Below are 72089 nucleotides of genomic sequence, written 5' to 3'. Positions count from 1 at the left end.
TATATTTACCTCATTTTAGGAAGGCTGAACGTTTTCAGCCTCTGCTCCTACCATAGGTTAGTTCGAACACCCCAGTCGCCTGTAACTTAACTTCACGGCAATCCTTCGAAAAACACGTTGAAGATTTAAAAAAAAAGAGTAAGGGTCTCTTGCGAAAGGTGCTTATAGTCTGGTGACTAGAGACATAATTTCTCACGACGTTTCGTAAACATACCAGAGAATTAAGTTTTATTCTTGAAAGTTGAGTAACTGGTCTCATGAAACCTATTACCTTCCACCATAGCTCTAAAAGTAGCTACTAACCAATGGTAGGAGCATAGGCTCATTCTGCCTTCCATATGTTTATCTGACTAACGCAAGCTCTCGGTCTAGAAGTAAATATAATTTATTCGTGCGCAAATATCCTAACAGAAGTAATGGACATTTAGCTTACCCTCTGAGAGCGTATCGAGTCGAGGCAGATTTAGTAGATTTAACTTTATGTGAAGCCGTACCGACGGGAAACTAACAGGCTCTGCTTATCAGGACTGATCGCTCGTATTGCAAATATACGACGTTCCAAAGGGATATGAAATCGAAGGGGAAAATTCTCTATCTTTTTTTCCTTACAAGCGGGGACGCGATGAAGACAAAGAAGCTCGCAGTATCAAGTTAGGTAGCCATTATACGAGAACAATGGCACTTAATGTCATCCAGTAAGAGCGTCCTTTTAAATAGACAACAAGTAAACATGTTGCAAAGAATGTTTGTTTTCTTCTACTTGTTCATTGTTTTACTTTGTTTGCAGATGGCAATATTATTTACAGATGTAACACAGTGTTTTTGCATATAGGTGTGAGACGGTGTGTTAATGATATTCTGTAATACTGCTGTGTGTAGGTGTCCGTCAAAATTTCTGTTTTTCTTGGTGCAATTTTCGCAACATTGTACGAAAATTCATCAAACTTTGTTTAGCAGTTTAGTCTGCAAAAGCTAACAGACTGACAGACACACAGACTTCCTTTCAAAGTCAAAATTCATTTATTTCCATTAGGCTTAGTTTGCAAGCACTTTTGAAACGTCAAGTTCACGTTATTTCATAGTTTAAAAGTAATAATTAAAGTCAAATACAAAATCGAATAATTAGTCGATTAAATTAATGTCTGCATTTAAAGACGAATTAATGAAATTAAAATAGAATTATATTGATTCACCATGCAGGTCCATCGTGATACAGAGAGAAAAAGAAGAAGAAGAAGCCAGAAGAAGAGCCCAGATCTTGTTTATTATTTATCATTTACTGGCGTACGCCCGCGACTTAGTTCGCTCTAGACCTCCTTAACCTGACCCTCTCGCAAAATTCATTTTTCACGGACGTCTATTAACTATAAACTACCTCCCTGTCAAATTTTAACTCTGTAAGTCAAGCGGTTTTCGAGATATCGTGATGAGTCAGCTTTCAAATATACTCGTAGATGTATATCTAGTTATCTATACTAATATTATAAAGCTGAAAATTTTGTATGTTAGTTTGATTGAACGCGCTAATCTCAGGAACTACTGGTCCGATTTGAAAAATTATTTTAGTGTTAGATAGCCCATTTATCGAGGAAGGTTATAGGTTATATTTTATCCCCGTATTCTTACGGGAATGGATATCACGCGGATAAAACCGCGCGGTGTCAGCTAGTTTAATAGTAATGGTACCAGTAATACTAAACAAATAAAGCATTAAACACCCTATAAACTTTAATGTATGCAATCAGCTGAAAGTTCTCACAACAAACAGTGGAAAAGTTTATCGATAGATTTCAAAAGTTAGAATTATACCACACAGCCTGGGGCGGTAGCATATTTTACGAGTTGTTATAACAATAAACCGAAGTTATGTGGCCGTAGTTCGTATTTTGATACCGTTTTGATAGTTGAAGTAGATTTACGGGATCTAAATTTACGAGAGTCCGAGATGGTGGACTAACAAGCTCTTATCAACATCGTTATTATGTTATTATACAGAATACACAAGCTTCTCTATAATATAATAATGCCTTGTTGGTCTAATGGTTAGTTTATTTGGCTTAAGACTATCAGGACCCGAGGTAGGACTCCTGGGTCATGCTATATAGTCTTCCAGGAAAATCTTGGCTGGTGGGAGGCTTCGGCCGTGGCTAGTTACCACCCGTCCGACAAAGACGTACCGCCAAGCAATTTAGCGTTCCGGTACGAAGTCGTGTAGAAACCGAAAAAGAGTGTGGATTTTCATCCTCCTCCTAACAAGTTAGCCCGCTTCCATCTTAGACTGCATCATCACTTACCATCAGGTGAGACTGTAGTCAAGGGCTAACTTGTAAAGATTAAAAAAAAAATCTGAGTAGCAATCCTTGTACTATTATGTATAAGGGTTAGGTGGAATATTTATTTTGGGTTATCTTTAACTCTACGGTTCGTCTAAGTATATTAACAGTACTGAATTTTATTACTGATTTGGAACATGATAGTGTAATATCCGTATTAGAATTATTCACCCATCTGTTTAATAGATGAAAATTGTTTTATTTCAAATTTAGAACGTTAAAAAATAAATGGCTAGTAAGTTGCCTCAAAAATCCTTGAACAAACTATCATTAATGATAGTCAATAATAGTTGTTTTTAAATACTAAATATGATCTAAAACACTTTTCATCCATTGATGGGTGAAAGTCGTCTCTAATACGGATCTTCTACTATGATTTATGATATTATATACAGTCCAAGCATTAAGCATATGTTTATTAATATTTTCCTCTGCTTAATATGAGAAATCATGACCTTGACGCCAGTCATATTGTATCTATGCGGTGACCCTTCGAAAAATAACTTTAGGGCTCCCAAATAAAGGGTTGCCATAAAGCTAGGGATGTAGCGACTGGAGACTTAATTTTTATATTATGCCGTAGAAAACATCAAAAAATTACGTATATAAATTTCGACAATTATGGGACTTGAGATCCTTGAAACATCTTACCTTCACAAGTAACCACGGTCCTCACTCTACAATAGGGTAGTTGACTCATTTTTTTACCTAAACAGTATTCATTTCGTGTAGTACATGGAATGAGGGTCCCAAATATACCTATAGCAATTAATAAATGTAAAGGATTTCATGGAAAACTTAATTTAAAAATTATGTATTTATAAAATTTTTCCAAACGTCAAAAACGCTGTCGTCCGTTTTGTGACGTCACGATGTTACTTGATTTCACTACAAGGAACAAATGTCAATCCAATTATTAACTAAAAATTTTGTCAAACACTCCGTTTGGTTAAGGCTTAGTGTTAACGTGACGTCATGAAATAGTTACAATAGCGATTTTTAAAAATACTTATTTAAAAAATTAACTTTGTATTCATGTCTTAAAAATATATAAAATTTTTTTTAATCTAGTAGAAAGCTAATAAAAAGTGTCCTTTGATCTTTTAAGAGGTGCTAACTAGCGTACTGTAGGTACTTTTCTATGGTAGGAGCTGACAAGCCTTTAAATAATGTCGTATGTCTGGCTATCACAGGCTCTTATTCTATTGTGAGTTAATCGTTACTGAACACACATTTTGATAGCCCAGTGGATATGACCTCTGCCTCCGATTCCGGAGGGCGTAGGTTCAAATCCGGTCCGGAGCACCTATAACTTTTCAGTTGTGTGCATTAATTATCACATGTCTCAAACGGTGAAGGAAAAACATCGTGAGGAAATCTTAATTATCTACGTATGTGGGCCAGCGTGGTGGACTATTGGCCTAAACCCTCTCATTCTGAGAGGAGACTCGAGCTCAACAGTAAGCCGAATATGTGTTGATAATGATGAACACACATTAACTATTGGTACCCTCGTAATTTTATTTTAATTTTTAGACTTTAATTATCACCATTAGTTAAATGAGAATCATGACATAACGTTTCGAAAATGCTTAAGTTTTCGACTAATTTTTATCACCATTTATAATATCAATAAATGACGTTTCGAAAGTGCTTGTAAACTAAGACTAACTGAAATAAATGACTACTGACTTTATTAAAATGACACGAAAAAGACGCCGAAAACAAAGATCGGCTGAGGCCATTACATGTCCAACATATCCATTACATGAAAACAATGGTATTTTATGATACTTGATATAATATTCTCTCGGATATAGAAAAGGAAACATGACGATAAAAGTTTTCGCTAGTAACAAGGATCCTTATATTATGCTTCAGCGGATACGATTAGGTACTTACTTGGAATTACACTTAAGCGCTTTATTCACGATCAATGTTTTTGTCACTCATTATATATAAGTCATCAGATTATAGAGCCGTGATAGCCCAGTGGATATAACCTCTGCCTCCGATTTTGGAGAGCGTAGGTTCGAATCCGGTCCGGGGCATGCACCTCCAACTTTTCAGTTGTGTGCATTTTAAGAAATTAAATATCACGTGTCTCACGGTGAAGGAAAACATCGTGAGGAAACCTGCACACCAGAGAATTTTCTTAATTTTCTGCGTGTGTGAAGTCTGCCAATCCGCATTGGGCCAGCGTGGTGGACTATTGGCCGAATATGGGTTGATAATGATGAATCGTACATGGACTAAAATTAAAATATAGTTTTTTTTGTTATGTAGGACATCGTTGAATAGGTATTTTTAAATCAATATCAGGTTTCTTTTTCTTTTTGTTAATTTGAAATGACCTTTAGGATTTAAGATAGAGATTCAAAATAAAACGATTCATATTTTCTGTATGTTTTTTTTTTTTATTCTTTACAAATTAGCCCTTGATTACAATCTCACCTGATGGTAAGTGATGATGCAATCTAAGATGGAAGCGGGCTAATTTGTTAGGAGGAGGATGAAAATCCACACCCTTTTCGGTTTCTACACGACATCGTACCGGAACGCTAAATCGCTTGGCGGCACGTCTTTGTCGGTAGGGTGGTAACTAGCCACGGCCAAAGCCTCCCACCAGCTAGACCTGGACCAATTAAGAAAACCTCAATCGGCCCAGCTAGGAATCGAACCCAGGACCTCCGTCTTGTAAATCTACCGCGCTTACCACTGCGCCACGGAGGTCGTCAATGTACTTGGTACCTACCTATACCTAAATAGAGCTCTTATCTTTTGATACAGTACTTTTAATAACAATTACTAAAACTTTGAAATTGCTTAAAATTATTCACGCCGTCGAGTTTTTTTGTTTTATTTTTTGTTTCATGATATGAAACGTGTATAAGTCTTGTTTACAATAGTTTTATACTAATATGACTAATCGTATACTTAATATTACAATACTGAGGTAAATGACCTAAAAACACAATCGTTTGCGACAATAAAGACAAAACTATTAACCAAATATTTATTAATTTACATTCTGCTGGAAATTTAATCTATTGTAACTAATTAGGGTTCTTTACCTCATTTTTTTTGATACTGATGCTTATAACAAATTAATTCATTTCGTAATATAGAAATAACTGAGCTACAGTTTTGTATTACACATAATTATAATTCGCCTAGAAGCGTTCATTGACAAAATTGCCCTTCGAGATACAACAAAACAATGCATGATTAGATATCTATTCTAGAGATCTACAAAATTAAAAACACAAACATTATAATTCGATGGAGTTGGCTGCACATTCGAAAAAAGATGACGTCATGCGTCGTTCCCTCGCTCTAGGGTTGCCAATTTTTTTTTTATTTTCGTCTGTCATTCATCCAGTTTTTCCGGGCTAGTCTCTGAAATGGTAGAACCGATTTTAACGAGATTTTCCCTATAGGTAGAGGAGATTAATGAGCAACATAATATAGGCTACTCTTAATCCCAGAAGAATGCACGGTTACCGCGAGATTAAAAAAAGCTGAATATCACGCGAACGAAGTTGCGGGTTTCCGCTAGTCTAAACTAATATTATAAAGTCTATACTAATATTAGAAGAAGTTTGTTTGTTCGTTTGTTAGTTCGGTTTGTTTGATTAAACGCGCTAATCTCAGGAACTACTGATCTGATTTGTAAAATTCTTTCAGTATTAGACAGCCCATTTACCGAGGAAGGCTATAAGCTTAATATATATTATCCCCATATTCCTACAGGAACGGAAACCACGCGGGTGAAACCGCGCGGCGTCCGCCAGTAATAAATATAAGCGTGACGTACGAATTCCCTATGGTAATAAATAAATCATCAAAAGGACAATTTTATTGCGCCGCTGACTTTGTCTCTTTCATACAAAGAATGTATTGAAAGGCAATAAATGCCATTATTTTCCCGTAACGGCCTATAAATTTGATATCGTGGAGACTTCTTTTCTGTATTATTTTACGCATACAGCTTTCCCCAATTATGTTAGCAGTTTTGTTTTGCTACGCATAAAATTTAATATTTAAAATATGATTTAAAATACAAGATTATATTTAAACACTGTAATGGGGATTATGACTAGGTTTGAATAGATTGATTTATGATACATTGGGGTAAATAAGGTCAACGTTAGCTAATTTATACATAAAAGCAAAGATTGTCTGGTTATTTGCAAAATAAATAAGATAATAAAATTTCAAAATCTGTTAAAAATCTTTTATCATAATCAGATGAAAATTCATACTGTTTTAGCTTCCTTTCATGAAATGTGACATTTTTTAATATGTGAACTAAAAACATAAACACACAAATAACAAACGTATTAGTAATTTTGTTTGAACGTCCATATAAATCTAACGATCATTGTGTACCTACGACGTCATTAGTTCGTACCATTTTGTATGGGACGTTTATCAGGGATCCGTGGCAGCGCCGCAAATCTGACCCTTTAAATCCCTGTAGCTCCGAAAGTAATGATCGCAGATACCCTGTTACTTTTACAAAATTGCTTTACTCTTAATTTACATACAATTTAGAAAACTGTCATCAATCAAGTGGTATAGAGCACCAGAATGTTAGCCAATAGACCTAGTAGGTATTGCTTGGGAGTATAAAGATAAGGACATTCTTAATCTTTCATCAGAATACTGATGAAATCAGAAAGTAGAGGCTAACTCCATGTTAAGGTTCAGGTTGATTAGATATGTCCAGTGTTCTAATACGTCAAGTGTAATAACGGAATGATATTTTATTCTAGAGATGGGGCACTCGCGCATCAAAATTGAGGCGGACAAATGTGGAAAATTTTATGAAAAAACTAATTTTATTTAAACGAATAATACCTAAATATCAGGTATTATTTCTTTGGTCTACAATCAGGTCTACAATGTCGAGTTGTGTGTTCAGGAAGTATAAAAACTATATAGGTATACTTACATAAACGTTTTTGATGTTATCAACCCATATTCGGCTCACTGCTGAGCTCGAGTCTCCTCTCAGAATGAGAGGGGTTAGGCCAATAGTCCACCACGCGGGCCCAATGCGGATTGGGAGACTTCACACGCAGTAAATTAAGAAAACTCTCTGGTATGAAGGTTTCCTCACGATGTTTTCCTTCACCGTTTGAGACACGTGATATTTAATTTCTTAAAATGCACATAACTGAAAAGTTGGAGGTGCATGCCCCGGAACGGATTCGAACCCACACCCTCCTGAATCGGAGGCAGAGGTCATATCCACTGGGCTATCACGGCTATACATAAATATCTAATGGAATTAAATACAAAATTGTGCATGTGTGCCCTCAGTGGTGTAGCTAAATTCGGTTCACTTTTTGCGGTGATTTTGTAGGCACGTAAGTTATCTATAAATATCAGTAAATCTATTTATATAAAAGAAAGTCGTGTGCGAAACGTGAACCGATTTAGCTGAAAATTGGCAAGGAGGTAGTTTAGAGCCAGGAGAAGGACATAGGATACTTTTTACTTTTTTTTTAAATATTTTTTTACGGGTAGGGTAGAGGTTGTTGAAAGTTTACATCGAGTTTCATGCGGACGAAGTCGCGGGCGTCCGCTAGTGTAGTATAAAATGATCATTGTTGATAACTATATTACGTTTAATTACATTTGTACGAGTGATGCGATAAGCGAGTTAAAATTAGAGTAGTAAATTGTTTGCTCATTTGCATAGAGCGTGTGCGGAACTGGGAAGATATATGAGACTGTTTCTTAACTAGGTTGCTGAGTGTAATGGCGAAACTGTTTAAATGTCTTATTGCATATTCTTATTCAACTGTAGAACAGCATTCGTCCACAGACTCGGGAGAAACGATTAAAACTTTCTCTTGGTGCATAAAATCAAATGTTCAACGTTCATATTATATACTAGCTGACCCAGAAAACGTTGTTTTGCCTTATAAAATACAGCGGACGTCCGTTACTTCGTCTGCTCGACGCCCGTGACTTCGTCTGCTCCTAGACCTCCTTAATCCGGCCCTATCGCAAAATCCGTTCCTAGCGGACGTCTTCTATCTATAAACTACATCCCTTCCAAATTTCATCTTTGTACGTCAAGTGGTTTTCGAGATTTCGTGATGAATGACCTTTCGCATTTATTCAGTATTAAAATTCACTAGGGGCATGAAAAATAAATGTTGGTAATATTATCCCCGTATTCCTACGGAAACGGGAACCATGCGAGTGAAACCGCGCGGCGTCAGCTAGTAAAAATATAATTTAGGTCATCATAAAACGATCTTAAAAAAAAAAGTAAAAGATTCTGATAGAGATTTCAGAGCACAGCTTTCACTAGCCCGTTTAAATAGATGATTTATCTATAAACGACGTGAACGTATAACTTCACTTTCTAGGTACGAGTATTTGTTTATAATTTTATTGATCCTTCGACAATTCGACGTGTATACTATACTAGTAGATGCCGCGCGGTTTCACCCGCGTGGTTCCTGTTCCCGTAGGAATACAGGGATAAAATATTGCATATAGCCTTCCTCGATATCTAACACTGAAAGAATTTTTCAAATCGGAGCAGAAGTTCTTGAGATTAGCACGTTCAATCAAACAAACAAACTCTTCAGCTTTATAATATTAGTATAGATTATAATTTATACAATACTATAAAATACGAAGTTTAAAACGTTTTGAATAAAAAAACAATAAAATATACTTTACGTGTGCACTTATTTTTATAACAACCAAAACTCTACCAAAACCAAGAGACTTGAAAGAAATTACAAAAGCACAAAGAAAACAATTTTCAAAAGTACAAAGAGACAAATCATGAAAAAATATTGGAGTAGGCGTACAGCATCTGCGCTCCTATGCCGTCCCAGAAAGTTTTAATCATAACTCTTGGAGGCATCGCGAGCAAGCCAGGCGAAATTATATGAAAATACCTTATCTAATAACTAGAATTCGCACGCGGATCCGTCTTCTAAACTAAATAATCCTATTAATATTATAAACGCGAAAGTTTGTATGGATGTTTGCTTAGATGTTTACTAGTTACTCTTTAACGCCGCTACTACTGAAGCGATTTGGCTGAAATTTGGAATGGAAATAGATTTTACTCTGCATTAACACGTAGGCTACTTTCATTCCGAAAAAATCCTTGGTGCCCGCGGGATTCTAGTACTAACTAAATAATCCTAATCTATAGTTCTATACTAATATTATAAAGCTGAAGAGTTTGTTTGCTTGTTTGTTTGATTGAACAATCTCAGGAACTACTGCTCCGATTCGAAAAATTCTTTCGGTGTTAAATAGTCCATTTATCGAGGAAGGCCTATATTATTCCCGTATTTCAATCAATGTTACCCGCGGGATTCGTGAAAAACTAAATTCCACGCGGACGCCCGCTAATAATTATTATTAATAAATTCTTGCATGCCATCTGTCTGTCTGTTTGGATAAACTCAAAAATAGATATTCATGCGGGTTTCACCAATGTATAGAGTTATTCATGGAGAAAGTTTTCGCATAATTTGATTGAAATATATAGTGAAAATTGTAAGAAGAGTTGCAGAAAGTTATACCACTGCCACACAGCTGAAAGCTTTCATAGAAAACGCTGTCTAGTCTAATACCTTAGAGATATAACAAAAACATAAAGTATTTCTGGAATATTCCTCTCTTTTATTGATCTACTAGCGGACGACTGCGACTAAGTCTGCGTGGAATTCAGTTTTTCACAAATCCCGCGGGAACTATAGATTCCAGGATGAAAAGTAGCGCATGTGGTAATCCAGAGTAAAATCTATTTCCATTCCAAATTTCAGCCAAATCGTTTTAGTAGCCGCAGCGCAAAAGAGGAATAAACATACTCACACACACACACACACTTACAATCTTCCGCATTTATAATATTAGTGTGATAAAAAACGTCCGCTACGTTATATACTCACTACACCCACTTGTACACGAGGCGTCCACGTAGTAAATAAATATTGATGAAATAATAATTAACGAATACAATTTTATGAGCAATATTATTTTCTATTGAAATATTCCCATGCGTAACAAAAATAACACGCGCTAAAAGGTTTTCCGCCTTCAGGCCGGAAATTTATACAAACATTCCAATATTCGAGCAACGGTCGCGCTTTATTGGCGAATTTTATCCTGATGTACATTTTAGCTCCACTACATTCGTATGTACAACCGAATGTGTGCAAATCCAATTCCGGGACAATATCGTGCATATATTTTACGAACTTTCGCCTTTCAATCTTCGTCTCATTTGAGGTTTGCATAATCTTAGAGATATGTCGATATACGAGTACATTTATTTGTTTATTTCATACTAGCGAACCCGGTCAAGTTTCGCTTTGACTTATTTATTAATTTATTTGCACTTCTTCCCTACCCCTACCCTACACTACCCTACTCCTACCCCTACCCTACCCCTACTCTACCCCTTCTCTACCCCTACCCTACCGCTACTCCCCTACCCCTATACTATACTCCTACCCTATCCCTACCCTACCACTACCCTACTTCTGAATTCATTCGTTACAAATAAAGTGATAAATGACAACCGATTTTCTGCAAACTTCACAAATAGAAGAAATTGTTTTTGGATATAGATACTTTAATTTACACAAAATTATTTATGACCGCACGCAAAAATGTTAATTATTATTTGTCAGTATTTCTGAACGCACGTTTAAATGTCAATCATTACAGTATTTGACAGGATGGACAACAAATGTTTGACAGGCAATATACAAAGTAACATTGATGGAAAATTATTCATCGTTCATAATTATTTATTCTTCGAGTTGTTTTTAAGATGTATTCTGCTATTCTTGACGGAGACAAATCCAACGAATCAAAAACCATGAAAATCGGTCCAGCAGGTCTCGAGTTATAAGTGTTGTAACAAACACGACTTTCTTTTATATATATAGATTACACGCTTTAGCTTATTTTATATTATTAGCTTCACTTGTAACTATGTACTAAGGCCGCCTTTGCATGCTAAGTTTAATTTATGTTTTCTAATGTTTCAATTTATAATTGTATTTTTGTGTGCAATAAAGTATTTCTTCTTCTTCTTCTTCTTCTATGTATGTAAGAAAATCTTGGAATCTTAATTTGCCCACTTCCCGGTTTTTGGATAAAATTTTGCACACGCTCTGAGTTCTGATGACAATGCATGACTAGCTAAGAAACGTCATAACAAATTCAATATGGCGGCCTCCCAAAAATGGAGGACTGACTGATTGAAATCCACCCCCATTATATGGATACCAAATGAAAGAGTTTGCTGTCAGGAATACGAAAAAATAGTCACGTGACTTAAATCCAACATGGCGGATATGCTATGTAAATGCACCCCCACAATATTGAGTATCAAATGAAAAGATTTGCTGCCAGAAATATGAATAGTCACGTGACTTACATCCAACATGGCGGGCATCCAAGATGGCGGATTGACTATTTGAAATGCACCCTCTCGCTCGCACTCTGCTCGAGATCCTCTACCACAAAATAATAATACAATCTCTGCTACCCGTCGCGTTTTAGTAGTCTATGTCCGTTTTCTAAGTTTACATCCTTAGGGATATTATCATACTATAATGGTAAATAAAAACACAGTAACAGTTATTAATATCTTCAATATTACTATTACATCGGAAGTTTGTAAAGTATTTTTCCTAAATCATTAATTACAGAATTAAAAGAAGTATCTACGTAATTTATTCGAGCATCATAACACTTTCCGAAGCAAGACAATTTAATTTAAATTTCTAGTATATTACGATCATAATATTATTCAATTCTGTAGTAACTAGGTACTTGCTCAAGGAAACTTTTAAAGTTATGATTAAAACTTTTGGTGAGTACGAACCATGAAAATATTTTAAACTTTTAAGTCGAACAAATATTTTCTTGTAGTTCTAGTTATTAGTTTCAGTTATACAGTTTCTTCTTTTCCAAATATTTACAAACTTCATTAATTAAAACGAAATTTATTACCTTAAAACGGAACCTTAGATCACACGGTCGTCTGTCTGTCTATATGTCTGGAATCATATATTATTATATACCTACTCAGGTGTACACTGTACAATCCCTTGAAGCTGTAAAAATTAGCACTTTGAACCTTAACATTTCACTCAACTCAAGCATCATAAATATTAACCCATATTCGACTCACTTCTCTGGTCGAGTCTCCTCTTAGGATGAGAGGGGTTAGGCCAAATAGTCCACCACGCCGGCCCAATGCGGATTGGCAGACTTCACACACGCAGAGAATTAAGAAAATTCTCTGGTATGCAGGTTTCCTCATGATGTTTTTCCTTCACCGTTTGAGACACGTGATTTTTAATTGAGCCACCTGCATCCAGCGAATCCCTGCGACTCGCTTGATGTCATCAGTCCACCAATGAACACTTCTTAACATCAAGCAATAAATTAGCGTTAGGAGACGTGCTGTGCACTGTCGGATTACATTTTCTTTGTAAATATTTTTTGCTTGAATATGAATACCTACATAATCTATGATATTTTTCTCCCAATAAATTCGTCCTGTTTGACAAAATAAATCAAATATTGTAATAACATCTAGCACTAATATATTGTTTATAAATGGCCCGAATCTCTAACAAAAGAATTCCATTAAGATATCGGTCTGGATTCCTTTTCTATATCCCACAAAATGTATCAGGTATCGTAAAGTACCATTGTTTGGCTGTAATGGATATTTTATGCAACGTCGCAGCACCTTTTTGTCCCCGAAGTCTATTTCAAGACATATTAACAGTTATGTGCCCCCAATAACTTTGTGTTTGGTCACGTATTTTATTCTATTTTATTTGGCAGCCGTTTTTCGACCCCAAAGTAAAGTAGTGTTGGGGTAAGAGGAATTGTTTCTTTTTTATTACTCACTAGCGGAAATTGACCATTTTGCTTAGGAAAACGATACTTTTTAATGTTTTAGTTGTCGTTCATCAATTTCTACTACAATAAAATTCATTATCATTCCGTGGTAACACGTCATACACGTCCTTGTTCCACTTAAGAGGACGTAATATGTCAATCTCTTCTATTCGCATCTATCATTCCTTTACTTTTTATTACCTACTCCTTGCACAATTACAAATCATCTTTCACACCACACCATCTCTTCTTTGATGAAATTAGCTCAGATAGACAGACAGGCTGACACAAATTAAAAAAAAATGCCTTGCTTGTCATGTTTATGATTAACTAGCGGACCCGGTCAAGCTTCGCTTTGACTTTTGTGCACTTCTTCCATACCCTTACCTACCGTACTCCAACCCTATACTTACCCTAGGTCTACCCTACGTCTATCCTACCCCTACACTACCCCTACTCTACCGCTACCCTATCCCAACCCTACCCTTACCCTACTCCTACTTTACTCCTTAATTACAAACTATTACGACTACTACAAATTATTACGAATCGTTTGTATGAGAGTATAAATTTTTATTTTAGTCTTTAAATTTTTCTCGTCGTTAAAACCATCCTAGAACTTCAACGAACATTTTAAAAAAAGAATTGGGCAAATTGGTCCAGGCGTTGTTGAGTTATGCGCTTACCAACGCATTTTGCGATTCATTTTTATATTATAGAAGATTACACTGAAAAACATTATCGCACAAAATCACTAACACGACAAAAAACATGACGGCAAGAACGTTGCTCAACAAAAAACTGAACACAATCTATCACCTTCATATTCCTAGTATCACTGTCTTAACACATTTATACAAATACTTCCTTTTCAACCCCCGATGCAAAAAGAGAGGTGTTAGCATAGCTGCTGCCTGCAGCTCCCGTTTTAAAGTTGTGGGGGGTGAAAATGGGGAAGAATAACCGAATGTCTACAGATATACCCGAGTGGGGTCTCAAATTTGATCGATAGTGTAGTTAATAATTTAAAAACATTCGGCGGTTTTTCAAAATTTTCAATTTTATATAGATAATCAGTGTACCAGAGACTAACAACTGAAGCAAAATATTGGCGCCGAGTGGCAGTATATAGCCAGCTATAGGAAATTAATGGCGGTCATCGGTCTTCATAATATCGACACTATGCCACAGATTACTCATTAGTATACAGATGGAACGTACGGAACACGACGGTGTCGTAGCCGCTCCAAATACAAAATTCAAAAAGTAATACATTTTCGAGTCAGAATGACACGAACCGTCGCACCAGTAATTTTCATCATTACCTACTTATTCAAGAAAAATTACGTCTAGGAATAAGATGGAGTATTTTTTATTGGTAATTATTAATTATTATATTACTTTACGTAATTGTTGTTAGCGTTAAATTTTGAAATACAAATTATGAAAAAATTTTGTATAAGCGGGTCTCAAGGAGACGTGTGACGTTTGTTTTTTTAATGGGTTTCGCCGGCTTCAGTACGTTGCTTGGAAAAACTCACTCTGGTTACTCCGTGTACTATACATATAATATGCTCATATTATAGGCGAACTGGCATCATTGGGATGCGTCAGTTTGTAGTTTCAGGTGATGGTATCTGGACTTTACAATAAGTAGGTACTACATCTATGCACAGCAGTCTACTAATTATTCTAGAAATAATATGAAGAATTTTAGACTTGTGAATTTTCTTAAAAAAATTGTAGACGTGTGTATATAATCAAATTATCAAGCATGCTAATTATGTTTATTAGCAAAATTCCTTCATCATTATTAATTTTTGTTACAGTTTAAGCCATCGTAAAGTGCATTCGGTGACAAGTAATTTATGAGTTTTGATCAAAATATACGAGTTTAGTATTTAATTTAGTATAATTATAAGCTGATACAAAACCGGTTACACCATCATACGGTATTGCTATAAAATGTGTGCACTTTTGATAACGTAGCAATTGTGGTGACTGTTACTCCAAAATGTTGAGCCAAATTTTTGTGATAAATATTTTACTTCTTGTGTCAGGTAAATTTTTAATTAAATGGTTTTTTTTTGCAATAAACTTAATGAGTTCACTTGAAAATCCTTTTTCCTAGGAGTATGTTTAAATCAACGGTTCTTTAATACTTATTTATATATTATTAATAATACTTTTTTTTAATAGATACTTAACTATTTATTAAAAACTTTAATAAATAGTTTTTTATTTGTACTTTAATAAAGAGTTTCGGTTAAGTAATAAGTAAAGCAAAGCCTTTGTAATGGCAAACACCTTACAACGTTCAAATGCTATCAATTTAGCTCTTATTAGATCAATCATCATCATTATCGTCATCGATATCTATCAGCCGATAGACGTCCACTACTGGACATGGCCTCTTGCATGGACTTCCAAGAACAACGGTCTCGGGTCGCTGCAACCCACTTGATGTCCTCGGTCCAACTAGTGGGGAGTTGACCAATACTGCGCTTAACGGTTAACGGTGCGGGGTTGCCATTCGAGCACCTTGGGACCGTCCATCGCCTCTTAGAATCATGTGGCCTACTAATTGCCACTTCAGTTTCGTGACTCGCTGAGCTATATCAGTAACTTTGGTTCATCTGCGGATCTCCTCATTTCTGATTCGATCACGCAGAGAAACTCCAAGCATAACTCGCTCCATCGCCCGCTGAGTCACTTTGAGCCTTATTTTAAGTTACATCAATAAGTTGACATAATTAACTGTATCAGGATTAAAAAATAATTAATTGTTAAAGTTAGGAATGTAATTTTCAATTTAAAAAATATTTCTTCTTTTGCAGTGCTGGCGGGCTATGAAGATTACGCTAAACGTATGAAGGAACGAAGTAAATAATTATTATATTTCTTATTATTCAGTTCACTAAAACACAAAGATACATATTTCAAAACCAATAAATTACATTTTTCTTCGTCCGCATAGAAAACCTGAACTACGATATTTTTTATTGAATATCCTCGTAAACCTACGTATACCTGTACCTATGCTTAGAATCATCTAGGTATCTATTATTAAAAATCTCATTAAAGTCCGATGTGGATGCGAATATACAGGGGTATCCCATAATTAATGGATAAAACGCAAGTAGTAGATATTCAAATTTTTTTATATCGAATCAGTTTTTTTTATTTAAATTACCAATGTACTATAATATAATACTATATTATAATTGTAAATAATGTTATATTTGTTTTGTACAAGAAGCTTTGAATGCAATAAATATTTTTCTTTCATTAAGATGACCCAATTAAAAAAATACCCAATTATAAAGTGAACATGATTTTTTCACGTCTTTCCCATAGTATAGGGTATTGCTATCAGTATTTTTGTGCATTATAAGGGTTTGACATACTAATTTAATCTACGGAACCCTAACACTGGGCGTGGTGCGACACGCACTTGGCCGGTTTTTTATATTACATTGACATTTAAACAACAGAAGCGCAATGTGGCCCAAACGAGGTATACGACAGCTGTCCTCCGCTATATCCGCCTCTGAGATGCAATGTGAAGGAAGTGCTAACAGTCTGTGGAGTGAACCCTGGGCCGGGGAACCCTGCTTGCGAACCTGGATGCCGCTGTGCTGACAACTACTATTTAAATGGCTCTGGTGATTGTATTACAAAAGAAGAATGCTGTAAGTGTTCTGTATCAATCATCATCATCATCATCATCATCATTATTATCATAAACCCATATTCAGCTCACGGTTGATCACTAGACGAGCACGAGGGGTTAGGCCTTAGTCAACCACGCTGGCCCAATTGGCAGACTTCACACACGTAGACAATTAAGAAAATCCTCAGGTATGGAGGTTTGCTAATGTTTGTTTTAAATTTAAATAATTTTAAATTGATGTTTTTCCTTCACCGTTTGAGACACGTGATATTTAATTTCTGGTTGGAAGTTGGAGGTGCATGCCCCAGACCGGATTGGAATATATATTTGTATCAATATCAACCAAAATTTATTGCACACTGTACTTTAAGGATTTTCGACAACCTCTCTGGTGCAGTATGTAATGGTATTGCTATGGTTTTCAGCAGAGAGGTCTTGGGTTCGATTCCCAGCACGAGTTAGTTTAAGATTTTATAACTTCTAAATTGACTCAGGTCTGGTCTGGTGGTAGGCTGCGATCATGGCTAGTTACCACCCTACCGGCAAAGACGTATTGGCTTCAGTATCGATTGTATAACGCCCTGCAACAAAAATGTTCAAAATATTTTCAAAATGTACAAAATGTACAGAATTCGAGTTTTAAGTGTAGATTCTAAATGGCGCTGGCGTCCGTTAAGCCACGGTAACGTTTGGCGTTACACGTGGTATAAGTAAAATCTCAAATTGCGAATAAAAGTATAGAATTCGACCAGTTTTATATTTAAAAATATTTAATACTCGTACTTTATTTCTAGATTCAGGAGCACTGCCCAGTTATTCAGGAGCACTGCCAAGTTATTGTAATTCTAAAACAAAAGGTTACTCAGAATGTATAAACGGCGGTTGCTCCAAATGGAGATGCACTGACATGGGATACGTTTGTATGGTCAAAGCTCCGTGTGAAGTCGGCTGTACTTGTGAAGATTCATACGAACGTTCCCCTCTTGGGTTCTGTATGCCGGCCGAACCCTGTGAACGTAAGAATATATATGTATATATTTACAATACAATTACATACTGCTTATATGAACATTTTGCGGGTAAATGATCGTTAAAAACACAGTTAAAAGGAGATGGTCCAAAATTGTATGGAGCCCAGGATCAGTCATTGTACCCTAGCGGAAATAGAAGAAGATATTTTTTTAACTATGTTTGATTATACAAATCTACGAATTTACTTTAAATCTTTCGAAATAATATTCATTAACTCCCAAAAAATGCAACATTAGTATGGGTAATAATGGCGAATGGATGACGTTTTCAACGCAGTAATCGATTTGACGTTTGCTGTCAATTGTCATGTCATAGTTGCTGTATGGGCGCCATCTTGATTTAACTCAAACACTTGGGTTTATTTTATTTATTTCTTTTTATTTAGTTAGATTTATTCACTTTAATAAATTTTAATAAAATCCTTGTATTTTTTAAATTTTAATGATACGGGGTACAAAGAGTACTGAATTGGACCATCTCCTTTGTATGAGCAATAAATACTTAAAGCAATTTTCATTAAAATATTAGCGATATCTGTGAAAGATATAATCTTTAATAAAAGAATCTTCATAAAAGTCCAAGTATTGGGCCAGCCATGTCACCTTACCAAGTTATGAAAAATATCGAGCTAAGTTGATTATGCCGGCTTCCATACAATAAAGTCACGCCTTTAAATTTCAAACCCCTTTTATTAAAATACGATGTAAAAAACGTTCAAAAGACAAATAATAATTTATTTATATCTACAGCTCAAGAACCTACGCCAAAAACGAAGATTCCATCAAAGCCTTATCCAACTGCCAAACCATACCCACATTACAACAGTGGACCAGATTCAACTGAAGAGATGATGCCGCCAAAATACACGGCAGATCGCAACCCCTATCCTTCATACATGCAATCCAAAAGCGAATATGAAAATATGAAGCCAGAGCGTCCACATAAATCATACTCGGAGTCCAAAAGTGATTTAGAAAAAACTGTGTTTTGAGTTTTTTTTGTTTTGTAATTGTACCTATATATATATTTGTATATTTTTATGTAATCATGGTCAAAAAAACGCAATAAATGATATAAGCAAGGCAATAAACAAGGCAATAGTGTTCACTGTTTAATTTTCTAAGATTATATTTAGATTTAATAGTTTTTTTCATGTATATCATAGCCTCGTTCATTCAGTTGTTGTGAGAACATGAGGTTCTGGGTGTGAGTCTTTGGCCAGGCTCTAAAATATTGACTTTTTTCAAGTAATTCTCAGTGAAAATCAGTGGCGTCGCGTCCCTGAATCAAGAATAGTTAGGGGCCCCAAATATAGGATAAAAATTTCTTACAGGTAGTTTTCTTTCTTATAGGTTAATAACTGTATAAGAATTGCATAAATTTGTAAATACCTTTGTATATATGATATAATTTTATTTTTAATATTTTTTCTTCTCACGTTGTTATTTTTTAGTATGGTATTTTATTGTCTTTCCCTTTTTATTTTAGTTAATTGTAATGTACTATTTTAAGTTTAAGTTATTATTATTGTTTATTTTAGTTAATAAGGTTGTTGTGTGCTGTGTTTGTCAACGGTTCCAACTGAAAACCAGCGCTGCATGCTCTTTTTATTTAAAGAGTATGTAGCATTATGCTGAGTTGGATCCGTTTACTGGGTTGTGCCACACGTCGCAGGATATTGTTATAGAACAAATTGTGTTGTGTGGCATAATTCACTAATAAAGCTTTTTTCTTTTTTTTTTCTTTTTTACATAAAAAACACAAAATGCTTCCTTTAAATAAATATGACAGTAAGATTTAACCCAGGCCCGGGAAAAAAGAGATTTCTTTTATTGACTTTTGTCATATTTTCTGAAGTGAAGCTCTTTGGGCAGTTTTTTTCCGGGAAGCACCAGGGTCAGAGAGATTGTAGATTATAATTAAATTTTAAAACAGCTAGCTGCAGCGCTTGGTTTTCAGTGGAAGCCTTTAAAAGGGTGACACGGGCGCAAACAACAGTTATCAAATAAAATAAGTGTTGCACCGACTTTCTATGACGAACATGTCAAGCCGTTGGTTCCAGTGTTTATTATCATTAACATCTAGTAGTTAGTGTTCAGCTGATAGTAATGGTTAAAGCACCAAATATTATTAGTCTAAGCTCGAGAAGAATCGGTGATGTATCTAATCTATACTGAAAAAAAAATTTAATTCGGACCAGTGGTTTTTGAGATTAGCGCGTTCAAGCAAACAAACCAACAAACTCTTCAGCTTTATAAAGCTAATCTAATCTCAGGAACTACTGGTCTGATTTGAAAAAAATAAGTGTAGATATGGAGCTTAGTTAGCATTACTACTACTACTACGAGAAACCGATATGAAAATTCTTTACAGTGCTAAATAGACTATTTATATAGGTTATATATTATCCCCGTATTCCTACGATAATGGGAACTACGCGGGTGAAATCACGCGGCGTCAGCTTTTCTCCTATAAAGAGAGGGACTTAATGACGTTACATAATGAAAACGACTCTCATTGTTGAGTTGCTGGTAAATCTACAACAAAAACTGTAACATCCAGCGTTTAACATCCTGCTGAGTTACTATTATTTGATAACTCTATGTCTTTCGTAGTCCTATCATATTATACCTTAACAGTGCCTGCTTATTAGGTTTTACTTATTATTGAAAAGTCCTCATCATTACAAATTAATCAAGCCCAATTACAAGATAGCTTCCAGGTTACACTGTCGAGGAGTTCCATTACCTGTCCTTCGTATTCATCATCAGACCCCTAATGACAGTCACAATCTATCTAGATGACAAGTCCTCATCAATACAAATAAATCAAGCCTAATCACAAGGTAGCTGCTGTAAGCCGTTGAGGAGTTCCATTAAGTGTCATTCGTCTTCATCACCAGACCCCTAATGACAATCACAAACCATCTAGGTGGTTAATTCTCGTCGACACAAATTAATCGAGATATCCCAAACACAATGCAACTACTGCAAACCGTTGAAAAGTACCGGTCGTGTGTGTTTCGGTTCCATCATCAGATCGACTCCAGATCTTCATGAAATTGTAGTGTTTTAGAGTGCCTCATGAAGTTAGTAACATATTTTCCTCGATTTCTCCAAGATCCTACCATCAGATCCTGACATGATGACAATGGGACCACTTCAAGAATATACCCTTTCTAACTAAAGAATAATTTTCAAAATTGGTTAAAAAATTACGATGTTCTGAGGTAACAAACAACAAAAAAAAAAAACATACGCGTCGAATTGAGATCCTCCTCTTTTTTTTGTAGTCGAAATAATTTGGAGACATAGTACGTTTTAAATTGTAACTTTAACAAAGAAAATATTTCGTAGCAGATCTTATGTGAAAAGTCAACCATTAAAAGTCAAACGAGTTTAATAACATTCCTTTACTGAAAGTGAACACGTTAGCGAATACAAACACTTTTTTGATGTCGTGGCGAATATTATTAAAGGTCGTCGACTGTTTGACTGCGTTCTGTTCTGATGTTAAATCTAAGATAGTAAGTAGATAGGTTGGGCATGCGCTGCCAACCGATAGTCCGAAGAGAATTTTTTCCTCCTTTACACAAAATGAATCAAAACTGGAAACGGGCTATCAAGAATTTACTATACTTGATTTATATACTAATATTTTTACGTACAGGGAACTCTAATCGTTCACAAATTCATTCTATATTTCCTTATCTCTGGCAAATTCTACAAGGCACATGCAAATCGTCACACCATTGCCGAAAGGATGGTGTGACGATTTGCATGATCGTCACATCGTCATCCAAAATCGTTTCTTATGGATGGTAATCGGCTCAGGTCTGATCTAGTGGTAAGCTCTAGGCAGACCCGATCTGGGAAAATAAAAAAAATGTTTTTTTTTATTCCTTACGAGTAAGGGCTAACTCGTAAGGAATAAAAAAAAACATTTTTTTTATTTTTTTTTTAATTTGACCACAATTTCACCTGATGGTAAGTGATGAGTAAGATGGTAGCGGGCTAAGTTGTTGGTGTGTGTGTCAGCTCCGACGCACGAATGCAGTTTACTCTTTCGGATCGACTGCCTAAATAGGTGTATGTCGCCCCGCAGCTTAAACAATACGTCTCAATACAGACGCCTGAAAAGTGAAAGGTGCGCAGAATAGGTTGCGCACAAAAACGTAACGCTGTCATCGAATCGAATTTTACTGTCCATATTTTTTCATAGATGAAAAATCGTTTCTTATGGAGTAAACTCCAAAAACCTCTGTTTTGGCATCAGCGAAATCTTCTTCTACGAGACACAGGTGCTTATTGGGAGGCTCCGGGACCAACGCACCGAAGCCTTAACACTGTAGCTCCTTGGCCCGCCTATATGACTGCGATGTTACATTATTTATTTATATATATATATATTTTTTTTATTTATTTATTTATTTATTGATTCACTAGTATACATAAAAATAATTTACATAAGTCTGTGATCTCCACACTAGGATTCCCTGTATTGTGGTAATCACTTATATATGAGCAGACTGAAGATCCGTATTAGAAACGACCTTCATTAGAAACAGATTGTCATCTGTTTAATGAATGAGACCTCTCATTTCAAAATTAAACCATTACTAACTGAAGCAAAAGGGTCATCCAAAGTTACGGGTTTAATAAATCACACATCAACAAATTGACAGATTAAAAATTACTTTTTGCAAATATTTATTCAGTTTCAAACTGTCTTGTGTGTATATGTGTTATTCTAATCTTACAAGTTAAAAACCTTTAAACCTAAGGACAACAAACAAACAAAATATAAGGTTATACCATTCGTGATTCACCTTGTAGGTATACCTACTTATACTATCACTTGAATGTGTCTCTAGATAATGAATATAAAAGAAATGAATACCTATACAATTGTACATACGTATACAAACTCAAACTTGTATAAAAATGAGTGTAATTTTGAATAATTGAACAGACGGTTAGCATTTACGTTAAAATGTTAAAGTCTTTTCGAATCATAGCCTTATTCTGTGTAGTGAACCTTGTTTTCGTGTCAGGTAGCTAAAACATTTTATATTTATTTACGTTTTTAATTTTGATTTACCATTAAGTTTTAGAAAAAATATATCATCATCAATTGAAGATGATGATAATGATTTTTTATTGCCTTCGAACCGGATTAAATTTTCTTATATGTACCTAATCATTGCATTTGTAACTAGAACTAATACCGTCGTATTTAATTACTAAAACATATCTATACTAATATTATAAAGCTGAAGAGTTTGTTTGCTTGATTGAACGCGCTAATCTCAGGAAGTACTGGTCCGATTTGAAAAATTCTTTCAGTGTTAGATTAATCTCTCATCATCACTATCGAGGAAGGCTATAGGTTATATATTATCTCCGTATTCCTACGGGAACGGGAACCACGCACACCGCGCGGCGTCAGCTTTTTATTTTTTACAGCTCTAATGGCTAATTTATTTATCCATACTATTGCTACGAATATTAAAAATGCGAAAGTAAGTTTGCCTGTTACCTTTTCACAGCTAAACCAATTTGGATAAAATTTGTTAAAACTTGTTTTGAATACAGGGAACTCTAATCGTTCACCAAGGCGATGCAATCAAAATGAAGTTTTATCTCGCTGCTCAAACCGGGTTTCCGGATATCAGAGATGCTCTGAGCTGGGCAAACCAATAATAGACGTGCATGTCAGTCCAAATTTATGCAAACCGGGATGTATTTGTAAGGACAACTATTTGAGAGCTGACAACAATACTTGTATTCCGAAGAACCAGTGCCCACGTAAGTTATGAGATTTTATGTACATTTTTTTTTCACTTGTTCCGAAAAGTAACATTTGCGCGGCCATAGCAGGTGGTAAAAGTGATTTTTTCATTATGGCTTCGCAATTTTGCATACAGCAAGTCTGTACCCAATTAATAATTTTTATCAAATAATTTGTTCTATTAGGGCGAAAGTGGTCAAATACAGTCCATCGTTCGTCGTTTTCCGTTAGTCTGTCCATATTTATTTAATGTGTGGAAATTCTCATGGATACTTTCTCGCCACGGATAGGCCAGAAGCTTATGTCGGACTTCAACTGACTAAAACCCCACGGTGTTCCGACTTATCGCCTGATGACTAAGCTAAGGGAATGTTTCTTAAGCTATCACAACCACACAGCTGCTCTCGTGAATCGAGCTCTCCAAGAATTGTTGAAATCGCATCAGTAACACTGAAAGCTTCAAAAATTCGAGGACTTAGCTCCGTTGGGTCTCAAATTCCTCGTATCTATCACCCAGATATCCTCGTCAAGGATGCCTCCTTGATGAGGTCCTGCAGTCGAAAGCGAGCCGCTTTCATCCGGCTCTCCTACCTGTGGATAGGAAGACACTCCACGTCAACCTCTCTCAACCTTTCCGCCACCTCCTTAAGTGGAATTACAATCTAACAGAAGGAGACTACAGCTTCCAGGATTTCTCAATATCTGTCTTGGCTTTAAAGATACTTGATAGAGATGATCTTAACCGATTTCTTGAACCTAATTGGCATTTCTCTCGCTGTAGTTAAATTAAAAATTTTGTGTTGCGCAAAGACAAAGATAGGTAATAAAAAAATATAATCTCCTGAACTAAAAAGTGACGCATCCCAATTATGCCAGTTCCCATAAACGTACACGCAGACACGCACACAGAGATGCACATTGCTCATATATCAAGACACTGACACATCGATACTCGGCTCCATTATCTTCGGCTCGCCTTCAGTTGTTTGACAGCGAGATACAGTCTGCCTATTTTATAATATGCATATAACGATAAATATTCGTTATAATTTTTGGTGGAATCCAGCGCCTCTGCTAGATAAACGATTATTTATTGACTGTACTGTAAAGTGCTGTAGCCGACCAATCATAAACCACCATTCTAACAGTGGAATTCATAGACGTTGTAGGAGCACCCCAGGGGACTATTCACCCGCTGAGTGTCGAATTCTCAAACGCATAGAGGTAAAATTTGACACTCAGCGGGTGAACGATCCCCTGGGGGCGCCCCCACAACTTTTATGAATTCTACTGTAAGTCGGCATAGGTGATGCACCTATAACTGTGGAACCCTACATTGCGCATGGCCTGTCATGCACCTGGCTGATTTTTTATAATACCCATTAAGATAGAAAACATTCAACGTCTGTTATACACGAGTCATCAAAATGTATGTACCTACTGTAACATAACAAATGACTGTTTAATCAAATGTTTTGGTATTTAATATTAATTTATTCAACGCCGATGATAAATATTACAATGATTACAATGGCTGCCAACATCGAGTGACGTTAATAATTGTGCTATTGAACACAATATGAGTAAATAAAAAAAAAACGTGCACAATTAAATACTTTTATGTCTGTGTCCACTAAAAAGGAATTTAAAACAATTGAATTTTTATTTGAGTTTATATTATGTACAATACACCTCTTTGATAATTCACTATACACAGAGCGTTAACATCTGAGTCGTTGGGTCACCAATTATATTCCTATGACTATCTATCTATTGATACTCATCTTAACTTAGTTAATAACGCATTGATTAATTAACCTACCAACTACTAGGCCGTATACGTCATTAGATAGATGACAGAGAAAATTTTAATAACCCGACTACTCACTCGATAACGCACTGTAAGAGGTTCTGGTATCAATTAGCGACTTAAACAAATATTTTTTTATTTAAGTAGGTTCAGTTGGCTTATTCACAAAACTTTGCACTATTAGCCATCTAATTTATTTAACCTCAAATCAATAAAAACCGCATTAATTGATTATGAAACACGGCTAAAACTCTCGTAATATTAGGTCGGAGTATGCCACACTAGTTTCGAACCCATACGGGGCACTTAGTCATGAGCTAGTTCTTGCAACGCGGCAGTATCCAAACTTCGAAGCGGCTGCGCGACGCGCAGCTGTTCGCATCGCGCGCTCGGAGAGGGGTTAAGTGGTGGGGAGTGAAGGTTCTGTTACGCTCTCCGACGTTTAGCCGAGTTTTAGCAGTGTTTCATAATCAATTAATATTAATAACACTCACGATAGTTTAAATTCTAAAATAACCGCATTACACACAAATAATCTGTAATGAATATCACAATGTCAAACACACTGGTTAGTAATTTTGATTAGTCAGTATTAGTGATTTATATTGAATATGAAATCAAGTGACTTATGAATTACTTACACTAGCTAGTTGGTAATTATCGTCTACATCTACTACAGTTACTCAAAGTTACATCATAGGTATGCAGGTGTGGTCTGGTAGGCTAGTTTACCTTAAATGTGACCTTTTGTTAGTTAGTGAGCATTGATAAAAAATAAAAAACCGGTGTGTTGGTAATCAAAACATCCCGTCTCAAAGTTAAATCATATAAAGGGAAATTCCCTTATACAATTAGTTACGACATGCACAATCATCTTCTTTAAACTATTTAGATTTTCCTGTTTTGCTATAATATGATTTTTCGTTTACCTTTTTTTTTTAATTTTTTTTTTATTCTTTACAAGTTAGCCCTTGATTACAATCTCACCTGGTGGTAAGTGATGATGCAATCTATGATGGAAGCGGGCTAACTTGTTAGGAGGAGGATAAAAATCCAGATCCACACCCTTTCGGTTTCTCGATCGATCGGTTAGAAGGCAGTGATAAAAAAACAAATTAAACTTTGAGAGCTTAGTTGGCATAGCACCGCCTTCAAATCGATCAATAGAAAGGACATAGGTAGGTAGGTTATTTTTCGCATTATAGAGTAATGCATCTGTGAAGTCAGTTATTTTTTTTCATTAAAGTTATTTTACCTATTAGTATTTATTGTTAAACGAAATACAAAAATTTAAAATTTTCTTAATTGAAATGTAAAAATTTCAACAGTCTAATGGTTTTTGAGACAGGTACTGCTTGTTGACAGACGGACGGATAGATGTACAATGGAATCTTAGTAATGGGGTGCCGTTTGGGTACGGAACCCTAAAAATTACCGTAGAACAATCGAAATTTGACTTCTATTAAATAAAAATAAATGAATTGTTTTTTACTCTACCCTTTTCATCTTATGTCATCTTATCCAATACCTTATCTTTTTAAAATATATTTCTCTTATTGTCTCTCTTTTCTCAATCTCATATATTATAGACTGGATTGTCATTTACACTCTGGTTTTATCACAGCTAAACGCAAATTGAAATCGTGATATTGATATAAATATAAAAATGTACAATAACATTATGAACTACGAGTATTTACTTTATGGACACTGTTTGCACCAATCAGACGTTAATTCTAACTCGCGCAGAAAAATATAAATTCTATTACTTTTATAGCGACAACGATGAAAAAAATTCGTCATAAAACTGTGTTGTTTTTAATGGGGTATGTTTTTGTTAGTGATAATATCTTGGCTGCAGGTATGCATATTTTAATATTTTATTTTATCGAATAAAGTGAATAATAAATATAAAACTCAATACGATACGAAACCATACCGATGAGACGACGTTCATTCAATCTACTTCACGAAATATTTTTTTTATCCTTGATCAAATTAATAAGCAATCTCGGAATTTAGTTAAAAACCTTAAATATATAAAAAACGATAATCCAGCTTCTTAATTTTTTTGTAGTAAATTGTTTTAATTCCGACCGTGTGTAATTGTTTTAATGTGACCGATTTTTTTGGATATCGAACCGTGTAATGGTGTAAACAGGCTCACGGTGTCCCAAGGCGATTAGGTTACGATTTCGTTCAGTGTGCGTTACAGTAGTTTTAAACAAAGAAAAAGAATACTGTACGAGTCGATACGGTACCAGAGTTGATGTGTGCTTTGACCCTTAGACAGTCGGGGTTCCACCCAGTTACTTTCATTGTTGGTTAAATAGGTGGTTCACTTATAAACTTAGGTAAAGTAGTAAAATTACTTCTTAATTTTGCAGCTGCTAAGAAGCCCGTAATTTGCGGCCCCGATGAAGTGTACAATGATTGTGTAAACGGTGGCTGCGGCAGATGGAAATGTTCACAGCAGGCGGCAATTTGTATTTTACTCGTTGAAGGAGCCTGCAAAGAAGGGTGTCATTGTAAAGAAGGATATTTGCGCAGAGATGATGGGGTTTGTGTCCCAGCTGATCAGTGTCCACGTAAGTTCACTAATACCTACCTATCCTAAAATACATATACACAAAATATTCTAATAGCAATCTTCTTCCAAGTGGTATTCTAACTTGTATCGGTAATATTATAAACTCGATATAGATAATAATATGTATCGATTGTATAAGGCAGAGAAAAAATTGTGAAATTGTGGCAACATTTGGTGAATACTATTACTATTAATTTATTATAAAACACGGCTAAAACTCACGTCGTAGTATGCCCGACTAGTTTCGACCCCATACGGGGTCCTTATTCATGAGCTGGTTCTTGCAATTAATTTGAATAACTCTCATGATAGTTTAAATTCTAAAATACTACTTACTATATCGTAAAGCAAAATTATGTAACTGCAAATTAAAACGTCATCTATTTAAATAGGTAGCATAAATCTTCAGCAAATATCTGAAAATATCTATATAATAATTATGCATGTCAGATTTAAGAAGAAAGTTTTAATAGAAAATAAAGGAACTTGAACAATCTCCTGTATGTATCAGTATGTAACAACTTCACAAAAAGAATATTTTAAAAATCACGTCTTTGAAATAACTTTTTTATGTTTGTAAATTTTGTGGGTACAATCAAAGATTATCGTTATACCAACAAAATTGCTTTATTAATTTCACTCTAACCACGCAATTTATTTTTTTCGTAAATTTTAAAAAATTTGAAAAAACACAATTATATTTCAGTTACTTGTTGGGGTGCTAATGAAGTCGTTGGGTGTAAGGATACAACCCCTCAAACTTGTGAAAATGTTGTTAGACCATGGCAACCCTCGGTCAAACCTCGGTTAAACATTTGTATACAAGAGTGCCGTTGTAAAGAAGGATTCTACAGAAATAAAATTGGACAGTGTATATCCGAAGAAAATTGCCGTAAGTTATAAAAACGACAACTAAATTATATGTATGTTTATATATTATTTCAAATTGTGCATTAAATAATCACAAATGATAAGTTTTTTCTAAAAAGAGTAATATTATTATTTTTTACAAATGTCTTTTCAAGTCAATAGTCTTGTAACGAAAAGCTTCAACCAAAACCCTAGAAGCAAAAGCTTCATCTTTCGCTTGACTGTTGAATCAAGAAGACTGGTCGGATACTGAAGGCAGCGATTCTCGAGACGGCGCGTATATTTAGGATGTTCCTCACTCTGGAACCCTGACCAGTTTGAGCACTCAGTTGAGATGGGAGAAATCGATTTTATTAATTATTGAAGTGTCTTATTCTTAAAAATATTGTGGATAAAAAATAAAAGGGAATCTTATAAAAAGCAAATGCAAAAGCCGGTCTTAATGACCGGCTTTTGCATTTGCATTGCATAACTCTAAAAGTTTAAAAAACTAAAAAACACGCTTTTAGCACGCAATATAATTTTTATTACAAATATTGGATTTAAGTTACGTGACTATTTTTTTCGTACTTCTGACAGCAAACCCTTTCTTTTGATATCCATATAATGGGGGTGGATTTCAAACAGCCAGTCCGCCAACTTGGGGATGCCGCCATATTGGATTTGTAATGACGTTTCTTAGCTAGTCATGTATTGTCATCGGAACTCAGAGCGTGTGCAAAATTTCATCCTAATCGAAGACCGGAAAGTGGGTCAAATTACGATTCCAAGATTTGATTTTCTTACATAGTTACAACTGAACTAATATAAAGCGTGTAAAAATACAGTTTATGTAGATTTTACACTTGTAAAATTGTTGTAATAATATTTTTAACATAAAAGCGAAATCATGACAGAAGTCCACTTAATATTGAATGAATAGCACTATTAATATCAACAAATCACCATTTCAGCGTTTTATTATATGACTGTTAGAAAACTATTTTACTTTTATTTTTTCAATGTTGATATTGAGTCTAAATTATTAAATTTGAAAACTATTCATTGATTAACTTGATGCATTAAATTTACAATCTATTTCGAAATAAAAACAAAACTTTAATCTTAAAAGTCTCACCAGATAATTTAAAAAAGTAAAATCACCACTATCTTTCCAGGAAGGTGTCCTGGACCTAATGAATACTTCTCTGACGACGGATCCTCAGAATCAGAACCATGTCGCTGCGAAGAAGGATATGTACGCGATTATTATACTAATAACTGCGAATCTATTACGGACTGTACAAAGGGTACGTTAAATATTGAGCATTAGAACTTTTTGCAGTAAGTAGGTATATAATAATTTAGCAATATGTATAATGATAAGTTTAATTTTTTTTTATTTTTTTCAAGCTACCCCTTGACTACAATCTCACCTGATGGTAAGAGATGATGCAATCTAAGATGGAATCGGGCTAAATTGTTAGGAGGAGGATGAAATCCACACCCCTTTCGGTTTCTACACGACGTAGTACCGGAACGCTAAATCGCTTGGCGGTACATCTTTGTCGGTAGGATGGTAACTGGCCATGGCCAAAGCCTCCCACCAGCCAGACCTGGACCAATTAAGAAAATCTCTATCGGTCCGGCCGGGAATCGAACCCAGAACCTCCGTCTTGTAAGTTCACTGCGCATACCACTGCACCACGGAGTCCGTCAAAATTCGCACTTTTATGATTTTAGGCGTTCCCATACATATATTATATTTAACCTGGTACAATGGTACAAAACTAAAAATGTCAGTGATATTTATATTTACTAGCGGACCTCTAGCTGTTTCAAACGTGAAGTTTCCATTTCTTTGGGAATACGGAGATAATATATAGTTTTTATTACTCGATGTTAAAGTAGCTTTCCATTTATGAAAGATATTTTAAAATCGATTAAAACGGCTTAGCCGTGAATGCGTAACAAATAAACAAATTCACTTTGGCATTCTTTTCTACTGAACTCCCCACATTTCGACACCCTTATCTAGTTCGCGCTCAGACAATATGGGTATAAATAGTTTATGTAACTCGCTGATAATGTAGCTTTTCGTTAATGAAAAATGTTTTAAAATCAGTTTCGAGGTTTAGCTGTGAAAGCACAAACAATGTCACTTTATAAAAAAGTTTATTTTTTAGTAAAAGAGGCAGTATGAATTTTGGTCGTAGAAAGATTTCTGTTAAATAACGATAAAGTTAACAATAATATACACATCTATCCATTCACATCCAATTTTTACCAATTTTTTTAGAGTGTGGAGTAAATGAAGTACCAACATCATGTGTTGAAGCCGTTTGTGAACGTAGAAATTGCAGTGACCTTGACAAACCTTTCATATGTATAGACCCGAGTGAATGCACAAATGGGTGTCTCTGTAAAGAGGGATATTTAAGGAATGATAAAGGAGTTTGCGTTCCAGTTGATCAGTGTACAAGTGAGTATGTCATAATGTAGATAGAGGATCGAAAACGTCTTTATAACTTAAGTGTGCGATTGAAAATGTATGAAAAAAATCTACCTAATAGTTTTATGAATTTACGTATTGTAAGTACCTACCTAGTCGTTAAACAGTTTGGAAATCAATTATAAAGAAACACTAAAAAGGCATATTTTAGTCTAAATGTGTGACTGCACCAATCAAATTAACTTCATCATTAACAACCCATATTCGGCTCACTGTTGAACAAGACCTTTCTCATAATGAAAGGGGTTATGCTAATAGTCCACTACGCTGGCCCAATGCGGATTGGCAAACTTCACATTTAATTGAGATAATTCTCAGGTTTCCTCCCGATGTTTTATTTCACCGTTTGAAGCACATGATATTTAATTTCTTAAGATAAACATACTTATCTGAAAAGTTGGAGGTGCATGCCCCGGACAAGATTCGATCCTTCCTACGCTATCCAAATCGAAGACAGAGGTTATGTTCACTGGGCTATCATGACTTTTATTCTCCAAAACGTTTTAAGTTTTATCTTATTAAGGGTTCATTTATACGAGCAGCAACTGCTAGAAGTTGCTTCTCGTGTAAATTAACACTAAGAGTAACTAAAATGGGCCTTTTTTTATTGAGATCGGATATAAGAAAGAAGACAAATAAAACTGAGTAGGTAATCTCCAAAGCTTACTGAGTTTTATTTTTAATAACTAGCTGACGCCGCGCGGTTTCATCCGCGTGATTCCCGTTCCCGTAGGAATACGGGGATAATAGCCTTTAGCCTTCCTCGATAAATGGGCTATCTAACACTGAAAGAATTTTTCAAATCGGATCAGTAGTTCCTGAGATTAGTGCGTTCAATCAAACAAACAAACTCTTCAGCTTTATAATATTAGTATAGATAGTAACTAAAATAGTCCTTATTGCATTGAGATCGGACTTAAGCAAAAATATTCATAAACAATTTAATTACACGTAGACAAAAAGACCTATATTATTTAATAAAAAGTCTAAAAGACTACAGTCTTAAAGATTTGATTGTCTTCTATATGTCCTTCACAAGAATTTGTGTTGCCAAATTAAACTTCAAAATCAAATCAAAATCAAAAATTCATTTATTTCAAGTAGGCTCAGTATACAAGCACTTTTGATACGTCAGTTAACTATTTGTAAAGATTCTACCACCGGTTCGGAAGGCAGATTCATCTACTAGACTAGATATCAAATTTCCCTAGAAACTCCTGAACCCGTTATTTGTGGCCCTAACGAAGTGTCTACAGACTGTGTTAATGGCGGCTGCGGTATATGGTATTGTTCGCAAACACAAGAGATTTGTAACTTAATGCTAGACGACGAGTGTAAACCCGGATGTCTGTGCAAGGAGGGAATGCTGAGGGCAGAAAATGGAACTTGCATCCCTACGGAACAATGTCCTCGTAAGAGTTCCTAATTATTTTAACCATTGAACTTTATTCTTTGTATCTTAATTAACTCATCTCTCTAATCTCTCCTATTGAATCTAATATAATATTCATATTTTACACATAGAGTCTAGCGTTGTTCTTCTTCTTTCCTGGGCCTTTTTCGCACTTTGCGTTTGCCTTTGTGCGCCGGTTCCAAGGCCTGTAGCCAAGTGGCACGTCGATTTTCTTTCTACAAAAGCTAACGCTGCGAAAACTAGAAAAAAATATGGGAATGACAGATCCGATCGACAACTTGATCACGTGACATGTCGATATCAAAAGTCATTCCTATACATTTTTTCGAAGCGTTTGCGATCGTAGAAAGAAAATCAACTTGGCTACAGGTCCATTGTTGTTGTGCGACGTCTAAATAAGTGGACCTATTACATCAAGCTGATAACAGGGATTTGCGTACGGCTCAAGAACATGGTGTTTGGAAATCCTTACATGATATCCTGCAGTGGCCATTCATCCATGTCCCGTAATTAATGGATAAAACGCCATAGAATCATAACGAAAATATAGAATCTTACATTCATTCGAGTGGAAAATTTAACCCAAGAACACCGTCAAAACCAAATCATTACCAGTATCGCCAGGGAAATCGTGAATGTGTTCCGAGGCACGTACTAATGGTGTATAAGCTATCATGCATTAGAACCTTCAGTCTTACAACGTTACAAAGCATCATCCATAACAATGAAGTAATCGCTTATCATTTGTATGGACATGCGCTTCAACGTACTCTTGCATTCGCCAGTCTGAGGCATACTCTAATATGTCATATTCCTGTATTTCCTGATATATACTTAGTGAGATTCTAGATTCTGGAAGCGCTCATAATATGCCCTACTAAGTCTTTTTTTTATTCAATGCCACTTTATCCCTTGACTGCGAGATCTCGTCTGATGTTATGTGACGAGTCTAATAAGGCAGAGAGCTTACTTGAAAGAGGTACAAGATTATTCTACCCTTACTTCTCCCGTACCCACATTTCTACGTGGCGTCGTACCGGGACATTTAATAGTTTGGCGGTATGTTGCCGGTAGGGTAGTAACTACCCGCGGTCGATGCCTATCACAAGACCTGCAGGGTTATTATGTATATTTGGGTGTACCCATTCAAATAATGAGTCACTAATATCGTATTTAATCGTTTTTGTGGATCGTAAAATACTTTCTGAAAAAAGTATTTTACTCAGTGACTCATTACTTGAATGGTATCGAACCCAGTGTCATCAAAAAAAAAAACAATCAGAAGTATAAAAAGTAATTATAAGTATAGACATAATACTCGTAACCTTCAACAGCTAAATGCAACGGCCCATATGAATACTTCTCCTGTGGCAGCCCTTGCGACAACTTATGTGCTACATTGAGCACACAGAACCAAACGAATTGTCCAATCAAAAACAAAAAATGCAATCCAAAATGCTACTGCCAACAAGGATACGCTCGTGATGAAAACAATATATGTATACCTATTAAAAACTGTCCTCAACGTAAGTTATCTATACCATGTTTTCTGTGTGTACTAATAAATGCAAAAGTAAGTCTATCTGTCTGTTACCTTTTCACGGCTAAACCTTGGAGCTTTATTGTGCTACATTTTGACCCTAAAATAAAAATAGAAGGGGGTGAAATAGGTGTTGAAATTTTGTATGGAAAGTCCTTCATTTTTAGAGTTACAGTTTTAAAAATTTGTTCATAAATCATTAAAAAATACAAACTATGATGTGATTCAAGAATTTTTAAAATTCAACCTAAAGTGGTGAAATAGGGGTTAAAAATTTACATTGATTTCCACGCGGATGAAGTCGCGGGCGTCCGCTAGTTATGATATACTTTAAATTTTTAGGTAAATGGAGAGTCATTTTGTTTTTGCATTTCGTTTGATCCTCCAAGGCTATTTCCTAGATTTTCAAAGTATCGTTAGTGGTAGTAAAGTAAAATAAAAATAGTTGTAAAATAGTAAGTTGTATAATATACTTATATCAATTTTTATCAGTATATATTATAAATTATACAATTCATACTTATAATTAAATGTTTAAACGAGTTTGTTTGATTGTATGTTGCGCTTTCACGGCTAAACCTATTTGAAAAATTCTTTCACCGATGGAAAGCTGCATTATCAACGAAAAATTTATCCCAAGGCAACGGAAACTAGCCAGCCAATAGTAAATAGTTTTAAATCTTTACCTTTATAACCTACCAGGTAAATAATATGTATGTTCAAGACGTCGCTGCTATTTTGTCGAATATCTTATAAAAATACCTTTTACAGTTGTGCCAGTCACGTTTTATGAGGAAAAACACTTACATAAATTAAAAAAAAAACCTTATCTATTGCTGTTTTTCTAGAATGTGGAATAAATGAAGTATTCGACACTTGTATAGCAACATGTCCACCTCGGCGATGTGATGTCGATGAAACTCTAATAGATTGTGTCCCGCCGCCACAACCTGGAGACCCTGAGTGCCAATCTGGTTGCCGATGCGCTGATAATTTCTTTAGAAATTATGATAATATTTGCGTCCCTAGAAGTGAATGCCGTAGGTTTTATTTATTATTCGCTTACAAAAATACTAATATCAAATGAACTTTTATTCAAAAACATGGATTGAAATTTTAGCCTAAAGTTTCTTCAAAGTAAAGTGAACCTAATCACTACTGGCTAAAGTTCACTTTGGCTGGTGGGAGGCTTCAGCCGTGGCTAGTACCACCCTACCGACAAAGACGTACCGCCAAGCGATTTAGCGTTCCGGTACGATGTCGTGTAGAAACCGAAAGGAGTGTGGATTTTCATCCTCCTCCTAACAAGTTAGCCCGCTTCCATCTTAGGCTGCATCATCACATAACATCAGGTGAGATTGTAGTCAAGGGCTAACTTGTAAAGAATAAAAAAAAACCTTGATGAAATTTGAGGTTTAAATCCATGTTTATAAATAAGGCCGAATGATTAAAATATTAAATAATAACGCACGCTTGCAACTTCTTCTGCACATAATTTTTTTGAAATAACAGCATGTAACAAACTGTATAATTTTATAGCATTTTGTTAAATACAAACGTCGTTATCAACCCATATTCGGCTCACTTCTGAGCTGGAGTCTCTTCTTAGAATGGCCATGGAATGGTTAGGCCAATAGTCTTTTCTCACGATGATTTCTTTCACCGCTTGAGACACGTGTTATTTAATGTTCTTAAAATGCACACAACCGGACCGGATTCGAACTCACCACCCTCCTGAATTATAGGCAGAGGTCATATCCACTGGGCTATCACGTACAAACGTAAATACAAACGTATAAAGTGATATATAAAAGATTTTTTAATATGTAGCTCCTTTGGGATTTAGATATACACACAATAAAAAATTTAATTACCTTATGATTAATTATGATATCAATGATATGAATGAGTAAGATTTTATGATATCAGCAGAAAATATACATTTTTTTATTTTTTTGTTTAAGCTCCCACATGCGGTGTTAACGAAGTTTACGATCCTAAGATACGACCATGTCCACCTCAAAGTTGCGATATCGATCCAAGATTGGTTTTGTGTCCAAGAAATCAAACAACTGCACCTGGCTGCCGGTGCATCGATAACCATTTTAGAAATAGAGAAGGCGTTTGCGTTCCCAGAGACCAATGCGGTATGTTGACGTAGTTTAGTTTTTTTTTTGTATTCATTTAAAATTTGGTCTACTTTCTTTCGGATAGCGCCTTTGTTTTTGTAACGCCTTCAGCGGACTCCGAATGAGAAAATACTACTTATACTACAGCTTTATGAACATCAAGCGAGTCAGCGGCATCAGCGGCTCAGTATCGTGATGTTTGGAAGTCCCTACAAAAGGCCTATGTCCTGCAGTGGACGTCCAACGGCTGATATGATGATGATGATGATGATCACCAACAAAGAAATTAGAAATGAAGGTAGGAAACGCATGTCATTTCATAACTTATTTATTTTAAATGATGTATGGTTTGTTTATAAAATGTTATATTAAATATATTAACCATATCTAACTGTTCTAAACTTATCAATCAAATTTATGTTCATGAATTAAAGAACAAGTTAATTAAAATTATTATAAGTTGTGAAATGACTAGCGAATTATACCCTCATTTTTAATTTGTTTGTTAGTAAACAGTACTCATCAAGAAAGGCTGTAGTATAAGTACTTTTTTGTCTCTTATTCTCTTATTTTAAAGAATAATCGGATTCTTGAGTTTAGACCAATCCAGGCAACCCCAAATGGTTGGCGTACTTATGATAAATTTCGACTTTGTAAGTTCATTCGTCAGTCACTGTTTGACGAGTCATGTACTCGTACTGAATAAGTTTGTATATTAACAAAAATCAAAGACACCCTAAATTATTCTTACAAAAAATATAGGAAGAGTTTGGGAGTAAGAACAATTAAACTAACGAACTTAATGCAAAAAAAATGTAAGTTGTAAGCACACAATTTTGTTATTTTAACTGATAACTAAAAAAACAATTAACCGTATTTATTATTTTTTGTAGAAAAATGTCCAGTGAATGAAAGGCCTACATCATGTATTCAGGCCAGATGTGAACGTAGAGATTGTTCTGATCTCGGAAAGTCAGTTTTATGCGTCAGGATAGACCCTAGATTCTGTACCGAAGGATGTCTTTGCGAGGACGGATTTTTAAGAGCTGAAAACGGAACTTGTATACCAATCAATCAATGTCCGGGTAAGTTAACGATTTTACACAGTTCAACTAAAGTATATACTATGTACATATACAAAATACAAGTAAATAAAAAATGCTTTTCTCCAATAATTAACATTTATGTCATTCAACGTTGATGAGAAACTAAATCTCCACTTTATTTCTTTGCTCTAAGAAAAAAATTGGCATAAATCTCAAAGGAATCGCTTAAAACTTTAAAAATATTTACGGAAATTATATGTAGTACGAAGGTCAACTAGTTTATAACGACTTATCCACGCCGTGTCTACCTCAAACGGACAAAAAACGTTTAGACACACAAGCAATTTGGTATGGCATGCTATTTGATATGTTTCAATCTTAATTTTGAATCTGATTTTAACAAAACTTACAGACATACTTGACTTTACAAAAGTGTGTACTGTAGAGGCTTACTAGACATTAGTAAAGAACATTAAATGATTTGTTGCTGTATTGTTTCCAGAGGCAAAATGTGGGGAGAATGAAGTATTCGATAGATGTCCACCAACATGTCCAGGTGAACAATGTGGCGTAGATCCAGCCGTAGTCTTGTGTTTGCCTAACCCAGAGCCTGGTGATCCAAACTGTCAACCAAAATGCAGGTGTTCTGATGGGTATTTGAGAAATACAGAAGGGAAATGTATTCCTAAAGATGAATGTCGTAAGTAGCTGTATATGTTTGTCAAGATTATATTGAACTTTGAAAACATACACCGTATCGCAATACTATTATAGTAGAATCGTCTCTGGAATCCCATGTTCCGCAAAAACTGTGTATGTTTTCAAACTAGAAGACTTAAAAAACTCAATTAGGTATTGTAAGGTCCTATAAGAGACTCGTTACTATAAGAGAAGCTAAACACTGGCTCATCTCTACACTGGTAAGGCAAGCAGACCGTGCACGACCACTCAGGTCGAACGCCGGTGACAGACTGACTCATTGGTCATTTTTCCAATGTATTATACTACTCTATGGTCATTGCCCCCACTACCAATGTACATGAGATAGTGTATGTAGTATTGTAGGTATCTATTTAGTATACACAAACACTACAGGTATAAATTGTACATACATAAAAAACATAATTTTAGTTTTAGCTTTTACATCTTCTTGTTTATTTGTCCTAAAATTCTTTGTTTTATGTAATTTACATGCGTAAGGGTATCACATCACTGACATGAAATACTCGTAGTATACAGAATCATTTCGTGCGCTTCCGAAGAATTTGTTTTATATTATCTTTTGCGAATAACTCAAAAGATAGGTTATACTTACGTTGTTTATTGAGATCATTTTCAACTTCAGTTTATTTACATTACTTTATGTTTCAACTCAAATTACTGTTATACGCGAAGTTTATATTTGCAATTTTATTAATTTGGTCATTAAGTAAGTAAAAAACTTTGGAAATTTTCAGCTCCTGTCTGTGGAATTAACGAAGTATACGACACATGTATAGCGCCATGCCCAGCTCGCAGATGCGATGTTGATGATAGACTTGTCAGATGTAGGAGCCCACCGCAACCAGGCGATCCTAATTGCCAAGCTGGTTGCCGATGCGCCGATAATTTCTTTAGAAATGACCAAAATGTCTGTGTGCCCAGAAATGAATGCCGTAAGTCATTATTCTATACGTGCGGTGCTTAGCCGGTGTTGTCTTAATTTAAGCCATTTCTGACAGGACCACATGAAACAACACTGTCTGCAAAATCTAAATCTATAAGATATTCTCATATGGCTTGAATTAATACATCACCGGCTTAGCACCGCCTTCATACTGATCAGCAGGTAGAACATATTATGATGTTATTTTTCACTTTTTAGTTTAGTGGGTACGTTTTTAGGTTTTGAAGTCGGTTGTATTTTTTTTATTAAAATTTTTTGTCTTATATTTATTTAGTTACTTGGATATAACTAAAATAGTCGGCATATTTTACTTAACATTTTTACTTATCCCTTATAAAAGTCGGTATAATTTTCTATACTACTTACTATTTAAATCACTTTTTTCCTACGTTTGAACTCACTTGGAGCAACAGAAAATAATTAAAGAAAATTATTTTTAGCCAAACACATTTTTTGGGAATTAATTTCTTTAAGAAGTTGTATCTAGATTTAAATTACTTAATTCGTTTATCGTAATGATTCTTTTATTTAGCCGGACAACAAAATATTACTTGTGGACCTGACGAAGTATATAGCAATTGTGTAAACGGTGGTTGCGGTAGATGGAATTGCTCTCAACCTGGCAAAGTTTGCATCAAATTGGCTAAAGGAGCTTGCAGAGAAGGTTGTCACTGTAAAGACGGTCTGTTACGGAATGATGAAGGAATTTGTATTCCTACTGATCAATGCCCAAGTACGAAATTTTTATGTTAATACAACTGTAGATATAACTCTGACGTCAGTTTAAATTTCAAGATTTTTGAAATCAAAGTTAAGCAGCATCAGTTGATACTGATGCTGCTTAACCTAATAATATTATATCCTACTAATATTATAAACGAGAAAGTTTGTATGGATGTATGTTTGTTTGGATGTTTGTTACTCATTAACACCGCTACTACTGAAGCGATTTGGCTAAAATTTGAAATGGAAATAGTTTTTATTCTGAATTAACACATAGGCTACTTTTTATCCCAAAAAATCCATGGATTCCCAAAATTTTGAAAACCTGATGATTTTGATGGTATAAATGTTTGTTACTCTTCCACGCCTCGGCTACTGAATCGAATGACCTACAATTTGAAGTAGAGATAGAATATAGTCTGAATTAACACATAGGCTACTTTTTATCCCGGAAAAATACATGGTTCCTGAGAGATTTTTAAAAAACTAAATTTCTCGCGGACGAAGTTGCGGGCGTCCGCTAGTATTTTAATAATAGCAATTAGCTCTTCGTAATATTTTATATTAAGTTATTGTTTATGCTATATGTGTTCTTGTTTCTTTTACAGTCAATTGTTTTGGTGCAAACGAAGTAAGAGGCTGCCATCGTACCTGCCCCCCTCAAACATGTGAATTCATTGGTAAAAGAATATTTTGTCCCCTTCAAAGCAAAGAATGCAAGCCGGAATGCCGTTGCAAAGAAGGCTTCTACAGGAATAAAATTAATCAATGCATATCTAAAGAAGAATGTTGTAAGTATATATTATTTATTACAATATTTTGGATTTTTGAAGCTAAATGAGCATCGATTTTATCTCACACTAAAATAAGCACTTGACCAAAGACATAAGGCAGAGAATACCAGTCTAATAAAAATAATTGACACCAACCTAAAAAGACTCATTTTGTAGTTTCACCCGCGTGGTTCCCATTCCCGTAAGAATTTTAGGATAATATATACCTTCCTAATATAACCTTCCTTGACAAATGGGCTAAAAGAATTTTTCAAAATCGGACCAGTAGCAAACAAACAAACTAACTCTTCAGTTTTTCAATATTAATAGATAATAATAACATGTACGAGTATTATTACAGTAAAATGTAAACGCCCTAATGAGTTCTTCACGTGTGGAGGAGCATGTGACAACGTCTGTGCTACGTTGGCGACACAGAACCGAACCAACTGCCCTATTAAAAACATTAAATGCAATCCGAAGTGCTACTGTGTAGATGGATACGCTCGCGACAGCAACGAAACTTGCGTACCTATATCTGAGTGTCCACGTAAGTAAAACTTGTTGGTCAATTGATTTCTATCGTTCGTTATCAACCCATATTCGACTCACTGCTGAGCTCGAGTCTCCTCTCAGAATGAGAGGGGTTAGAAAGAAGAAGAAGAAAGAAAAAGAAAGAAAAACATTTATTTAAAAAATTGTGCCATACACCACAATGCCTAAGTAAGCACTATTGTTGTGTCTGATGCTTCAACCACCTGATCAATTGAAAATCAAAACTAAAGTAGTTGAAGCATCAAAAACCACTTCGTCATGTTTGGCACAACCTTACCGGGTTAGGCCTTAGTCCACCACGCTGGCCCAATGCGGATTGGCAGACTTCACACACGCAGAGAATTAAGAATATTCTCTGGTATGCAGGTTTCCTCACGATGTTTTCCTTCCCCGTTTAAGATACGTGATATTTAATTTCTTAAAATGCACACAACTGAAAAGTTGGTGCATGCCCCGAACCGGATTCGAACCCACACCCTCCGGAATCGGAGGCAGAGGTTATATCCACTTGGCTATCACAGCTATTGATTTTTATATTCCAATATAATTCCATTCAGTATTGTTATAATTTGAAGGGCAACCAATGCAAATTACCGTCAATCAAGAATAAAGAATCAAGGCATTAGTGTTAAAATATGTAGGTAGGTGCTTGTATTGACTGCCAGGCGTCACTCAACTCGCAACCATAGTTAGAAGAAGAGTAATTTTTTTTTTACAAAACAGCATTGATAAGCAATTTTATTTCAGTTTTATTTTTAAAAGTGCAAATACTGAATTTTTAGTTCTACTTCTCGGTAGAATCTGCTCTCTGTATCAGTGTTAGAAACAATATGTACTAACAAATTTTACCGAATCATTTCTCGGCTAGTTGCCTCGACTGGTGACAGAAGGGCTGGCTCATTTTTTGCGCAAAGGATCAGCCTGGCTGTCCAGCGCGGAAAAGCAGCCAGTATTCTTGCCACCATTCCACGTGGGATTTGTATAGTTATTAGGATAAGTTAGCTTATGTTCCTTAATGTTTATTTTCTTTTTAGATTCTTTCTTTGTTTTATTTATGTCTCTTTTGCATTTTTGTTTAATTTTTTCTTTTTTATTTCAACGACTTTTCAGCGTCCTGTGGAGTCAACGAAGTCTACGACGTTTGCCCGGCTACATGCCCACCAAAAACTTGTGACGCTTTGGGTAGAGCTTACAAATGCAAAGCTCCTCCAAAACCTGGTGATGCAGAATGTAAGCCTGGTTGCCGCTGTGCTGATGGTTATTACAGAAATACAGATGGTGTTTGTGTACTGGAAAATGAATGCCGTAAGTTATACAGCTTTATGTTTGTACGAATATCTATACTCTCTTACAAAATACGTTCTTAGCGGACGTCTAATACTGTAGGCTACCTCACTGCCAAATTTTACCTTTGTACTTCAAGCAGTTTTCGAGATTTCGTGAAGTGACCTTCCGCGTTTATATACGCGTATTTCGATAAAAAAATATAGATAAATAAAAAATTGTTGTCGAATGTCTGTACGCGAATCACCTTAGAAGGGACGCACAGATATTCATATATTTTTCCTGCAATTGAGAATCTTAACTTGGTTTTTTAATTGAAACTGTCATTGAATTTAAGTTTTTTTTTTATTTTTATTATACAACATACACACGTCCTACTCACACTAATATTATAAAGGTGAAAGTTTGTGTGAAAGTGTAAGAATGTTTGTTTCTCTTTTACGCTGCAGCTACTGAAGCGATTTGGAATGGAAATAGGTTTTTACTCTCGATTAACACATAGGCTACTTTTCATCCTGAAAATATCTATGGTTCCCGCGGGATTTGTGAGAAACTGAATTCCACGCGGACGAAGTCGCGGGCGTCCGCTAGTAATTAATAATACCCCAAAAATACTTACATACCCCAAAAATACTTACATACAAATACTACTTTTACCTATGTATTTTTGCACATTCTGTAGAATAATTAAATCACTCGCAACTAAACGAACTTTGCTCTTGTTTAACAAATAACTATTAAATAGATCATTTATTAATATTACTTTACAGTTACTTGCAATGGTCAAAATGAAGAACAAGGATGTAAAAGTACGTGTCCACCACAAACATGTGATGCCATTGGGAAAACATACCATTGCCCGCTACAGCCTGCAGTTTGCATACCCGAGTGTCGCTGCAAGAAAGGGTTTTTCAGAAACGCAATCGGCACTTGCATATCGAAAGAGGATTGTTGTAAGTATTTTACCATAATATTATAAATAACGACAGAATTAATTAAAAAAAACACTAGCGGACGCCCTCGACTTCATCTGCGTGGAACTCGATGTAAACTTTCAATTACTCCTACCCTACTTCTAACCTATCCTACCCGTTAAAAAAATAATTAGCCAAATTGGTCCAGGTGTTGTTGAGTTATGCGCTTCCCAACGAATTTTGCGATTCATTTTTATATTATAGATTATGATTTTTTTTATCCTTATGTTGTGCGTTCATGAACTACATAAATTTAAACTGTATCTTTGAAATAAACCACAAATTTATTTTAATTTTATTTAACGCTCAACTCAACAAATGAGTTTAATTCGATTTCCTACAGATTGATATTTCCTACAGTAGTTTCCATAAACCACAATATAAAGCTATATAACAGTGTCATATAGGAACTATCAACTATACACTACGATATTATAATACTCTAAGGAGGCCAAATTGTAAGCCAATACACACATACGATGTCCTTATGATTTGTTTATCAGTTATTATAAAACATTTAATTAATATAATACACAAATTATTGACTCACTTATTACAATTTAACATATTTAACACATTAAAAAAAGAAATAACATTATTAATTCCATTTTTTACAGTAAAATGCAGAGGCCCTAATGAATATTTCTCCTGTGGTGGAGCATGCGATAATGTCTGTGAAAATTTGGCTTTACAAAACCAAACTAATTGCCCCATTGTCAACATTGTATGCAACAGGAAGTGCTATTGCTTAGAAGGGTACGCTCGCGATTCTAACATGACTTGCATACCTATATCGGAGTGTCCGCGTAAGTAAAATTTGCTGATTATTTTTTAGAAAGTGTTGACTAACTTATAAAATTAAACTAATTGGACGAAAATTCCCTAATTCTAATTAAAGTTTATTAAATCGTTTTTTAGAGTACGAAAATTAATCACGCCTACAAGGTGTCATATAAACTTGAAAAAAAAAATCTTTGTACCCTACATGTAGATACATTGTACAGTTAGGAAGAATTTTTTCTCGCCTAACTTACAGTATGGGATCATTGAGTAGATCTAAAAAAATATTGTGGAATTTTGTTATTTAGTGGAAATTTTATTGGTCTATCTAACAAAATCCGCCATTCTTTTTTTTTATTTTAACCATATTTTAGCGTCCTGTGGAGTCAACGAAGTCTACGACGTTTGCCCCGCTACATGCCCACCGAAAACTTGTGACGCTTTGGGTAGAGCTTACAAATGTAAAGCTCCTCCAAAACCTGGTGATCCAGAATGTAAGCCAGGTTGCCGCTGTGCTGATGGTTATTACAGGAATAAACAAGGTGTTTGTGTACCGGAAAATGAATGCCGTAAGTTGTACAGTTCAACAGTAATATATCTTAGTTTATGTATATACTTATTGTTAGTGTTATTTCTGATATATTTAATATTATTTACTTTTATTATTTATGTATACGATTCCTCACTTTTTTGTTGTACATATCGATTTCTTTTGTTTAAAATCTCTCCTATCCCACTGCCTTTACATTTGTGTGTGACTAATATTGGTACTAAATAAATAAAAAAAAGGAAAAAAGGTCGAATGTTGTCCATTATTTCGGAGGGGGACAGATATTTTTTCTTTATGTGGGAAATCGCATTCTATGTGATAATTAATGTTTCACCATTGAATTATTGATTACTTTATCAACGACAATGATAATTGATCGGAACTTACTACTCTCCGAGGCTTTGGGATGTAGCGCCACCCACTTCTCCACTCCGGGTTGAGAATGAACAAGATTTAATTAATATGAATATCTTTAGTTTTTTATATTTAGTACATTAAGTCGATATGATTATTTTAAATCATCATCTTCATCATATCAGCCGATGGACGTCTACTGCAGGGCATAGGCTTTTTATAGTTCGATATTCCAAACATCACGATCTTTAGCTGCCTGTATCCAGCGAATTCTCGAGGTCTACTACCATACGCAGTTGATGCCCCTTAGACGCGTAGTCAGTCCACTTTGCACGGGGTCGACCAACACTGCGTTTTCTAGTGCGGGGTCGCCATTTCAGCTTGACCTTGGAACCCAAACGTCCATCGGCACTTAGAACTACGTGCCCCTACTTCATATATATATATTTGTATATTGCTACTTCAGCTTCTTTTTTTTTATTATTCTTATTCTTTACAAGTTAGCCCTTGACTACAATCTCACCTGATGGTAAGTGATGATGCAGTCTAAGATGGAAGCGGGCTAACTTGTTAGGAGGATGAAAATCCACACCCCTTTCGGTTTCTACACAGCATCGTACCGGAACGCTAAATTGCTTGGCGGTACGTCTTTGCCGGTAGGGTGGTAACTACCCACGGCTGAAGCCTTCCACCAGCCAGACCTGGACAAATTAAGAAAATCTCAATCTGTCCAGCCGGGGATCGAACCCAGGACCTCCGTTTTGTAAATCCACCGCGCATACCACTGCGCCACGGAGGCCGTCAAGCTTCGCTACTCATTGAGCTATTATTATTTTTATTAAATCATATTATTTTTCAGTTACCTGCTACGGCCAAAATGAAGAAAGAGGATGTAAAAGTACGTGCCCACCAGAAACTTGTGAGGCTATTGGGAAAAGATATCCGTGTCCGCTACAGCCTGCAGTTTCCACACCCGCGTGTCGTTGCAAGAAAGGTTATTACAGAAACGTAAAAGGCGTATGCATATCTAAAGAGAATTGTTGTAAGTATATTGTCTCATAATTACATTTTTTATAAATCACCGATTACTTTAATTAACTTATGAATTTCAACTTATGAAAGAAAATAAAAGAATTCAAAATGAATAATAATTTAATAATTTAGAATAATAAAAAAAATAAAAGAATTCAATGTGAATAATAATTTACACATAGCATGCAAAGGTGACATTATTACTAGTAATCTCTACCAGGCAACCCCTGACGAGAGGATTTGCTAAGAAAGAGCGGGAAGGTGCAATACATTATATTGATATACATAATATAAATATACACTACTTACATATAATAAAATAAATATAAATGTACACCTCAAAAATATAACTTTAATTCAACGACATGTAATATCGTTTCAAACGAAACTAAATATAAATATACACACAGTATATACTACTTACATATAGGTAATAAAATAAATTTAAATGAACACCTCAAAAATATAACTTTAATTCAACGACAAGTAATATCGTTTGAAACGAAAATTAAAAATGGCAAGTGCATTACTGGCACGGACAAAAGACTGCAAATTTATTCTAAATTATAAAAATATATTTGAAAAATTATCCTGAATTAATTTTTCAAATATATAAACGAATCGGCCTGGTCCTGTAGTGTTTCGTTACAATGGGCTGATAATGATGACTTTCATTATTAACGCCACGCCGTACCACTCGGTTCGTTCGTTCATTGACGCCGGTTTCCGCTCCCGTAGAAATATGGGGATAAAATATAGCCTATAGCACCCGGGGATAGAAGAATTTTTCAAATCGGTTCAATATTCAAACAAACAATCAATCTTATTTTTATAATATTTAAAGAATTAATTTACTAATTAACAAAATTAATTATTTTACAGTAAAATGCACTCGCCCTAATGAATACTTCGACTGTGATGTAGAATGCGACAATGTGTGTGAAACCTTGGCTACACAAAACCGAACTAACTGCCCCATTGTCAACATTGTATGCAATGAGAAATGCTATTGCTTAGATGGGTTCGCTCGAGATTCTAACAACACTTGCATACCTGTATCGCAGTGTCCAAGTAAGTAAATAAATTATCCTTTTCTTTTTTTTTTTATTGAGAAAGAATACAGTAAGGAACTTAAGCTAACTTATCCTAATAACTATACAAATCATGCCCACGTGGAATGGTGGCAAGAATACTGGCTGCATTTCCGCGCTGGACAGCCAAGCTGATCCTTAATAATAATTGACCGTTTGTGGCTAGCATAAGGAGAGAGACAAGAGGCTAAAGTGATTAATGATAATCATGATTTATTTATTATTTTTGTTACAGACAATAATTCTAATTCTCTCGAAACCTTGCTGAAGGAGTTTGACCAAGGAAACTTTGCGTTCACTGAAAAAACTCTTTACGTGAGTATTTATTTATAAAAATTAATTAATATACAAAAAGAGAGTGTGTGTGTGATTTTCATTCCCCTCTACTACCCTCTACTACACTAGTCAGGAAAGACTGTGTTAGTAGTGGAGACGACAATAGTCCAGCGGGCGAGTTGGTAGAAGCTTTACAAATAGTCACAGTTTACAAGCACTTTTGACACTGACGTGTCAAAAGTGCTTGTAAACTGAGCCTACTTGAAATAAATGAATTTTGAAGATCGACTCTCAGTGATATAGTCCGGTACCTTTACCGTTGAGCTATTAAGGTTTCTCTGATAGGTAAGGACTTATATGATGCTCCACAGGCTCCTTGATACGAGTTCCAATATACACTTCCAAACGCTAGTAATACTTAGTCCAAAATGATTGCTGATGAGGAGGCCATTAGGTATCCAATCGATCTCTGGTTTAACTTCGATGTTAATTCGCTTCGCTCCGACAGTAAACTGACTAACACGCGGTCCACAGTTGCATATTAAAAACATAGTCATCACGCAGCCAGATGGCATATTCACTAACTTTGGTCTATTAGCTACCAAATATAATTAGCATCAAATAAACAACATCCGCTTTTTTCGTATTCCTAACCCATAGTTTCGAAACTCAAAGTTTGTGAATAGGCTTCCCTCCGTATAGGAGACCCACAAAAGGTAGGTGTCCACAGATACGCATTGTTCGTACCGGATGCATCGCATCAAACGGATTTTTAATTTTATGATAGATAAAATACCTAAATACCTCATATATATGAAGCCTCAATAGCTTAGCGGTTAGAGCGGTCAGACTCATCAGGGAGGGGTGGCCGTTCGATCTCCGCCTCGTTGGTCTATTGTCGTACCCACTCCTAACACAGTCTTTTCCGATTAATTGAAGGTGAATGGGAATATTGGTCATATTTACAAAAAAAAAGATTTGACTTTAGTGGAAAAGGCGAGTGTTTGTTAACAGTCACAGGATCCTTTAACCCTACACACAACGTTCACAAGTGCGTGACTTCACTCAAGGTCATTCTGAATCTGCTAAAATGACAAATATTTCTTTTAACCATTCGCTGCCCGCATGTATTTTATCGAAAAGCCCGTCTGCGTTGAAGAAGCCGACAGTCAGGGAATGCGGTTATAATCTACCGTTGTGAGCCATTTAAAAAATCTTTATATTCCTCTATCGCGCGGAGCATGATACTGTGCTCGCCTATTGCCCTTAGTGTACTTTATATTTTTTTACATGTCACGTAACGGATACGATGGGCGACCGGTCGTCCATTTAGGAGTCAAATGGTTAAAAACGAAAATCCGTTCAATGCGATCCGTACGACGCGGATCAGTGCGCACTTGTATGACTTTCTATACAAAGAATATTAAAATCCGTATGATGCGATGTATCCGATATGCGGATAATGGACAATGCGGATCTGTGGACGCCTGCCGTAAGGCTAAACTTCGCTAGAAGTATATGATAGTAAGACGATCAACGTTTCTTGTTTCAGTTAGCGGCCAAAGCTAAGCCAGGCGAGAGCATCATTCTGTCAGCTACCAGTATCCGGCTTCTGATGACAATAATATACCTATATACTACCGGATCCGCCAATGAACAGGTGTCACGGGGACTATATTTGAATTCAAAAGATAAGGTAATTTTATTACTATCTAATACGTTTAAGTTTTCCGAAGTAAAAGGCTTTAATATTAAGTTATATACAAATATACCTACTCGTATAAAACCGAAAGGACTCGTCATGAAATATCGCGGGCGTCCGATTGTATATTATAAAATGTTTATTAAGTTTCACCGCTATGTGTGTAACTGTGTATGTGGCACCGCTAATGCTAGCCACAAACGGTCAATTATTCTCACGTTTCTGTAGCACCCACGACTATAATTGATCGTGTGTTGGCCACTGCGTACATGACTTGTATAGGATGCCGCGTGGGTACTGCCGTTTGCTTTTCAGAAACGTGAGAATAATTGACCGTTAATGGCGACCTTAATGATTTAGATACGGTTTATAGCTGCAGTTCTTGTATTTTGTTGTCGCCGTTATTCCGCTGACTGTTGAGCACGAGTCTCCTCTCAGAATGAGAAGGTGAGGTTAGGTGCAGGTTTCCTCACGATGTGTTTCCATCACGATGTTTGTGACACGTGATATTTAATGTCTTAAAATGCACATAACTTTAAAGTTGGATGTTCATGCCCCGGATTCAAACTACGCCCATCGAATCGGAGTCAGATTTATCCACTGGGCTATCACGACTCTATAAAAATGATAATTAAGTATTTTTTTTCAGATTCGAACCATTGTGCCATATTATTTAGATATGCTCAACGCTCAGAAGAATGTCACCTTGAGTGTAGCAGAGAGAGTTTTTGCTAGTAATAAGTACGAGTTATCTGATGCTTTTAAAAAGGATACGACGGATATAATGAGAGCTGAAGCTGAAAATCTAGATTTCTGTAAAGCAAGCGAATCAGCTAGAATTATAAACGAATGGGTAAGTCTTCCATTTTCTTTAAAATATTTAATTAGTAGTTTTTTTATATAAATTATCCATTGGTGGACCAAACCGATGGCTCACCTGAATGTAAGTGGAAAACCATTGTCTATAAACACTTCGTCTTACAAATTTCCGCCTACGAAGTGCCGCCCTTTAAGGTCCATCGCCCTGAGGTTGAGCCTCGTGACTAAATAATATTATGTAAATGATAATATTTCTTATTTTTTAGGTGGAGAGTAAGACAAATAATTTAATCAAGAACCTGGTATCACCTGATTCATTAGGCTGTGATACAGCTCTGGTGTTGACAAATGCTATTTATTTCTTGGTGAGATTTTATATTACTTTTAAAATGATCTGCGGATTTGTTGAGTAACAGTTACAATAACCTAAATGAAATTTATTTTAATTTTTTTAGGGAAATTGGAAGGATAAATTTGATCCAGCAAATACAAGACCAGAGACTTTTTATCAAAGTGAGAACAAAACAGTGCAAGTTCCAATGATGAGCCGAAGTGGCAGATACGAATTCGCTGATAATAGTGACCTAAATGCTAAGGTATTTTCAAGATTTTTTTACTTTGTTTAGGTTAATGGTCATGCCTGGTTGTAATATTTTATGATGGAGGGCGTAGATCGAACAGCCTATGGTAGAACGTGTTTGCTTAGAAGGTGTCTATTCACTCTTGTTTTGAACATATCACCGTTGTAGTTAGTTGGGTAAACGGCAGCTGGAAAGGTATTCCATAACTTCGCAGAGCGAATCAGGAACTAAGAGCTGAAACGCTTCGTTCGAGTATAAACGTCTACTATGTAATGATGCAGTTTACTGCAATGCCTAGTAGTACTATTTTAAAAGGGTAAAAGGGGAACTAGATCGAAACCTGGGCACTCTCCGAAATACCTAAATCTTGTAAAAAACCGAGAGACTGGCAACCTCGTGTAATACTCTAGCGTTTGTAATTTAGATTCAGAAAGAGGCTATAACTACAGGTCTATTCTGTAACAATGTTTTGTTAACTCGGAAGTCCGAGTTTCGAATTCACCTCTTTCTGTCTTTTTCTATAGCATCGTGATAGACAGTGAGAGATAGAGATAAATTCGAAACTCGCACTTGCGAGTTAAACAAAACATCGTTACAGAATAGACCTGCAGTTATAGTCTTTTGGAGAATAAAGCACGGTACATGTTACAAAGTCATCATCAGCCTATTTAAAAAGCCCCACTCTCATGGAGAGGTGTTTTTGAGCTTGCAACACTATGCTGCTACAATACCTGTTTGAATAATATTGTCCTCTGTAAAGTTAGCTATGGATATTGATGATAATAACCAGAATGGGTGTCTAACGTGCCTAACTAGCTGCTGTTTAAAATTTCTTGAAAGAAAATAACTCAGTTTTTCATAGCCCTTGGACTTGAATCTAAGACTACACGATCCGAAACCGCATAGGACTAACAAGACAGATACTGAAAAGTACTTAGCATTAAACGGATGGATAATAAATTGATAATATACAGGATGTCCCGTAATTAATGGATAAACCCCAAATGGTAGATACACCTGTTTATCTTAAACTATTAAATAGTTTCAGTTTTTAGTTGTATCTGTTAATTACGGGACATTCTGTATAACAACCTTCTGTTTTATTGTTTCTTTAATTGCTTCGGACAAGGACAAATCAAATTAATTCAAGATGTAATCTTGTTAAAATTAACTTACACTTAAAATATAATCTCCATTTAACCAACAACCAATTTACGCAAGTTTTATTTGATTGTTTCTAAATTTTTGGAGAAAATGAATAATTTATTTTGCTCAATTATAATTAAAATAGAATGGATATAGGTAGATACCTAATAAAGAAATTTTTATTTTTACAGCTTTTGAAGATACGCTATGAAAGTGATAATTTTACATTTTTAATAATACTTCCGAATGATAGATATGGAATAAATGACTTGATAGAGAAATTACTTAATACAAATATCTCAATTAGTAATATTTTGATTACTTTGAAGACCAAGCCGGTAGATTTGTATATGCCCGCTTTTAATACGTCAACAACTATAGATGTGAAAAATGATATATTAGTAAAGGTATGTTTTTTTTTATATCAAACATTTTTAAAAAATACCTATTTATTAATGACATGCGACAACCAGTATAAGTACCTAATGATTTGTTGTTTCATAGTACTTATTTTTTATTCAATGACAAGTTAGCCCTTGACTGCAATCTCACCTGTAGCGCTAACATGCGACTAAGTGAAGAGAAATAGACAAAGTGTCGTCCAATGACAGCGGAGTAATCCCAGTCACATCTCTTTCGTCCCAACGCAATGAAAGGGATAGCGGTATTTCCGGTTGCACCGCTATTGGTTGAAATTTGTCTATTTCTCTTCACGATATTATCTCGTTTGCGCATATTAGCGACACAGATGTTAATGACGATGCACTCTAAAGGTAGCATTCGGTTCTTGGCGACCGCGACCGGGTCCTACGACCCACTGCTTAGTATGAATTTATATGGAGCATTACACAAATCCCGGGACCGTGTCGCGCAACCGCCTTTATTTAGTGCTACATATAAATTCATACTAAGCATACTAACCTATAGCCTTTCTCGATAAATACGCTATCTAATACTAAAAGAATTTTTCAAATCGGACCAGTAGTTCCTGAGATTAGCGCGTTCTATCAAACAAACAAACAAACTCTTCCGCTTTATAATATTAGTATAGATAATAGATTTACGTCTGAAATATACGAGTAGTTTAAAGAATGCCCTCAAATTAATTTAATTTCAAATAGACATTATAATATATCCGAATCAAATACTCAATACTCCTTGTTTTCTAGACTGGTGTGGTAAAAATATTTGACCCGAAAGCTTCTGGCTTGACCGGTATGTTGAAAAGTTCAAGTCCAACTTACATATCGAGTATAATACAAAAAGCTGCCATAAAAGTACAAGAAAAAGGGTCAGAAGCTGCTGCTGCCACTGGTTTGTATAAAGTTCCATGTTTCCATATTCTATAGGCTTAAGTTATAAGTTTGAGTTGTGAACCATATACTGTGGTTAACAACTCAAACTTATAACCATATATAGCGTCTTGAAGAGTTAGGAGGTCGATGGACCTCGTACCAGACCACATAAAGTTCTAGTATGAGGTCAAAAAACCTCGTAGCGCGCCAGAGGAAAGTACAGAAAAATCAGTGCCGCAGCGAACGTGTGAAAGGACCGCACCTCAGAGGTCAGAAAATTGATGATGATGACGCAGTGATCGCTGCTGTGCACGATTTTTTCGAAGAGATCAGGACAAAGACTTTTTTCGAAAAGGAATTTTATGTTTAGAAAAAATATATGCCACGTGTATATTTCTAAAAGGTACAACTACGTCGAAAAATAAAATAGAATTAAAATAAAAGATAACTGCATCTTCAGACATTCTTACTACTTAACGAACACCGTAGTATCTACTACCTAGTTCAGTACCTACGAGAAAAAATTATCAAAGAAAGAATATTTGTCATATTTTTAAACTAGCTGACGCCGCGCTGTTTCACCCGCATGGTTCCCGCATGGTTGGTGGTGGGAATAATATATAATTTATAGCCTTCCTCGATAAACAGGCTATCTAACACTGAAAGAATCTATCAAATCGGACCAGTAGTTCCTGAGATTATTCAACCAAACAAAAAACAAACAAATTCTTCAGCTTTATAACATTAGTATAAATGTTTATGTTCCCCACCACCTAGTTGAAAAAGATTATGTTAAAAATAGGTACAACAAAAGTCCAGTGGGCGGGGATTGACATCTCGGTGTCGAGCCTATTACAGCTTGGCAAGTTCGTTGATGACGCTCCCATGATATGCGGGCGACGGGGGGAATGAACTGCGCAGGTGTGAAGTCGAGCGCGTGAGACATCGCTACCCCCTCCTGGCCCGCGCGGACCATCGGGAGTGTTACGAACGAGTTTGCCAAGCTATAAGGCAAAATTGAACTTAGGTTGGATACAATATCGCAGGGCGGGCGTTCCCTACTATTGCGTATAAGAATAATAATAAGTACCTTCTTTCCAGCAATCGTCGTAGGCGTTACTTCAGTTCAAATTACTCGTAATGATGAATTCCGAGCAGATCATCCTTTTGTGTACTATATTTTACATAAAAGAACTCCGTTGTTCTGTGGAATATGCTATGGAATATAACACAATAAATATGTAATAAAATCGATGTACGTCCAACTACGTTAACTATGAACAGTTGATATACATCGTGCGGTTTATCTTTACATCTGGCTCCAATGACGTTTGTTTATAATACCTTCTATGCGCAAAAAAGTTTTAACATCCGAACTTTCGGTTTCAGCCAAGGTTACGCGAAAAAAACGGGTTCCGTAAATATCTATAAACTCAATAATATAAGTTTATAGTATACTTTAATAAACTGCTTCGATCGGTTGATTTGTTCCATTGAGATAAATTTTTAGGTGTTTCAAAAGAATTTATTTTAAATTTAACTTAATTTCTTTCGTACGAAAAAATTACCTATATGGCCTAGTAGTACCTATATGAACTAGTGGAAGTTTCGGTTTCGGCTGATATTGAAGCCGATATTTGGTTTCGGTTTCGGACGTGCAATAGTGATGTCGTAATGCAAACGCTACGAAGCGTTGTCACGCGGGGAAGAGGAAGGAGGGTCGAGTTAAGAGCCAGGTGTCAAGTTAACTCGTACGAGTAATTAGCAATAGAATGAAAATATTTTTAAACAGAAATTCTCGGATTTTGTATTTTTTGTATGCATGTAGTTGTTTTTTTCAAATCTGAAATTTTCGAATTTTGCTGAGAAAAATGTCGACACAGATTAACACCAACTTCTCAAACCCATGTTAATACTGAAATATTTCTTGAAAGAGACTCAATGTTTCAAAGCTTGAGCCCAGTATTTGGACCTGGACTTCATGATCCAAAGCCTCCTAAGCTAACCATTGGATGAACGAGGCACCTATAGCAATGCCCCATTAGTGCGTTGCATTACATTGTACTTATTTTATCTTTTATCTTCTTGGATAGCGACGACGCAACGTAACGTCCTAATTGTAAGCGTCCACTGATCCTCGTCGTAAATATCGGACGCATCGTATCGGTTTTCCGGTAGATAAATTCCGTTCGATGCGATCCGTACGATGCGGATCAGTGGACGCATTTGCATGACTTTCTATACAAAGAATCCGATTGATGCGATGCGTCCAATATGCACAATGCGGTTCTGTGAACGCGTGCCGATTTTGAAAAATCGATTCGAGAAAGTAAAAATAAAGTTTTCGAACTCGAGAACGTAAGGGTACCATATTATATTTATTTTTTATGAAACCCTTTTATGTATAAAGCCATTATTTGTTACATTTATTGAAATTATATTAATTATTTCCTTTTTAGCTATCACGATACGCGCATTGTCGGTTGCTGTGCCTGTGGAAAGAAATGTATTTAAAGCCGATCATCCATTTATGTATTATATATTATACAAAGAAAGTCCACTATTTTGTGGAATGTATTTTGGACCACAATAATTTTTTTTCTCTAAAACAAAGTTGTCTTTGTAAAGTTGTATCATAAGATTTTTTATTTTGTCAAAACATTTAACTTAAAGTAATAAATATTTTTTCCAAATTATGTAACGTAATTTTATTACTCCTCAATATATTGTTAAAGAAAAATAAATATCACTGTTGTTTATATTATTCGATTAGGTATATAAACATTATACCTAATTTATCTAACACATTTAATGGTATTAGATCAATTAGTTTAGGTTAAGGTTTAATTAGCAATTCTTGTAAATACAGGATGTCCCGTAAATATTTCGACATACTTTACAAGATGATAGCTGACATCTTTAATTTTATGTTTGCTAATTATTTTTTAAACAATTCATAAAGCCATTCTTATACGAGTATAAATGTTATAAGGTCATCATATATCCTCCTACTTTTATTTAACTTCTAAAAATTATTTCTTTTTTAGCTATCACAATACGCACAAAGTCGATTACTCGGCCTGAGAAAAGCATCATATTTAAAGCTGATCATCCATTTATATATTATATATTATACGAAGGAAGCCCACTATTTTGTGGAATATATGCTAGACCACAATAAAATTATTCTCTAAAACAAATATTGTCAATTTCGTAAAGTACCTACCTAGTACTATTAACTTTTTATTTTGTAAAACCATTTTATTAAAGCAATAAATCATTTTTCCAAATTATCTAATGCATTTTTATTATTTACTCCAATAATTTGTGTATTATATACATATATATACAACCTGGGCAGTACAGGCAATGTATAAAATATTATAAACAATATTATTGTCCATTACATACTTTAGATATACAGGTGTCCCATAAATAGCACGACATACTCTACAGTTCGTTAGCTGAAATCAAGGCCTACTAAAATAATAAAACAAAATGTGTGTAAGACGAAATTTTACGAGTTTTTTTAAGTAACATACGTAACGTATTGATTGAACAAGAAGAAAGTTTCTATTTTTTTTTCAATTAATTCAATCTAATGTAAAAAGCAAAGTTACAAACTCTAAACTTATATCGAAATTACACATGATCAGCAGTACAAATCCTGCAGATGTGAATTACACATTAGATCAATACAAGTAGTTGGGTGTGATTTACAGACTTAACCCACTGCATTTTTTTTATTAAATGTCAAATAAGCCCATAATTGCGATCCCACCTGGTGTTAAGTGACGATGCAGTTTATGGTAGCGGGCTTATATTCTACCCATGCCTCTGACGGTTTCCACGTGACACACGAAACGTTAAATCGCTTGGTAGTACGTCTTTGCCGGTAGTGTGGTAACAAGCCACGGCCAATGTCTACCACCAGTCTATACCTGAGCAGATTAAAAAAATATATAATCCTAAATTTACCCGCAGTAACAACAGTGAGAGGTCGTCATCAGCTTTAGGACCTTCAAACAAGCATAAAAGAGACTAGCGATCAGATTACTGTGTTTGGTAGTTGTTTTATTTGCAGAGACAAAGAAGAAAACCTCGAAAAACTTATGTGAGATGGAGAAAGACTTAGAACTTGACTTAGTAAATGAAATTGTATGGTACAAGTTTTGTAAGCGTCTCGGGACCGTTTTGTTTGGAAGTCAATGCATGAGGCGTATGTCCAGCAGTGGACCTCCATCGGCTATTAATAATCAATCAATCAATCAATTTATTTCTTTACAGATACATGCATTATTTATACAGGTGGTCGGTAGATGTAGATGGTAAATGATGATGATGATGAAGTTCTGTAATTGGAATCATAAATTGCACGGTGAAACTTCCTCACAATAAGCCCCTAGCCGTCTTTAGTATCGAACCTTTGATCCGACAATCAGGCAAACGCTTTTTTAAGGTATTCGTCGATCCTTTTCACTATAAGACCATTGACTGAAAGGACTATTGGAACAATAATGGTTGACTCAACATTCGTGAGTACCTGGCCATAATCTCGGTAGCAAGGTACTAGAAGTTTGATAAATTTATCTTTCACTAGATCATCAGGTGGAACAGTTAAGGTACTGTTACACATGCTCTAAAATAGCATGCTAAAAACGTGCTATTATGCTCCTGAATAAGCATGCATAACAATACAGAATAGCAAAGCTGATCGACTAGCATACTCAATAAGCAAATCTGTTCAGACGCGCTAAACACACGCCCCCTTCCACCCGCGCAGCAAGTAGCATGCTCGTAAATCGCACGATTGTTGATTCTTGAGCAAGCTCGAAATAAGCATCCTCATTATTAGCAATGTTGCGATACACATGCTAATAAGTAGCAACTGCTCAATAATAGCATGCTTTCGTGCTTGAAATGAGCATGTATAACAGTAGCTTTATATCAACGTACGGCGCACCGATCCATAGACTGGCGCTATGTCAAATCTAAATAGAAATAATGACTACTTTGAGAAGATTCTCAAGGCAGTAATCGTGTGTAGTATCTCTACAGCCATTTTCGTATTATCCAATAGCCTACAGCATATAAATTAAACACAAGATTCAAGATGCAGGGAGGTTTTGTACGAACAATAAAAAAATTCCGTCACCGTGCAAAAGTTTGCACAGCAGGCGCATATACTCGTACTATAGCAACAGCAGTATTTGCTCTCTTAATTTGAAATAACGGAGACCCGCGACTTCGCCTGAGTGAGTTGTTTTTTAATTTTCTTATTTCAATATCAATGAAACAAATATTTCACATTTCAAAACCACAAACAACACAAATGTTGCTTCAGAGTTTCCTAAATCTGGAGGTATTGGTTTCCGTGCCCTTATTTGTAAAATAAAAGCTAGCTAGTTAATACTTCAGTCAGTCATTAGATATTTCATGTTAGTCCATTGAAAAGTTACTTTTTTGGGCTTAGCGAGTATTTGTCTGCGGGCGAAATTTAAATTTATATAATATCCCCTGGACAAGTCTTCCAGTTGACAAGCACACACGGTTTTCAGTGTAGACTGTAGAACCCAGAGAACGGCTTACTTTGGCATCGCTGGTTGACCTCCGGTGTGTTAAAAAGTACCTGCTTATATCCCAGTCACATGGCAATGACTTGGAACACAGGAGTTTTTTTTTATTCTTTACAAGTTAGCCCTTGACTACAGTCCCATCTGATCAAGCAATTTAATATAGAAGCGTACTAACTAGGAGTAGGATGAAAATCAAAGCCCCTTTCGTTTTATACGCGACATCGTACCGGAATGCTGAATCCGGATGAAGTTTGAAAGTCCCTACAAAAGGCCTATGTCCTGCAGTGGACGTCCATCGGCTGATGTGATGATAATGATGAATCAAAAATAAATTGTATTTACAGATTAAGTAAAACTTACGATTTTATTACATATATAGATAAAAATTATATGCTGCGAAACACTGCCAGCAACTTTTACTTACAATAATAAATTAGCATTTAAGTAAATAAGCTGTTATAAAATCGACTGCATGTTCTAAAAAGTTATTAATTTATTAAATAAGAGTCTGAACTTGCACGTCAAAATGATACGGTTGGTGTGGGCTATAGCCATCATTGGATGTGTTGTGCAGTTTGCGTCGGCAGGTGGGTGAAATTAAAAAAATATATTTTTTTTTTCTATAAAATATGTTTAATTTTGGAAAACTATTAAATCTGCCTATACCTACTAATATTATAAAGGGATAAAGGTTGTGGTATTATTGGGGGTATCTCTAGGTTTACTGAACCTGAAGATTTTGAAGATTTGTGTGTGTGGGGTAGGGCTGCTGTTTTATTGCCGTACTTTGTAACTACGCGGGTAGAAAGATAAAATGAATCGAAAGACAAGAGGATGGAGAGGACTTCAAAATGTTATTTCACACTTTTTTAAACGGTTGAAGTGTGCTTTTAAACTTTCAGCTTTTATAAAAGTACTAAGGTATACACTATAAATTGAGCCTGGATATACACTATACAGGCTAAATAAATTAACTTACTGAAAAGTATTACTTTTTATGTTGCTAATGTAGTTGAACTTTTATCAAATGCTGATTTTCTTTATTATTTTCATAATTTATATTTCAAAATTTAACACTAACAACAATTACGTAAATTAATATATTATTCAATAATAACCAATAAAAATACTCCATCTTTTTTCTTTAATTTTTGAGAAAAGTTTTTAAAACATTATAAATTAATTTGCATCTTTGTCTGTTTTCCATAAGATGACATTTTGATACGCTTGTCATTTTTGCACAGATAACGAAGGGCGCACACTAGCGTTTGTTTTTTTTTAGACAAATGCATCAAAAACTGCTATAGTTCGAGCGTCTAATGATGCGTATTATAAAAATATTAATTTACTTTATTAGTAATGCTAGCTGTTTTTGGTGCATTTGCCTAAAAAAACGCTGGTGCACGCAATTCGCTACCTGTGCAAAGTAGAAATCTTCCGAAAGAACTCCGAGCACTATTTTTTCGTTGTATTTCTTTAATTTTAAAATATCAAGTAGTGATGAGTTTATTATAATTCGACACCGTTAGAAGTCCCAAAAGTAGCGTCAAAAAGCTACTTTAAGTCTCGTGCCCGAAAAATCGACCGATAGATACTTACAAGCGTATCAAAATTGTCATCATATGGAAAACAGACAAAGATGCAAATACATTTTCAGAAAGTGTTCAAAGTGTTCAAAGTGTGTTTCCTCGTAAATGTGTTATAAAACGTCGTATGACATACGTGCGCTTTGGTAATTAGAGCCTTTACTTCGTTATTATAGCTCTCGCCTACGACTCGAGCTATTAATATCGCCTCGGCTGTGATTTTCAATTTACCGCGCTTATATCATAATGTACTAAGTAGACAGACAAAATTTCCAGGTGAAACCGATATTCAAGAATGTGGGGAAAATGAGGTTTTAGATCCTTGTGTCAACCGTGTGAGTGAATATAGGACGTGTTCTGAAGTAGGCGCAGTTATAGAAGCCTCAATTATTGATTTTAAGTATTGCACAAAGGGATGCAAATGTAAAGATACGTATTTGAAAGCGGATAACGGAACATGTATACCTGCAAACCAATGTCCAAGTAAGTAAATAAGTTATTTATACGAATAATAATGTTTTTTGACTCACAAACGCGGTTGCCTTTGGGTTTTACCGCCAACCCTATAAAGTAGTTGGTTTTAATTAGAATGTAAGACACCTGTTTTTACCAAAGCAATGGATACATCAAGCAATAATAATGCACCAAGCAATAATGTTTTATCTTGTGCGTTAAATTTTACGTTTTGCCACCAACCATACTATATAGCGACGCTCCGTTTTGGATCGCTCTTAGACCTTAGTCTAGCAAAATCCATTTTCGGCAGATGTTTACAAGTGTCTGTAAAGTTGCACTCATGTTAATGTTCACTTTTACGTACTTTAAAATATTATATACCTACCTAGCTCAAACTTACATCTAATAGGTTGGTTTGTTACCAACTTCTTAGATGTAAGTTATACCAGATCGTTTATTAGTAAAAATACGTAGTTACGTATTACATTATGTATGTAATAAGACTATTATAATATGCTACACTTGTGCTAACAAAACATCTAGAAGTTACGTAATTCAGTAAATTTAAAGTAACAATATGCAAGTATTATTTTTCATCGGCAGAAAAAGGTGACAGCAAAACTTGGCCATTATAGACCACGTATGTACGTAGGTATATTTCAATTATGGATAATTTCATTAAAGATCATGATATTCGAAAAACTAAAAAGTTGTTATCTATAAATAAATTAATATAAATGAATTAATCGAATTTCAGAAGGAATTAAGTAGGAGCGGCAATATGTTTACAACATATTTGTAAATCCGCCAATGATGCATGACTCGCGTGTGCCTGAAAAATGATTCTAATAAGCAAATAATGTCTGCCTTCTGGACTGCGAAACCTTTACTAAATTTTCATTCACAGATGCCCTTAAATGTCCAAAGGATCATGAGTATTATGACGTATGCCCATCAAAGTGTACAGCAGGAGTTTGTGGTGTTAAGGACATATCGCCATGTCCTACAGCATTGCTGCCCGGTGATCCTCAATGCCCACCGCCCGAATGTCGTTGTACTACCGGTTTCTATAGAAATAAAAAAGGAGATTGCGTTCCAACAAATTTGTGCCGTACGTATAAGTTTTTAATTTATCACTGAGATACAAATCATTATCATCGATGATCATCAACCTATTTTTAATGGCCTACTACAGGAATAGGCCTTTTCTCTATAAAGGATGATAGTTTAGAGCTTAGAACCACGCGATGCTTGGAAGAAGCCTGAGTAGCTTATAAAGTCCCAAGAAACGTACTTCACTAACAACCCTTGCTTCTGGAGTACTTTTATTGTTGGCTTTTATTTTTGTCCAGTGGATGAAGATCTGCGTAACGGAGAAAAAGCGCAGTTGGGTTTTTACACAAGTCAGCAGTGAAGTCGTCTACGAAGAGATACGGTTTTGATAAAATTCCGTAAAGAAGTTAATATAGAGAAAACAAGTTCAAATTGAATTTATTGAAAATGTCCTAATAGTCACTGATTAAATTAGAATTAATAATAATAAATATCTATATCTATATCTATTAGAATTAATAATATCTATATCTTCAGATTGGTTTATGGGACGTTTATAGCTATGAACCATCTTCATCACATCAGGTTTCAAAAAATTTGATAACTCCCCAATTCCCATGATAATCGGTCCATACGCTAAAAAGCTACGATACCGACACGTAAAAATTATAACATCGTTTTTGTTTACATGAGGGTCAAAAATGTTAGTACACACGATAACTCAATCTCTTTTTTCCAGCAAAACCTGTTGTCTGTGGCGAAGATGAAGTATTATCCAGCTGCGTATATGGTGGTTGCGGTAAATGGAATTGCTCTCAGGCAGCGGAAACATGTAACAATATAAAAGAAAGTGACTGCAAAGAAGGCTGTCATTGTAAAGAAGGACTCCTGCGTGCGGAAAATGGCACTTGCATTGCTGCTGATATGTGCCCTGGTATGTGAATCGTTGAGGATACTTATTAAGAAGTAGAGTAACTATTCTTTAGTAGCCTTGTCATAAGTAACAGTAAGTAGTAGTAGTATTTAAAGAAAATTACGCGGTTCAGAAGGCAATGGTCGCTGGGTTGCTGGTATAATTTCCTACTTGCGTCGTCTTCTTCATTACTACAGTCATGACCCCTGTCATATTTCTCACTGTTTTCCGCACTATTTTGCGCCATGCAGCTCGGATTTTTGCGACTTATTAACCGACTTCCAAAAAGGAGGAGGTTCTACGTTCGACTGTATGTATGTTTTTTTAATGAGTACTTTAGTATCTAGAGTGGAGCGGATTTGTACGCTCTACGTCTTCGAGGTCTCTTTTCTTCTCTACTTTAGCAGTGAAAAAAAGATTCTCAAAGTTATCTCCTTCTCTCCTGGCAATGTGACTGAAGTACCTACTCAAGTATAATTAGGGATATGCTAAGTTTTATCGGCATATTTTATGTTAGAGACCGAGGCAGTGCATTGTAGGGTATTACAAGCTAATATTCTGTTCATAACGAAATGGAACGTTAAATGGAACGCTAAAGATCTTAAGATTACCATTAACTTGTTTGTTATGTAAACAATTACCTACCATAAGTAGTACCTATGTAAAAAGTATGCACCTAATTCTTTTGTTTTAATTATATGTTTTCTGTGATTATAGTTAAATGCGATGGTAAAAATGAAATTAGTGGTTGTGCTAGCACTTGCCTTGAAACATGTGAAAGTGTTGGTCAACCAAACTCATGTGAACAACCTGCCGTCTGCAAACCTAAATGTCGTTGCAAAGAAGGGTTCCTAAGAAACGTAAATGGAGAATGTATATCTAAAGAAGAATGTCGTAAGTATCATAGGTTTGAAAACTAAACTATGAAGTTTTTACGAACAATTGTAAAGCCAAGAGTAAGATCATGTTTCATATCTTCGTCATATAGTTTGTTAGGCATACGAGTCACGAATCCCCAATCAGATTATTTAACTTACTAGTTACAAGCTATAATGTCCTTAAGGCCCGATGAGGATTAGGGATGTCATTGTTATTCGGCCTAAAGTGTGTATAGATACCACCACCTCCCTTCTAGTTATCGTTGAATTAGCCTAGTCAAATGCATTGTAACGGTATATAAGACAGTTATTCTAAATAGACTGAAGTTCACACAAAACACGCGCCATAACTATTCCTAAGTATGCGGCCCTTTTCTTATCATAGACGTGAATATAAATGAATAACTAAAAATAAATTCTAGTGTATTTCCTCTAAAATCTAAACAAGTTATACCCCAGCTTAAGTATCAAGTTAAATAATATCTAAATCCAAAATGTATAGACGGCCTCTACAAAATAATAATTTGAGGAGCATACATGAATGGTTCACAAATTAATAAAAGTGTAATTCATGATATTTAAAAATTGAATACCTAATATTATTTTTATGACCACGTTGCAGCAAAACCGCCTGGTGTTGTTTGTGGAACTAATGAAGTGTACGACAGCTGTGTCAACAGCGGTTGCGACAGACGACACTGCTCTCAGCCAGATGGCTTACTATGTACCAATCCCCTTCCAAAAGAATGCGAAGAAGGTTGCCATTGCAAAAAAGGATTACTTAGAACCGATGAAGGCACTTGTGTTGAAGCTGATCAGTGCACAAGTATGTTATAAGATAATAATTATGTTATTATTTTTTAAAGTCTCTAAAATTACGTAAAATTTAGTGACAGTATTTGCACTATAAGATGATAGGACAATATCACATGATTAACCTAAAAACTCGTTGATGCTTTCAATCAATTAAAATAATTACTATAGAATTTACATCTCATAGATTTCATAATTTCACGTATATATCGTTCTTTGTTTTTCTAACTTATCCTTTAAATTATTATTTTATTTAACAGATAATGATAATGGATTGAAAGAATTCAAAGAGGGTAATGTTGCTCTCACTCTAAAACTTATTTACGTAAGTATTTTGAATTATCTATTGAAGAAATTTAAAAATCATACTTTTACCTATACCTACCATTTTATACTAATAATAATAGTTTCAACAGGAAGTACAGATTTTTATGACACTGTTCCTGAAAACGTTTCTTTTCAAACGTTATAAGAACGAAAGTAGGTATATTTGAAATAAACAGAAAAAGGTATGAAATACCTTAATTTTTACCCGAATACGGTGAAGCTAAAAGGAAGGGTGTTATATGTTATACCAATTTGTAGGGCTCAAGAGGAAAATAATGGAACCCTTACTTCACTCTGTTGCACTTTTCTCTGACTCCCTATAGCTATCTCTTGGACAAAGGCGTCTTCAACTGTATTTTCTCTTCTACTAATATGAATCTAATTACTAATCTGTTACTATCATCTCATCAGGCGGCGGCGAAAGCAACCCCAGGCGTAACTTTTGCGTATTCACCTATTAGCATTTTGTTACTATTGGCGCAATTAGCTCTTTACTCTTACGGAAAGTCATCGCAACAACTTTTGAAGTTGTTGAATTTGCAAAACAAGCACCAGGTAAAAAATCACACAATTATTGGATATTGGATTAAAATTACGCTATTTTAAAAGCCTTTTTTAAACCTCACATGTGTATGGAATTATGCAATTAATATTTAATTTTTAATTTATTTATTTATGGCTGAATTTTGGCTTTGTTTGACAATGCACTACGACTTGATAGAAAACACCCCAATGATATGAGTATAAAATTGAAGGTCTTTATAACCGAAACTCAATAAGTAATGTGACGTCCTACTAAGTTTAATATATCCATAAAGAAATTTGAATATGCAAATATTATTTTACAGCTCTGGTCCATTGTACCATATTGTGTGAATGCACTAAATTCACAAAATGAAGTTATTTACAATCGAGCTGAAAAAATATTCGCCAATGATCAATACAAGTTTTCACAAAGTTTCAGTAAAGTTACAAAAGATATTTTCAAATCAGAGGCCAGCAATTTCAAGTATTCTGACAAAAAAAGCGCTATGGCTGCATCAATTAATTTTTGGGTAAGTATTATAAAGAAGTTATTAAGTAAGTAGGTAATGCAAGTTATAATTAATACGAACGTAACTAATATTCATATAAGGTTCTATTCGTTTTGATCTTGTGACGCTACTTTTTGAAGTCATTTTTATGAAAATAAAATACCAGGTATTGTAAATTAATGTTGTACCAGGTATTGCGCAAATCGGCATATCTGTGGAGCCAACAAAGAATAAAACACTCATAATATACAAAGATTAAAAAAAAATATGTTTTTGAAATAACCGTCTGTAGACCGCGCTCCTAGAGCGCGGTTTTAAATCGGTCAGTACTAAACACAGACGTGTTTTGTAGAGGTAATGAGTGATTATATGCCATCCTTTTTCTTTTTACTACACGTAATATACGTTAGAATACGATAAAGACATCTCTACAATGAACTAAAGGCTAAAATAAACAACGATTACGTCACTCGACTCCAGGAGTCGAGTCAACAGATAGGGTAAAATGGAGGTCGACTCCATGAGTCGAGTTCAACAGATGAGTGGTTGCTACCCTTAACAAAAAGCTGTTATGCATATATTATATGGTTTATTTTATGTTGTTTATTATAGGCGACGTTGAACACTCAACAAGCAATTTCAAATCTCGTGCTACCATCTTCTTTTGATCAAACCCCAGCATTAATTCTAGCTAGCGCAGTAAACTTCAAGGTAAGCACTTAACGTTACTTATGTATGTTCTTCTTAATACGATGGGTACTTTTACTTAACCCGTGTAACTTTGCGTGGCTACGTCTTTAACTCCTTGCCCTACCAGCAAAAGATAAAAACGTACCGCCTAGCGATATCATCATCAGCATATCAGCCGATGGACGTCCACTGCAGGACATAGGCCTTTTGTAGGGACTTCCAAACATTACTATACTGAGCCACCTGCATCCAACGAATCCCAGCGACTCGCTTGATGTCGTCAGTCCACCTGGTGAGGAGTCGACCAACACTGCGCTTACTAGTGCAGGGTCGCCGTTCCAGCACTTTGGGACCCCAACGTCCATCGGCGATATAACTTTTATAGCCGAGAGCTTTATTTTTTCTAGCGATATAGCTTTATATGATATTTTTTTTTTTACAAGATAACCCTTGACTGCAATCTCACCTGATTAGTGATGACTTAAATTGCATCATGCAATCTAAGATGGAAGCGCGCTAACTGAGGGCGTAGGATGAAAATCCACACCCATTTCGGTTTCTACACGACATCATCGCCGGAACCGGAACGCTAAATTGCTTGGCGATGCGTCTTTGCCAGTAAGATGGTAATTAGCCGCGGCTGAAGCCTCCCACCAGCCAGACCTGGGCCAATTAAGAAAACCTAAATCAGCTCAGCCGGGTTACGAACCTAGGACCTCTGTCTTGTAAACCCACCGCGCATACCACAGCGCCACGGAGGCCGTCACACTAATAATTTATTTATTTATTTCAGGCACATGTTTAGTATTCTGTTTTATCCTAATGAGTCTCAATATTGTTTGATTTCATTCTTACGCAATTATGTTCATTTTAATTCACAATTATTTTGATTTTACTGAACTGTAGTCGTTTGTACTGAAAGGAAATGAATTATTTACAAATACGAGTAATTAAATTAATAACTTTAGAGAACAGAATTAAGGACTTACTCGTATTACTCGTAAAAGCTTTGATAGCCCAGTGGATATGACCTCTGCCTCCGATTCCGGAGGGTGTGGGTTCGAATCCGGTCCGGGGCATGCACCTCCAATTTTTCAGTTGTGTGCATTTTAAGAAATTAGATATCACGTGTCTCAAACGGTGAAGAAAAACATCGTGAGGAAACCTGCACACCAGAGAATTTTCTTAATTCTCTGCGTGTGTCAAGTCTGCCAATCCGCATTAGGCCAGCGTGGTGGACTAGATATAGGCTTAACCCCTCTCATTCTGAGAGGAGACACGAGCTCAGCAGTGAGCCGAATATGGGTTGATAACGACTCGTATTACATGATTTTCCGTATAATTTGTGAATATTATACAGAAAGTTCGATTTCTTGAAACGGCAAATTTACTAAAATTATGGTTCTACGTTTATTTTGGAATATTTTTAATTTAATTTACTTGCAAATATAACAATAATATTTTTTTGAAACTAGGGAACTTGGCTGGACCATTTCAATCCAAGTCATACGAAGCCAGAGTCATTCTACGTTAATAACAACAAAAATGTGATAGTTAACATGATGAAACGTACCGGAAGTTACAAATATGGTTACATAAGTTATCTAGCCGCACAGGTATGTTTTTTTTTAATATTGTATAATTAGTGTTACACCTTTAACCTGACTTTATGCTTTTTCATGGATAGCCTAACAGGACAAACAAAGAGTGAGTTTAAGGAATGGAAAACAATACAAGAGCCAAGAGCAATACTTTCAGAATACGCTAGAATCTGTACTAATATTATAAAGCTGAAGAGTTTTATTGTTTGTTTGATTGAACGCGCTAATCTCAGGAACTACTGGTCCGATTTGAAAAATCCTTTCAGTGTTAGATAGCCCATTTATCAAGGAAGGCTATATTATCCCCGTATTCATACGGGAACGGGAACCACGCGGGTGATATAGATACTTACTACTACTACTAAGTACTGCTGCTGCTCTTACTGTTGAGCTATTGAGTCTATACGAGTATGTGTTCTATTATTTTACAGGTTGTACAGATGCCCTATAAAAACACTAATTATTCTATGGTGATAATGTTGCCGGAGAAAAAAGACGGAATAGACTCTCTCTTAGAAAGTATTCAGAGCTATGCAAGTAGCTCACTATGGCGTAGCGTGATGAATAACTTACATGCTGAAGAATTAGACATCTCTATACCAGCGTTTGATATAAAATATGCCAGTGACGTAATACCCTTATTAAAAAAGGTAAAGGTTATCTTAATAGTGACAAAAATAAAAAACTACTAAATTTAAATTAAAGCTAAACCTCCTCTACTCTGCAGCGAGGCATAGACGGCAAAGTGCCCAAGTGTTAAAAAATCCTCGTGTGTAGGTGGTATTAACATTCATTATTTATGTTATTATGGAGGGGAGGTATTAGTGTTGGTATAAATAAGAGGGTATTTGATGCCTTGAGCTTAGTCGTTTGTTAGGCAGCGTAGATACCGTCACGCTGCCAGTCGCGTTAGTGATTTTGTGCAACAATGTTTTGTGTTGTTTATCATAAATTGTTCAGTATGGGCATGGATAACATGTCGGGCAAGGAAGATGAGTAATGCATTTTGAAAGGATCCTTTAAACCTACTCCCAACGCCCCAAGTCCTGGAATCTGCTCGAGGTGTTTCCTCTACCACAAAATAATGGTTCAATCACTGTCGCACCCGTCACGTCATACAAGATCTCGTACTGATAGCATTGGTTCTTTGAATATGAAACAGGTAACCTTTAACTGCCAACTCTTTAGTTACCAGTGGACTCGATAACTCTTGATTATTGGCCTCTTTAATAACTGAATAATAATTTCCTTAGAATCAAATCATGGTTTGGCATAGTTGGAAATGCCTATAGAGCCAGAGAACCAGGTTGCAATTTCCAACACTATTTTATATTTTCTAAATTTACATAGTTTTGGTCTGATTAAGGTTTCGGCCTCAGATCGTAACCACTCCACCTGTAAAGGTTTACAGACAAGTGATATAGCGATGCGCTCTTATACCTCTTCTACCTTTACCCGTTACCTTTTACTATCTACTGCTGAATAATAAATAACGTCATAGCATGTCTATTCTCTAACAAAGCACGCGTCAATATGAGTTTTAAATTCGTCTTTATTCTCTCCCTTTCTCTCTCTATCGTAGTAGTATCGTGTTAGACAGATAACAGAGACAAATACGAAGCTCACTCTGTCAAGTAATAAAAACATCGTTACTACATCTGGTAAGTTCGTTGATAACTCCCATGATATGCGGGCGACAGGGGGAAAGACTGCGCGGGTGTGAAATCGTGCGTGCGAGGAATGGACGTGCATCAGTCGTGGGTTTTTCATTCATCGCTACACGCCCCCCGGCCTGCGCGGCACATCGGGAGTGGTACGAATGAAGTTGCCAAGCTATAATGCAACTGCTGGGCGGTCTACTAATCTTCTTCAGCGTATTATAAACTAGATAAATTGAAAAATAGGCTTTAAATAAAGAAGAGGAAAAGAAGCTTGTGTCCGTCTTTGTATTAAATGGGCTGACTATTGCTAAGACCTGAATATGTTTTCAGGCCAAAACTACTGAGATTTTCAACACAAATGGTGCATATGGCTTGAGCGGCATATTCGAAAATCCAAGAACAGCTTACGTGTCGCACGTAAGACAACACACTACAATCGTAGTCAACGAATCTGGAAAACCCTCTGGCGCACTTACAAGTTTGTATATTTTATTTATTATTAAAATCTAATTATCTAAGTAAATTGAAAGAAAGATACTTCCGGATAAGTTTGGTAAATATGTAAATACTGTAGATAAATTAAGTGAAAGAAAAGTCTAAAGTCACTTGACCTGCTTAGCATTATTCATGACTAGCGGACGCCCACGACTTCGTCCGCCCTTAGACCGTTAATCCAGCCCTTACAGTATATCGCTGTAGAAATGGAGTAACTTCTCCCGTTTTCCCAACATTTCCCTTCACTGCTCTGCTCCTATTGATTATAGCGTGACGAAAAGTATACTATAACCTGCCCAGGAGTAAGAACAATAATTGTACCAAGTTTCGTTAAAATCCGTCGAGTAGTTTTTGTTTCTATAACGAACATACAGACCGACAGACAGACGGAAATTTTACTGATTGCGTTTTTGGCATCAGTATCGATCACTAATCATCCCCTCATAGTTATTTGGGAAATATACTTCATGTTCAGAATTGACCTCTCTACAGATTTCTTATAAGTATTATTTATATTCATTTCATTATCATGATCAGCCTATTTCAACGACATCGAAACTGTTGGCATAACATGCTCTATGAGGCACGGGGGTGTAAAATCACTAACTTCGGGCTCAAGAAACTGAAAAATAAGAGCTCAGTTTATCACAATCCGACTCAATTATCAACAACCCTTTAAACCCTCTTAACCCTCACCAACCAACAAAAAAAGATACTAATTCCTCTGTTGTTCTTATATCTAACTGTTTTTTTTTTCAGGTCTCTTGGGTCCAGTTTTAGATATTTTGAATTTGGAAACACACACGAAATTCAACGCTAACCATCCATTTATCTACTTTGTTTTGTGCGATACTACACCAATTATTGGTGGAGTTTATGCAGGAATATAGAATGTAAAGAAAAATGTTGAAATGGAAACTCGATTTTCTCACTCACTTCAATAAGTCAAACCTATCACACTTATAAACTATTCACAACAATATGATATTTTAGTTAGAACGTCTGAAACCCAAACTATTTTGTATACTTAGTTCATTGTTAATCATTTTTTGTTGTGCGAAAATATTGTACTTGTAATTAATATAACGTGAACTGAAGTAAATGAAAAAATTATTATGTAATTGTATTTGTAATCTACACTGATTTAATTAGCAGGTATAGGTCCCGGCAAGCTAAACCAAAATGAAAAAGTGTTAAACGCAGTCCGCGTTTGCGCAGAAAAAAAAAGTCTTAAAGCTATTATTTTTTCAAATAACAGTGATGTGCTATATTATAATGAGAAAAATCGAATACAACTAAAGTTAATGTACCAGCTTTCAATACGTTTGTCTTTTACTTTCTTTTAAAATTTTATGGTAATACTTACAGATATTTTTGTAGATTATTATGTTCTAAAGAATCGTATTTATTTAAAGAATCAGTTTTATTGTGTTCTGCCAATAAATATTTGTAAACACTAAACAATATTCTTCTTGCACTCTTTAAAATTGGTTGTATCCGTGTGATTTTCTTGAATTAAATTTAGTAAAATAGGACGTCAAAGAACTGAAAATTTTTAAAGATTGTAATTCAACATTCACATCAATGTGAGTCGCGTGAACGCCCAAAAACTAGTAACTGCGCAAGGTTCAAGTTACAAGCCGCGACCGCGAAGAAAATGATACAATAAAATATTTTATGAAACTTGGTACTTTTATTTATTTAACAAAACGATTATCATTATTTAAATGGGTAAGATTTTATCAGATCATTATGGTTCTTCTCCAA

The 72089-nt window shown here is 35.4% G+C and overlaps 1 protein-coding gene across 1 annotated transcript; it reads left to right on the top strand.

The window, feature by feature from the left end:
* Positions 1–15245: 15245 nt before the first annotated feature.
* On the top strand, positions 15246–69166 carry LOC112055567 (zonadhesin). The gene is made up of 46 exons (XM_052882663.1): positions 15246–15313; positions 16091–16135; positions 16748–16945; positions 17721–17942; positions 18708–18944; positions 23553–23765; positions 27946–28146; positions 28855–29040; positions 30176–30307; positions 31297–31479; positions 32721–32921; positions 34258–34449; positions 35312–35503; positions 36428–36610; positions 37486–37677; positions 38141–38338; positions 39096–39293; positions 39837–40037; positions 40636–40818; positions 41162–41350; positions 42466–42660; positions 43410–43592; positions 44231–44419; positions 44768–44962; positions 46157–46339; positions 47212–47400; positions 47656–47735; positions 49249–49392; positions 50048–50251; positions 50484–50582; positions 50673–50813; positions 52136–52351; positions 53114–53258; positions 55699–55830; positions 60678–60884; positions 61765–61911; positions 62650–62844; positions 63541–63717; positions 64324–64527; positions 64775–64839; positions 65253–65396; positions 65690–65896; positions 66488–66586; positions 68041–68181; positions 68598–68770; positions 69127–69166. The coding sequence occupies exons 1-46, from the start codon at positions 15268–15270 to the stop codon at positions 69164–69166; spliced, it is 7686 nt and encodes a 2561-aa protein (XP_052738623.1). The 5' UTR covers positions 15246–15267.
* Positions 69167–72089: the final 2923 nt, after the last annotated feature.

The sequence above is a fragment of the Bicyclus anynana genome, chromosome 7 (assembly GCF_947172395.1).
Source record: "Bicyclus anynana chromosome 7, ilBicAnyn1.1, whole genome shotgun sequence".
Classification (NCBI taxonomy): domain Eukaryota; kingdom Metazoa; phylum Arthropoda; class Insecta; order Lepidoptera; family Nymphalidae; genus Bicyclus; species Bicyclus anynana.
Note: the sequence above shows the minus strand (reverse complement) of the source record. Positions and strands in the feature narration are given on the sequence as shown.

Bases quoted from the DNA above. Each gene is read 5' to 3' on its own strand.
- LOC112055567 (XM_052882663.1), top strand. From the start codon at position 15,268: ATGTTGAGCCAAATTTTTGTGATAAATATTTTACTTCTTGTGTCAG. The intron at 49,393-50,047 runs GTAATTTTATTA...ATTTTTTTTCAG, and splicing joins ATTTGAATTCAAAAGATAAG to ATTCGAACCATTGTGCCATA. The intron at 63,718-64,323 runs GTAAGTATCATA...ACCACGTTGCAG, and splicing joins TATATCTAAAGAAGAATGTC to CAAAACCGCCTGGTGTTGTT.